This window comes from Rutilus rutilus, assembly GCF_951802725.1.
Source record: "Rutilus rutilus genome assembly, chromosome: 8".
NCBI lineage: Eukaryota > Metazoa > Chordata > Actinopteri > Cypriniformes > Leuciscidae > Rutilus > Rutilus rutilus.
In genome coordinates, this window is record NC_140222.1 from 14,170,134 (window position 1) to 14,242,222 (window position 72,089).

Sequence of the window (72,089 nt, forward strand, 5' to 3'; positions counted from 1 at the left end):
GAGGTGTGTTGTACAACAGTTATTTGGACAACACTATTAGTTGTCTTTAACTACATCTAAATAAATAGTTTGGTACAATGTATTGTGTTAAACACTTTTGCTGCTATTGAGTTGGGATATGGGTAAGGTTAGGGAAAGGTTTGACGGTATGGTTAGGTTTAAGGTTGGGGTAACACTGGGTCAACAAAGTAAACCAAGATCTAATTACTGCTGTATTAATTGCTTGGATTTAAAAAAATAAATAATTGAAAGTACAATGTAAGCGTACTGAATCAAATGATTAATTTAATGTTAGTAAAGAATAAATACTCTTAATATAAGTGGGAATGTTTCTTTGTTTGCAAATGACTAAAATGTTTATAGTCATTTCTACTTCCTACTAAAGATTTTGTAATGACAAATCTGTCTCTTCAGAAAAACTGTCAATCTTTTGATGCGAATCTCGCATCTGTGCATGATCAACCAGAGAATGATTTCCTGCTGAGTCTGTTGCCGCCTTCCACAAGATCTTGGGTTGGTGCTCATGATGGTGAACAAGTAAGTTAAATTGTGTGCCCTAAAGAAACCTATTTGTCTAAACTCAAATTTCTGCTTTAATCAAAGGCAATGTTTCTAATGAAGATGGTTTGACTTCAAAGCTGAATTTAATTGGCTTGTGTCTGTAGTGCCTTTTGTATTCATGCTCTTCACTTATTAGGATGGAGAGTGGTTGTGGAGTGATGGAACCGTGTATGACTATACCAACTGGTGCTCTGGAGAACCTAACAATGCTGGTGGTCCTGAGAACTGTTTGGAGATCAACTGGACCTGTGAGTGCACTTATACCTATAATATCTTGTTTGGTTTCACCATGCTTTAAGTTAAACACCACTGATTCTAACACCACTGTAATCAGAGTAACTGATTTCATTATTCAACTCTACAGATAACCGTTGCTGGAACGATGCATCCTGTTCAACCTCAATGAACTATATTTGTGAGCTCACACTCCCCGAGCCTGGTCCACATCCCGAGCCTGGTCCACATCCCGAGCCTGGTCCACATCCCGAGCCTGGTCCACATCCGAAACCTGGTCCACATCCCGAGCCTCGTTCATATCCTGGTCGACGATTCTGAAAAATTAATAAAAGCATTAAATCAAAGCATGTGATTTGTGGACAATCAATGTGTATTGCATTGCAAGGTTTGAGGAAATGGTTAGTAGACTGACACTTAATAATTTCAGGGAAGGGGTTAAGCGCGCACAGCGGCGTCATTGACAAACACTAGAAGACATTTGTTTCCTACATTGGTTTGTAAGCAACTTTTTGTTTTTGGTCTTATTAAAATATGCATCATGATCCTGGAATTCACCATGATCTTTAGATGGTATTCTGGCTCCAAGTCCAAAACCCCATGGTAATACCATGTTACACACTGGTATTTGTTTTCTCATGTGTATAATGTAGGCATATGTGAGCATTTTTGGAAGGAAATGTTGGTTGCAATCTACAGGGTTTCTACTAAGTTTAGAAAAGTATGGGATTTGAGTTTTCTATAATAAAAAAATAAGAATTTAATTAACACTCATCATTGTGTTTTCATGGCAGCTGTTTAGTGATTGTCAAACGTCTGAATTCAAGGTGCACTTTTTCATTGTGCAACAATGAAATGCATGGGTTTCTTATGATATTGTTAGCACCATACAGTATTACAGAGCCACTAAAAGGATATTTGCAAAAATAAAAAAATATGCAGACTTTTGTGTGTGCACATGAGAAAACAAACTTGGCATAGACCATGCACATTGAGCCACCTACTGCACCATCAGCCCATTTCATAAAGTGGTTTCTTGGCCCCATAGTGTGTTAAAACAGTCTTTTGCTAGACTCTTGAACTTGGTAAATAGGAAAATGCCATATTTTATCCTCCACAGAGGATACATTAAATTGGACATTAGGTACTACCCTAAGAAAAGCCACATTTTTGAGCGAATGGGCCTAGATTTCTATTAATTCATGTGCATATTTGCTCTCTTTTTCTAACACAAAGGACAAAGATTATAGTATATAAAACTAGAAATTGTAAATTGTAAGCATGCAAAAAATTCATGTGCGCATCTGAATAGTTTCTGGAGGGCAGGGAAAAGTTTATTGTGTGCATGCAAAAGTCTGTATACATACACTACTGTGCAAAAGTCTAAGGCACTTTAGTATTTTCACCCCCCCAAAAAATAGTTTTAAGCCAGTTATTTATATATTTTGCTGTAGTGTTTCAGCTTACATTTCCAAACATTCATTTTGCCATTTAATTGTAATAATCCAGCAAGATTTTTGTATGCACAAGGAGTGACCAGAGCCGTTATGATCTGATCTCACCATCACTGACATGAAGAAACAGAAAAAAAAAAAAAAAAAACTGAGACAGACTAAATCCAGAAGAATTACAGCAATGCCTCCAAGATGCTTGAAGAAACCTTTCTGCAAAGCTACAGCACTGAGATGTTTTAGGCACTTGTGTAAAAATGCTGTAAAGTGAGGATGCTTTCCAAAATAAAGTCATAGATTGTATTTATCAATTAGCTTCTATTACCTGAATCAAATCAATATTTGGTGTGACCACCCTTTGCTTTTAAAACAGCTGTTGTCCAGGTACACTTGCACATAGCTTTTCATGTAGCTTTGTAGGAGAGTTTCATCAAGTGTCTTGGAGATGTTACCACAGTTCTTTTGCATTTAGCAGTTTTTTCTATTTCTTCATGTAATCCCAGATGGACTCAATGAAGTTGAGATCAGATCTTCGTATGGAGCACTGGCTGTTGTCAGACTCCTTATGCATATAAAAATCGCACTGGATTATTATTACAATGGCAAAATAAATGTTTGGAAATGTAAACTGATATTTCCTACTGACACCTTCCTTCCTTATACACAGCAAAGGATATAAAAACTGTCGTAAAAACAGTTTTTGGGGGTGAAAATACTAATTTTGCTTTGGAGGTCCCCTACAACAAACTCTTTCATTTTCTCATAATATACATTGTACATCACCACATTCAATGATTCTCAAACTAATCGTTCGATGATTCAGTCTCTTTAAATACCTCCTTTCCGCTGCCTGCTCTGCACTGATTGGCCTGACAGCCCAGTCTGTTGTGATTGGTCGACCGCTTACAGCGCCTGTCGGAAGCTAAACACTCATTACCATAACTGAACTTCAGCTCCGGAGGCTTCCTCAGTCCTCAGCAATTACACACTTTAGAAAAGTGTAAACCTCATTTAGACCTCATGGAGATTTTAGAAGCAATCGTCAAAAGGTTATACTGCTGTTGTATCGCTGTGGTAATTTTAACCAGACTTTTCACATCCTCATCCTTTGAAAGGGTTTACAAAGAGACTTTGCTTTTGCAGAGCAGAAAACAGCGTCTTTTTGACATATACACAACACGAACCAGCTACAGCTTTTGAGGCAGGTCAAGTTGTTTGCGGGCAGACAACATAAAACGTAGGTGGGCATTAGGCAAATGTGTTACCCAGTGACGTGTAGCCGTCATGGAAGTAAGATTTGAATTCCTGCTGACTCGTCTAGGTGGTTCAGAGTCAATTCTCTCTTTTGAGAAAAAACAATTCACCTTAATGCTAAACGCCCCAGTTCTAAACTATAAGGTTGGTCGCCCTAAAATCAAACCAGGTAAAACATGACCAGCGAATATGAAGAGGTTAAGAGGACCTAAAATATAATAAGATGGCATTTAATTTACAATCAACTTACTGTAACAGTATAACCAGGGCTTAGACAAAAAAACAAAAAAACAAAAAAAACATATCTGCACAGGCTCAAAAAAATAACCTTCTAAACAGCAAATCAGCAAGGGATACAAGGGTATGGGGAAAATATTATTTAAATTGTATTTATCAACTAAGTCCAGCAAAATCCCATCTTTTTTTTTTTTTTACTTGTTGACAGGGCTTTTAGATGTTGAATCAGTTATTTCCCTAATGAAGAGATGAAGCTCAATCTCTGTGATTGACGTTTTAAATCTTAAGCTGCAGTCACGGTTTCAATTTCAAATGTCATAATTTGCAGCTAAAACGTCCATAACTATAGGCCATTTTTTATTTATGATGTTCCATTCTAACCTTTACAACTTTGCACTTGTATGAACTGTTGTTTAAACTAATGTTCAATGTTTTTAGAAGTGAAACTACAACCACACTTTTTAATAAATAGCCTATATCATCAGCTCAAAATGGTACATTTGTATTTTAGTCCAGGTGATATGTGAAAATGATGTTCACTTTTTCATAAAAGCATGAAACTTGGTACACTTGTACAGTTTGCGGCCCTGGACATTTTCACAAATGGAGCCATCACAAAAACGCGTTGTGGCGGCAATTTTACTTTCCGCCATAACCAAATTTTGTATTTTATATCATATCTCCCGAACCAAACATGATAACGTAAAATGTGATGTCTACCCCTATATTTGGATGGTGAAGGATTACAATAATACCATATACAGAAACAATAAACCGTTCAGGTGAATAGTTAATGGTTAATTCAGTGACATTGTGAGAAGGATTACAATGAAATCACAGTATCTGAGAAGATGCAGAATGAAATTATCATATTTCATGTACTCACAACAATCACAAGCGCATGAGCAAATCAGTGCTACAGTGAAGGGAGATTGAGGAGTAGTTGATTCCCTCTGTTGCTGGACTGTGCTGGACCAGAAGGGTCTCGTCTAATTGATGAGTTTGAAAATGCCATGGAGTTCAGCAATAAGGGTGTCTCTGAAAACAGACATGAAGAATAAGGCCAAAAATTGGTTGACGTGATCGAGGAAATGGGAATCCTTTCGCAGAGTACAGCAACAACCTTCTGAAGCTGGACTATTGTGGATGCTGTTCGGGTTGCAGAGAGGATGGGCCAAGAGCAGTACAAACTCTTTGTTACAGAGAAGCAGGGCACAAAACCCATCACCACCCCTTTGAAGAGGAACAAGCTCTCTCTTATTTAAACAACTCCAATAAGAGGACAGTCCAAGACAAGACTCACTGAAAAATGACTGTTTTTCACACTCAACATCATCTGTCAGATCTGTGATGAGAACCTAGAAAACTTCTTCAAACTCAAAAATCAGGTCTACCTTCCATCACTCTCTCATGGTGGACTATGCTTTGGAAACAAGGCTGATCTGTTAAGTTGCCTATAAGCAGTGGGGCTCCAGACAAAAAAAAAAAAAAAAATTAAGGGGCCATTAAGGGAATTTTTTTAAAGTGTCCCTATTATGGTTTTTCAAATATTCCCCTTCATGCAGTGTGTAATACAGCTGTTTGTGAATGTAAACATTCTGCAAAGTTGTAAAGTCAAAAGTGCACGATAAATAAAGTTATTGTCTCCCAAAAGAAATCAACTCTGAACCGACTAAACAAGTTGTTTGTATTTTGAATCCTACTGTGTTTTAGTTTTGTGTTTTATACTGTGTAAGTTTCTGGCTAACCGGCTAATTCACGTTATTACTGAAATGCTTCAGCTAATCAGCCGTGATGGGCCAAAATTAGCTAAAACTGTGTCTAGTAATGCAGATTGTCTGTCGTTCTTACTACTTTGAGTAAAGACGGATCAAGATTCACATTAGTGCTAGGCACTGTTATTGATACAGTTCCCGCATATGCACTGCAATAAATTAGAATATACACATGGGTTTGTTGATGGACATACATTTTTTAATGCTGATGGGGAGGACTTACAGCTGCAACATCTCATAATGTCCCATAACTGAGCAGCGTATCACTGAGAAACGTCCTGCGTTCGGGTTGAATAACTTGTTCCTCCAATGTATCATCATCGGACTTGCTCTCGGACTGGCTTTGGACGCTCGGACTGTTGATTTGGCTTTGGCTTGCTTAGTTGGGGATTTTTACAATATTCAACGATATTATTGATCTGCCTAATTATGCAATTTTCTTCTAGAAACAAACTTTGTTGTATTATTTTCATTTTATCAATGTGAAGCTGCTTTGATACAATCTGTATTGTAAAAAGGGCTATATAAATAAAGGTGACTTGACTTGACTTGACTGATATATGGTAAAATTGACATCATCTCTATGGTTTTTACAGTGCAATCGCTGAGCAGGAAGCCTCTGGGCGGAGCTATAATTCAGCTATGGCAATGGGCATTTAGCTTCGGACACACGCTGTAAGCAGTAGACCAATCACCACAGACTGAGCCATCTGGCCAATCAGAGCAGAGTAAACTCATGGAAACGAGGGATTAAGAGAGACTGATTAATCTGATGAGTTGTTTGGAATCATTGAAAAATGTGGGGATGTGCAATGAATATTATGAGAAAATGAAAGTGTTTTTTTTATCTTTGATTCGTGTAAACCTGTTCTAAAACAAGAGAAGTAGTAATGTGAAGTTCAGGCAGTAACAGAAAACAGCAAAGATTAAAAGATTGAGAATAAGAATCCGTATCAGTATCACTAAAAAACGAGAATTGTTAACAATTATTTCACGTCCACACAGCTAACATATTTCCCTGTTGTAGTTTATCCATGTTGTGTACACGAAATAGACACTGCCTTCCTGCACTTTTACAGTACTTGCATGTTTATTCATTGACACGTCTCCGTTGTTTTCTCTCTTTCTCTTGCTGGCACAGCCGTCAGCGTTGTTGATAGAGATGAGGACTTTGAAAAAGCCTTTGACATGCGTTTCTGACGCGGAAAGCTGATCCTCGCTGTCCCTGTGCATATTTTGGCACTCGAACTGAGTGAGGTTATCTTCCACCTGTAATTTTTCTGCGTGTTGAACGCAGTTTTTTCTGCGTGTTGAAACACGTTTTCTGCGTGTTTCACATATATATATGTGACCCTGGATCACAAAACCAGTCTTATGTTGCACGTGTATATTTGTGGCAATAGCCAACAAAACATTGTATGGGTCAAAATGATAGATTTTTCTTTTATGTCAAAAATCATTAGGATATTAAGTAGGCCTAAAGATCATGTTCCATTAAGATATTTTGTAAATTTTCCACCTTAAATATATAAAACATTTATTTTTGTGAATGGATGCAGCACTATCGCCAATAGAAATGGACAACTTTGAAGGCGATTTTCTCAATATTTCGATTTTTTGCACCCGCAGATTCCAGATTTTCAAATAGGGTGAATAGTGGTAAAGTGGGACACTTTCTGATAATTTACCTTCTGCATAATGTTTTATTATGATCCAAATGTCTTAGCCCCTCATATGATACTATTCTAAATAGCTTAAGAGCTCTACTCTACTATACAGAATAAAAAAGAAAGAAACATTAAACACAGGATGGATGACTCTTCCTCAAACACACATGGACCCCAAACCACATTTTTCCAGGCGCTACTGGCAAACTGGGACACCTTTATTGGCAAACTGGGATACTTCAAACACATTAAATTGTTATTCAAATGTAGTCCCAATGAATTAAATACACAATAACAATATAAACAACAACAACAAAAATAATAAAAATCACTTTTTTTAAGGAGGGGTGCAGGTATAGCAGATTCTTTCCACCCCTCCCTCCCTCACCTGTCCACAATATTTTGTATTGGGTTTAGTTTATTTCATATAAATTAAAAAAATAGAAATCTTCATAAACATTTCTTCTTATAGGCTAATTTTGTTCCACACAGGCTAAGTTTCATTTCTTTTTGTTGAAAAGTTTTTTTGCAAATATTGCAAATGTCCCAGCCATACAAGCATGTATCCTCCATCTTTCTTGTTTTTTTTGTTTTGTTTTGTTTTTTTTGGAATTGGCATTGTTTTTTAAAATCAGTTTACAATCTTTGTTGAAATATGTAGCTAGCTAACTAAATGTATATGAGGGGCATACAAAAAGGGAACTCAATTCCCCCATTAGAATGACTTAAATGGCTGTCCCAGTTTGCCAGTAATACCCTGTCCCAGTTTAACAATACGCTATTGGCAAACTGGGACAGTGTCAAAATCACATAAAAAACAACAAAAAAAGATTCATATGAATGTGATTTTTACAAATTCTGATTCACCATTACATCCTATAACAAAATATATAACAATTACAAATTATCCATGAGTGTTTTAATTTTTATAAGCTTAACAATATTCACCTCAGAATGCTATGTCATTTTACTTTACCATCACGGTTCACTGTAAGGTTGTTGAATATGGTGTGCCACACCCCCGGAAGTGATGTCATAGCCACAGAATCTATATATTTTTTTCACATACTTGCTTATGATGAGCTCAGTGTTGATTTTTAGTAATGGAATCATTTACATGTAAAGATAGAAATTAAAAAGCTTAACTGTCCCACTTTACCCATTGTCCCACTTTACCACTATTCACCCTAGTTGTATCTCGGCCAAATATTGTCCTATCATAACAAACCATATATCAAAGGAAAGATTATGTATTCAGCTTTCATATGATTTATAAATCTCAATTTAAAAAAAATTACACATAAGACTGGTTTTATATAATATTTGTGTTTGACATTCTTTTTAAAGGACAAGTTCGGTATTTTACACTTAAAGCCCTGTTTACAGATCGTTTGTGATGTTTGTGACTGGTCAGTGGGTGTCAAATGTTTTTACAGGGGGAACGTCTGTATGGGGGAAACTGTTGCTGATTGTATTTTCCTTTAATTGTTGTCTCTCTTTTCTTCTCCTCCTCCAGTGTCAGTGTCTCTGATAGTGTTGATCTCTGCTGCTGCTGCTGGATCTCTGTTGATTGTAGCTGCAGTCATTGGGCTCTTCTATATCTGCAGGAAAAAATTAGGTAACGAGATCAAACAATTAATGCAATTAACAATTAATTTATGTTGAAATATGTATCTTTTATAATGCCAATTTCAATAGATTGAATGTTGTTTTTAACTTGTATGCATTATGTTATTGTTTATGCAGTTCAGACCCAGGAGAAAGACATGAATGATTCTGCATTGTATAAACCAAAAAGACGAAAAAAGGTAAGACCATTCATGACTTTGTTGCAAGAAGTTCCAAATTTTGTAATCAGTATGCATCAGACGGTCAGTAAACAGATGTATTGTATTTTTCCTCAATAACAATAAAATATGATTATATTCAATGATTAGTTCATCCAACAACAACAACAAAAAAAAAGTCTTAAATTTACTCACCGCACTCTTATTAGATTATTTTAGGCAGTATGTCAGCCTCAGTCACCATTCACTTTAATTGAATATTTTTAAAGTGAACTGCCTCTGCCGCGTTTCCATTACCCTTCAAATTGCGCAAATTGAAATTGCGAATTGAAAATACGCACAATGGAAACACGTCAATTTCGCAAAAACTCCCGTTTTTCGCAAAAAAGTTTTTACGCTCTCATGAGGTGGTTTTTCAGGCGATTCGAAAAAGGAATATTTCGCAAAACTGCAATGGAAACAGTTTTTGCGCATTTACAGTCACCTGACTTAGAATACGCGGTGTGTTTGAGGTCCATGTATAGCTACGCAAATAATAATCATTTAATATTATTTTATTAACATTTAATAGGCTATATTTAGAAGACGCTTTTTTGCAAAAAAGGAACAAAGCTGAATGTGGAGCGCGCACTGAATGGCACGGAGGCGCAGGCGCGAACACTTGCATTTTCCTATCAACAGTGGAAACAACTTAAAATACTCTATCATTTCTGGTCATACAGAAAATAATAATACATTATTCTCAACTACTTTTATTTGTGTAAACTCACAATAACAAAACGTTGTGCTTTTGTAAAATAAAATAAAACAATCAGAACTACGTAAACTGGAGCGCGAGAACTGAAACAAAATATAGCCTATGCACGCTAAAGCTTGAAATGTCCACTTTAAAACGAACAAATTCGAATCGAAAGCTAATACCTTCTGATTAATCCGTATGAAAGGTGCATTTCTCTCTAAAAGCGCATCTGCTTAACAGCGGAGATGGAGATGTGATTTTAGCCAAAACAATAGCCTGTTTATTAATAATATGGCTCTTCTCATTCAGCACTGCGGGAAAAACATAAATTCCAGGTTCTAATTTGGCCTTAGAAAACCAGTAAAATCGACATGTTTTCATATTAATTTGTGAATATTTTAAATGCTTAATAAAGGGGCAAAAAGTCAAAAACTGAAAATTCGTCGATATTTACTTTTTTGCGCAGCAGCTGGTGTAGATCAAATTTAAAATGTTGGTGTTCAACTTTGCGTTTTAAAAAAGACAACAACCGTTCATTTTTCGTTTTTCAATTACGGGTTAAAAAAGGAAAAATGAATGGACACAAAAGTAGCCTACATAGGCCTATATATAGCCTATATATAGCCTCTATATATATATATATTCTAAAACGAGCTCTTAAATTGAGTATTTGTTGGGAAGAAATTAGATAAGATTCTTAAAGGTGTATGCATTGTCATGTACTTTTTATGTATTGTTGTCTGAATGCTGCAACAAAATTGCCTTCAATTAGACACATGAAATCAAACAGCAGAATAACATAATTTATTTACACATGTATGCACTTATACATCACTCACAAACACCTCTTCATACACATCCCCTTCCCACACAGAGATCATTACTCGTTTTATCAACCCCTAGACCCCGGTGTAAATTAGTGTATTGCTATTTTCCACCATATTAAGTCATGTTTTTTATTAATTTATTTTTAATTGTACAGTATCAATGCCTTTTTATTTCAAATGCATTTATAGAATCCGATTCATCAGCAATTGAAAGTTTAAGACTGATTTAACAGAACAATTCAAATTATTTTGAATATTCCTCTTAAATATTAATAGTGCTTCAGAATAAATGACTAGGACTCAATTTTGCACGCAAATCTGTTACAGCAACCTCATAAAATAACAATTTCATCCTAAACCATAGATATTTAAAACATCAATAGCTAAAAATGATTACACCTGAATAAATTCATACAGCGTCATGTTCACACTCACTTTTTGTTTCATTATCTTCGAAAAGTACGTTGTAACAAATTAATTTTGCACCTATTTGCACTTACCACTCTCTACACACACACACTAAGAGCAAAATAAAGACCCTCATTTTACAGTAGTCACACAGCCCTGATTCTGTGGAAATAAAAGCTTTTGTCTGTGTAAATGCACAAGTAAAATTGTGTTCTTCTGTATAAATGCAAACTGAAAGTTGTTTATGACTAGTTGTGTCTGCGCTTGTTTTGCTGACATTCCCAGATAAAATGCCCAGACAGCAGGTTATGCAACATGGGTATTTTTACTATCAAACAGGAATTTTCTTTCTTTCTTTCCTGCTCCGCAGCAAGTTATGATAAAGGGATAGATAAATCAAAAATGAAACCGATATAATTTACTCAACCTCATGTTGTTCCAAAGCCACAACACATTTGTTCATCTTAAGAATGAAGATATTTTAAATGAAATCTGAGAGATTTCTGTCCCTCCATTGACTGCCCACAGAACTATCTATCTGTCGCTTCAAAAGTTAATAAAAACTACTTCAAAAGTTAATAAAAACTAATCTATATGAATCAGGCAGTTTAGTCCAAATTTTCTGAAGAGACTTGATCGCTTTATATGATGGAACAGATTGAATTTAGTCTTTTATTCCCATATATGATAAAATGTACAATGGGTGGAAAACACTCTTTCTATGTAGCAAAAAAATACTTTAATCAATTAATCATGGTTGAGGAGAGTAAAGCAAACACTTTTAAAGATATACTGTTCACCCATATACATATCACAGATGTTTGTTCACAGATGAGAATAGAACAAATCCATGAAGGCTGTATAAAAACACTATGAAAACAGTAAAAATTGGTCATTGTTTTATCAAGTCATCACACATTTGTGTGCTGTAACATTTCACCCGACAAACATCACAGTATTAACGCCAAAAAAACTTGACATCACAAGACATAACAACAACCATGATAAAGTTGCTAGTGAAAGTAGTGCATCAGTGATGAAATTCCTATAACTAGATGATTCAATATTAGCTTAGATATTTCTGATTACAAAATTATTTTAGAGACGCATAGATTCGAGATGTTATGAATGAATCATGTTTTTAATAATATTTATCACATAAACACACAAAGATGTGTCACGTTGATTTGCTTGTTTCAGAAAAGAAGACAGTGTTTTTGTGGTTTTACTTCAAGGCACTTTTCCCCTTGGCTGATGTACAAGATAAGGAGATATTCTGCCCAGAATGCAAGAAACACAATATTGGTCTCATTAAAACAGCTAATTAAAAAAAATACAAAATACAAAAAAAATTGGTCAATTATGTCCAGTTCTTATTGATTTATGATTAGATCTGGGATAAAAGCTTTTGAGAGAAGTTTAGCATATATTAGCTTTGGCACTTAAATGGCTTTTCTTCAAATATTTACTGACATATGAAAATCATGAAACACCTCTGTTGATTTATACATTTACAATGAGCACCAGACAAAAAGAAAAATCCAAAAATAGGAACAAGGGATCAAGATTGCCGCCAAAGAAGAAAGGGATACCACAAGTTTAAAGCTGAAGGATAGACTGGAAAAAACAGTATTAAAGTGAAGGCAATCGTCTCCATAAATCAGTCATAATATTCTAATAAACATATCAGCAAAATACAATAATTCCATGAGTTTAAAAAAACAAAAAAACAATATCACACTTGACAATCACAGCTCAATATTATTGAAAAAGACACGAGAAGGTCTTCATCGCCTCACATGCCAACAGATAAAATGAAAGAATGAATCAGCACCTCATAAAATGTCACAGATGTTTCCTCACAACTTCAGGTGAACTTCATTTTTTGCACATTTCAACCATGAAGATAAATTTCTATATACCTAATGTATGAAGATTTATAAGTGTAAGTTTATTGTTTTATCAAGTATAAACACATTTGTGTGTTATTATGCTGTAACACTTCTCAGGTTTAACGCAGCAATATTTAACACAGACTGTATGAGTCCAGTTAAAGGCACAGAATAAATACCTGAATGTTTCACCAACTTTAAAATAAATAAAAATATTTCAAGCGTCTTAAAGCTGGTTTTGGTTTCAGTCTAGCTGAGGGAAAGTGTTTTCTGATGAAGGTCGATAAGTAAGGGTTAATTTAACTGTTTAGACTATAAATATTACATAAGAATACCAGACATTTCCAGTAACGGCAACAATACCAGTAAAACACCTACAGTATCAGTAGTGCAGACTGTCTTTGTGTTGAGGAGGAAAATATTGGTCATAATGCCCGTCTTGTTGAGGTAATTGTAAAAAACAGTTCTATCAGTTATTAGAGGATGTAAACAGACGGGACAAAATAACTGAGATGTCAAACCAGATCAGCATTATAGTGCAAATGTTAAGAAACCGAGATAATCACTCACTGTTTCTGTCTGGATCACTATAACAACTTTAATAAACCTCTAAACCTCAAGCACTCGCTGATCTACTGCTGAAAACTGTTGCTCTGTTTCTTACTTTATCGCTCATATACGCTAAATTTGTTAATATATCATTTAACATTTATGACTTTTAATAAAGTTCGGGAGGAGCATGTTCAGATAATTAACACAAGTGGGGAGCATTCAGTTAATCAATGATAAGAGGTGTATATGTAAGGGATAATGTATAGCGAGGCGGTTGTTATTGCGAATACAACTCCGACAGGCTGTTTAGGAGCCCGACGCGAAGCGGAGGAAATAACAGACCGCATTCTACATTCGAATTCAACCAAGCCATGTAATAAATATATATATATATACAGCAGAATTACCTCTGTTCACTGACAGTTAATCAGCATCCCTCCACCACCCCGTCTCCACACTTCTAGATCTAACTATTCCTGCCAGCGGGGAATACTCTGGGCCAAATCCCGAGCTTGGAGCCTTTCCCCCGGACAGCACGCCACCAAATACACATAAACCTTTACTCTATCTAATTATATATAAGTGTGAACTCGTGAAATTGGTTAAATTGGTATGTAACAGGTGAAATGTTTACTGTTATTGGTGCCGACTGCTGAAATCTCGGAATCGTGACGCAATTACTCTGAGCGATGAGAGTTTCAGCTGATCCTCTTCTCTCAATCTTCCTAACTCTCTTCAGTGTCCATTGTTTTATTGGGAGCCTCGGCATGAGTCTGACGATGTTCCATGTCCTCCAAAGAAATGGCATCGGGATCAGGTGATGGGTTACTGTCAGCATCATCCTCCTGGACGACATCGGGATCAGGTGATGGGTTACTGTCAGCATCATCCTCCTGGACGACATCGGGATCAGGTGATGGGTTACTGTCAGCATCATCCTCCTGGACGACATCGGGATCAGGTGATGGGTTATTCCTCCTGTAAGAAAATACAGATTCACAGAAGGTTACTGTTACATTTGGTTGAAGCAGAGGAGGAAACAGGATCCAAGTGCAGCAGTCTTTTATTAAAAAAACCTCAAAACATCACAAATACAAACTCAGACTCAGACTCAGGAACAGGAACAAGACTCGGGAACAGAACAACCACCATTAGTGCAACGATAAGAACTGACCAAGACACATGACAAACAGGGAATCACATTAACAAGACACAGAAACATGACAATGACAAGAACAAGGAACACTGTAAAAAGTGAACAGTTGGATCAACTTAAAAAAATACTTCAATTGGTAACACCTAAAGAAATTAAGTTTTCTCAACTTAAATTATCACGTTTTATCGTGAAAAACATGATAATTTAAGTTGAGAACTTAATTTCTCAAAAAAAACTTAAGTTGATCCAACTGTTCACTTTTTACAGTGAACAAAACCTAAAATGTGACAGTAAAAGTGATGAGAAGGATTGATGTTTCAGTTACACAAACAAGAAATGAACAAAATGTTTATTTGGGAGTTATTGGTGTTTTTGATTGTTTTGACTGTTTAACCAGTGAATATCTGCTTCTGTACTGTTAAAAGTAAAGAGCAAAAAAGATAACATTTCACATTTACATTTGTTACATTTTATTTACATTTATATGAAATCCAGAATAAAAAACTTTGTTTTTGCACAGTAAATCTCATATATCTTGCTAAATCATCTGATATTAAATACTTACATTGGTACTGCTGCATGGTTAATTACATTCTGTGAGGCTAGAGTATATCTCCTTTGGCGACGATAGTTAATCACACCAGCAGTTACAGCAGCAGCAACAGCAACACATATTCCTGCTACAGCTCCTGAAGACAAACCTGAACCTGGTACATTTACAGAGACACAGTAATTATTGTGAATGATAATCCAACCAGTAATTTTTTTTTTTTTTTTACCCTTCTATATCGATCATCAGCTGTATCAACAGGAAACATTTTTCAAGTTATCAAGTTAATAACATTAGTCAAAGTGTTATTGGGCAAACCTCAAAAGTCAACTCAACATTTACTGAGTTGATTTAAAAAATATTGAACTGTTTTTAATTCCTCAAAGGAATGCATTGAATGATTAAATTATACACTCACCAATGACAGAAAGATTGAATCTCTTCACTCTGCTGATGCTGAAGCTGCTGTTGTTGATGATGATCTGTAGTTTATATTCTCCAGAGTCTGTGTTTCTGGTGTTTGTGATGGTCAGAGATCCAGTCTGATGATCCAGCTTCAGTCTGTCTCTGAATCTCTCAGTATCTTCTTTACACTGAACATCAGTACAGATATCACTGAGATCTCCAGTGATTTCAGCGATGAGAATCTCATTAAAATACCACCTCATCACATCATTTGGTTTTCTTGCTACAGGAGGATGAAAAGTGACGGATTCTCCCTTGTTTCTCTTCACTTCATCTATTTCAGCAGCAGAAACACCTGAAACACAAACCAACAGATGCTGGAGGATCTTTTGCTGAAAACAAACTAAAACTGTACAACATGAGAGAACTGTGAACATGACTTTGGATAAGCCCTTTCTTGACTCTCGATCTGAAAAGAAACATTTGGGTTTGTGCCTACAAACACACATTAACAATGTGCTTTAAAAATATATAAACTGCATTTAAATGTTATTAAATGAATCACCTTGGACAGTAACATTGAAGATCTTTACACTGTTCCTGCTGCTGCTGTTCCTGCTGTTGCTGATGATATTCAGTGTATATTCTCCAGCATCTGTGATTGTGATGTTCATGATGGTCAGAGATCCAGTCTGATGATCCAGCTTCAGTCTGTCTCTGAATCTCTCAGTGCCTTCATTACACTTAACATCTGTACAGGTCTTATTAATATCTCCATTGATCTGAGCGATGCGAATGCCATTATAATACCATCTAAAATCGTCTTGTCGAGTTGTAATAACACCAGTGTTTAGAGTGACTGAATCTCCCTCCATCACTGACACTTCATCTGAACCAACACCAGAGGCACCTGGAGAAGAAACAGTTAACATACAAAAACAAAACTTTGCAACTGTTATTATCTAACAGATCATACAGATTTGAGCAGAGAAATATGTCTGGATTCATAATGTAACATACAGCAGAAGAAGTTTTGATTTAAACTTTCACTCATCAGACAAACATATGAGTCTCATGGATGATCTACACACACCCAATACACATTTTCATAATCAAACATTTGCATAGACTCATATAATGTATTACATAGATGAATAGTACCCATAAAAAATATTTCAGAAAATTATGCTATTTTCCACAGCATCAAGACTCATAATCTAGACCCTTTCTTCAAAATCTGTTTAGTTCTCCCCGTAAATAACATTTTTAGGCTACATTACCTTTTATTCAATTGGCAGAAGCTCACTCACATTACATTCAAGCTACCTTTGATGCACTGATGTAAAATAATATTTACTAACAGTATCATAACAGTTTGTCAGGGTTCTGTCACTTCGGTCTAGTTTGTTGTTGGTTTTGTGACACTCCTGTATTTTCTTATCTTATGTCTGTGTGCTTGGTTTTTATACGAAGTCATTTACAAAGTTCTAATTTTAACGCCACTGAAACAGATAGGGCTGATTCTATGATTTGTTGTCACCCGATAACAATCCTCCCATCATCACTACGATACATATTTGTTCAAATAAATCGGTGCAACGCCGGAAAAGAGATTGTAACAAATATTGTCTTACCGTGGTCGATTGAAATCAAGATCACCGAGAGCAAAAATAGAAGCGACATTTTCCCCACAGAAAATGAATGGCTATTCTAATTCATAAGAGTGTGCCGCTGGGGCGTACTTGTAAAACTAGTACAGTAAGTGAAACTAACCTGTCAGCCTGAATGGAATGTAGAGCGATGATGACCGATGTCACATGACCGAAGACAAACGAGGAAGCTAGTCAGGAATGTAACAATACATACTGGCAATAACGACTCAATTCCACTCCCCAAAATAGTTTCCAAGGTGCAATTATCAGTTATCTCCGCGCTCATGCACATCACGCGTTCAGTCCATAGGTAGGCTATGCATGTTTGAATATATAGTATATGTGCAAAGACGTGTAGTCCTTCTTTATACATAAACCCTCAACAAACTACTTGTCTGGCCTTAAAGGGGTCATAGTTTTTTCTTTTCTTATGTTCCCTTAGTTGCAATTATAGTATTAGGCTACTATAGTTTTTTGGACAATTTGTTTTTAAAATTGAGTGATTTATTACCTTTTCCCACCCTGTTTCTCATCCTCTGATTCAAACAGTCTGTTTTAGGGGTGTTAGTTTTAAGTTTTAAATAGCCTACATTACTTACAGTTTGCGTCGTCGTTGTTGAGTCCAGAATAGTCAACACGGCCTTATCTTTAAGCAAACGTTTTCTGGCAAAGTGATTGTTCACACTGTGATTGTTTTAAACTGTCACTCATCCTTGAAATGTGGAGAACACACATATATGTATGTATATATATAATATATAATATATAATATATATATATATATATATATATATATTATTTTTTTATTTTATTTTTATTTCCAAAATTATACATGTAATAATACAATAGATACAAATGTTTCACAATCACATATAATACTCATTATGTAGGCTATTACTTAAAAGGAAGGAAAAAAGAAAACAAAATAGAAACAGAAAGAGGTATACTTGTATAATCAAAATACAGAGGAGGAGTTTAATTCTTTGTAGATGTCCATAGTTCTGGTTGCTTTTCGGTTGGAAAGTCCTTGCAATGTTTCAAAGTAAATCTTCATGTCAGCCTTAAAATGGTAGATGTTGGGTATCCTTTCAGACCATTTACACTTGTGTATATAAAACTTACCAAGTAATATAATAAGATTTAACATAAAAATGTAACTCTTGTCTATATCCTTTTTGTCATAATAAAAAATAACATCTCTTTTCTCTATGTGAATTTTAAATCCACTTAACCTGTGACACTCAGTGCCTAGAGTGCCCGTGTGAGCCACTGGAGGGCGCCCCTTCCTAGTTTATGGTTTCATTTTATATTTTTACCCTGGACTCATTATGCTTTATGTCTTGCACCTGTTTGATAATTATGCTTGTTAGTATCCTTATTTATACCTGTATGGTTCCTTTGTTCAGTGTTCAGGATTGTAAGTGTCACACTGCATTATCTAGCTTGGTTTCTAGTTTCAAAGTTCTCTAGTATTTTAGTCTCCGTGTCTCTGACCTCTTGCCTGCCTGTTTTTGATTACCCGACTGCCTGTTCCCTGATTGTACTGCTGCTGATTTGGATTGCTTACCTGGACTCTGATTATTGCCTGTTTCCCCGTTTGTGCTCTTTGGATTGTCCTTCAAATAAAAGCCTGCATTTGGATCACCTGGCTGTTTCCTGGGGCAGTTTGTGACATAACCTATTAAATAAAAATTCCACATCAATCCAAAAGAATTTAACATAGATACATTCAAAGAAAAAATGCAAAATAGTTTCAGCATCCTTTTTTGCAAAATGCACAAGATTCAGAAAGGTCATTTTTATATCTTTTTAGGAATGGGTTTGTTGGATATATTTTATGTACAATTTTAAAGTATATTTCATAAACTTTATTATTGATACAGTATTTGTTATTATAAGTCCAAATCAATCTCCAATTAATATTTTCAAAATGGTCATTCCAAAAGTATTTATTTCGAGGTGTTGCAGGGCAATGAATTAGGCATCTGAAAAATGTATTATTACATTTCCTATCTTTAATATCAACACCATTTAGCAAAACCTGTTTTTTAAACATTTATTGCCTATGAGGTTCACTACTACCTCGCAAAAGTCTTAAAAAACCTGCTGGTATTGCATCAAAAACAATGCTATATTCTCGTGGAGATATTGGAATCCCAAATGTCTTTAAAAATTCAGTATATGTAAATAAGTAGCCCTCTTTATTTATCAGTTGTGAGACCATTAGAATATCATTTTTAACCCAATTGTCATAGAAGATTGATTTATTCTTATATTTAACTGTTTTATTATTCCAAATTAACTGTTTGTGGGGGGAAAAGTTGTGTTTGTATATAAGAAGCCAACATAAAAGAGCCTGTCTATGAAAATTGGATAGCTGTATTGGGAGCTTGTTAACCTCAAAGTCACATTTTAAAAGGAACTCTATACCACCAACTCTTTCAAAAATAAGATTTGGAATTATATACCATAGTTTATCTGAATGCTTTATATAATGTTTTATCCAGTTCAACTTGAAAATTGTATTAGACGTACCAAAACCAAGCACATTCAAACCTCCTTGATTATAAGAATTACATAAAATATTTTTATTTAAATAGTGTGACTTGTTTTTCCATATGAAGTTAAATAAAGTGGAATCAATTTTTAAAAAAAAAGATTTTGGTACATCTAATACTTTTGCAGGATAGACTAAACGAGACAACCCTTCAGTTTTGGACAAAAGAACTCTACCTTGAGTGATAAATCCCTCATAAGCCACATATCAAATTTCTTTTTAATTTTCCCCATAAGGGATTGGAAATTAGATTGCACTCTGTCCGATTGATTTTTGGGTCATTCCTGGTATGCGGTGACTTTCCTGTCCCAATGATTTATTTACTCATATTTTCTCTAAAATGAGTCACATATTTATAATAAATGGCTTAAATTGTAGATTTAAATATTCCTTACCATTTAAACAGAGATAATAGACATTAAAAATATTATTTTGTATTTTACACAATTTTAATTGATGTATGCATTCAATTTTATCATGTCCTCAGTGCACAGTAATCAACTTCTGCAAGAAATGTAAACAATGAAATGACAAAAAACTCAAAATATTTTTAAATTATGATATTAACTAGGCTAAACTGCCTCTAATCATACATATAAATCATGTGAAAATATAGGTCTTTTTCTTAAAAAATTCTTCAATTACTGCGTCCCTGAAGTCATCTTCCACCCTGTTAGAATGCACTTTTCTGCCTTCCAAATCCGACTGCAATTTCATTAAAATCATTTTCAAGAAGTGACATCATTTCTTTTTCCCGCTTGAATTCAACTGTACAAACTGAGATAAGCTCCAACTCTCACTCCTAACTTTTTTTGTTGTTTTTGAAATGTTATCCTGCTTGTCTCAACCTTAAAGTTCCACCCTGTTAGGCTACGTTAGTGAGAATGTTTTTCCTATAAAAAAAATGTAAAAACAAATCTGACATAGTTATAAAATTTCTGTTCATCTGTAGAAGGTTAGCTAGCTAAATGTTGATCACTCAAAGAGCTATGACTAACTTAGCTCAGAATTTTCCACCCTGTTAGATTCCACCCTGTTAGATCTATTAACCTAACAGGGTGGAATGTGAAACTAACAGGGTGGAAATTCTAATGGAATTTTGTATATGTTTGTTAATCTGGTTATTTCAAATTAATTATAGTATCTTTATTTTTAATCAAATATAAATAAATAAAATTTTAATTTATTATGTCTGTCTTCTCTAATTTGTAAATATTTCTCTAGCCATCTGAAGAGAGAATTGTTTAGCCACCATAATTGATTGTGATTAGGAACCACATAGCTATTTTTTGTGTCCCTCCCCCAAAGGAAATTTGGATTTATTTTATTTTATTGTTTTGAAACAGTATTATATAGGTGCAATTACACACATTACTGATGGCAAACCATGCAGGACAATGACAAAAAGCTCATCCACTGAACCTTTTAACACTGGTGTTCCACCCTGTTATATTCTGTTCCACCCTGTTATGCTCCTTTCCACCCTGTTAGACCAGTCATTTTAAATAATAATTTGACAGCAACGTTAAATGTTTGGTATACTTTTTTGTCTTATTTTGTGAGGTGAGGAGCACGAACAGCATATATATGTTTTTGAGCCAATTTTTTTTATTATTATTTACCATATTATTTGCAAAAATGGGCACAAAAAGTACCTGTTTTTAATAATCAAGACATATACTATTCATCAAAAATTGTTTTGCTTGTTTCAAGAAGAAAAAAAAAATTCTAAGATGGCATAAGGGACATATACTACCCAAGAAAAGTTTATTATTGTTTAACATTTACATTATTAACATGTTGTGATAACTATGTATATGTCCCTAACAGGGTGGAATATTTTCATGGACAGTGTCTGAACAATCTACCCATAATTATTATTTTTTGAGTCCCTGAGCTTGACCAATATGTATTCCTTATAGGTAAACGGGTCACTATTTTGGTAGAATGCTAAAAACATGAAAATCATGTACTTTTTTTTCCAACACTTATGAAGCCAAAATGTCACCGCATACCAGGAATGACCCTTTTACATATTGATACCAAGATATGTAACTTTCTCCCTAATTGAAATACCTTCAAATTCGGTTAAATGAGTATCATTGTCTTCCCGGGGCGTAATTGACACGTCCGTCAGCGTATACTTTCAACGCACATGGCACCCATTAGCGTCAAAAGAGACGCACAGAGCTTTCCACTAACTCCAATGTTAACCCATCCGCGGTACTATTGAACGCCCAGGGCACGGCGAACTGAGTGTGGAAGTGTCCTCACTGTCAATTCAAATGTTTTTTTGTAATTTATTTTAATATATACATATTCATTGTTTTGACAATTTCACCATTAATAATCAATTAATCTCGATTAAATATTTGGCAGAGAGAACTACCAATAATCCATTGTCATGGAGATGTAAATGCTAGGGGGGTTCGGGGGAAATTCCCCGAATTTTTTATTTTTTTATATATAAAGTACTTAAATGCTCATTTCTAATGACTTTTGGGAAGAGACTGTACTACTTAGTTTGGTTGTAAGAGGGTATGCAGTGACGGACTGGGTATTATACAAACAGAGAGAAGCAATCTAATATAACTACAACCAGGTTCAATTGGGATTTATTATATGGGGGGGTTCTCCCTAGGGGGGTCGGGGGTATGCCCCCCCGTGAATTTTTTTTTTAAAAATAAACCATTAAATGGCATTTTCTGGAGAGTTTTGTGCAAAGAAATGGAGAAATTAAGTCTTCCAAGATATGTGAAAAACTGCAAGGTTAAGAGCATATACTTTGCATTGTTGTAGTATCAACAGGTAGGCTATAGGACATTTAGTATTTACATTACTGTTAATCAGCAGTGGTGGAATGTAACGAAGTACAAATAGCCTACTTCGTTACTTTACTGAAGTAGGCTACATTTTTCACGTAGTTGTATCTGTACCTATCTGTAGGTTACTTTACTTAAGTAGAATCAATAGTGCATAGGCCTACTTTTGACTTTTACTTTGTTACATTTTGCAGCAATTATTATACTTTCTACTCATTTCTACAACGTTTCGTTACATTTTCTGATCAGTTTTTCCCCTGCCAAAACAGGGATTGAAAAAAATCTCCTATGGGTGGCGCTGCCAATAAAGCACCTAAAATCTGTCACAAAGAACCGGCAAAAGTAATGATTATGAATATGTAAAATATAGCAAGGAGACATTTTAATTGTTTATTAATAAACAAGTGTTTTCTGTGTCAGTGCCCTGCATAGATGAAGTTGAAGATTGCTGACTCGCGATCTTCGCAGTAGTGCACGCGCCAGAGAGAAATGCACATTTCATACGGATTACACAAGCAGCGGCAGTGACGTGCGGTCTGGGTAGGCAAACTAGGCACTGCCTACCCTGCCAAAATTCAAAAATAAAATTGTTTATTAAATAATAAACTTGTATTTGTATTTTTACTGTTTATTCTTGTGATTTATATATGTAATATGGTGTTATTCCAATTATTTAGACGTTATGATAACAAATGTAGCAGTTACGCATAATCAAATAAAAAAACAAATCGTAGAATAAGCAGTGCTTTTACTGTCCATTCATTGCAGACGGCAAGCGAAAAACCCATGTTGCACATGCGCACTTCGATCCTGTATTCTTTAACATGTACGTCAAAAAGCACAACTCTGCTGTGCCTGTGGACGTAAATATGGTATGCCCGTAACATCTCCGTAACATATCAGACATGGACCAATTAAAATCGAGATATCACTGGACATTTGCGCAGCTAACGTCATTAACGTTACACCACAGCTAGCCTACATGCCTAATCCCCGCGCCAAATTCAAAGCCAAAATGACAGCACCGGAGTTAAAAGGCTGTCATCACAGAGTTAAATGTTTTAAATTGAGAGCCAGAGACTTTGCAAACTGAAGGCCCGTAAAGACGAGATTTACAAAGCTGTGATCGACTTCACGAGGAAAGGGCGGCGGATGAATTTTATGTAGGCTACACATAATCTACCGATTGGTGAGTCAAAAACTATTTTGGGCTTAATATTGAATTGATAAATATGGTTGAATTAATGCAAGCCATTTGCCTTCATATTCAATTGAGCAGTGTGTGATTTTACTTTTACTTTTGGCCGCTGTGCAACAATAAGGATTAATTATGGTTGCATTCTAATGCTGGAGTGGACATTACTGTTACCGGTGTGTGCCTGTGTGTGCGACGTGTGTGTATGTGTGTGTGTGTGTGTGTGTGTGTGTGAGTGTGTGTGTGTGTGTGTGTGTGTGAGAGAGATAGAGAGAGAGAGTGAGAGAGAGAGAGAGAGAGAGAGACAGAGAGAGAGAGAGAGAGAGAGAATACACTCGATATACATCATGATTTGTACATTTCTTGATATGCCGCGCTTGTGCGTAACCTTTACTGTTATTATGTATTATTAGCGAAACAATAAATCAGGTAATCTGGCTTTCATAACTCAGTGCCTAGCCTCTTTAAGACATCACCGCACGTCACTGAGCAGCGGTCTGTTTTCTCTCGTTTTGAATTGTATTGTTTAAAATAAGACATTTCAAGCTTTCTATAGATATTTCTCAGTTCTGTCAGGCAAGTAGGCTACCTTATACGCTGAGTTTCTGTTTATTTGTAAGACGAGCTCCAGTTCACGCGCCGGCGCCTATTGTCTGGTATATTTACTTCTTAATTATTAAATTATTAAATCCTAGCAATTGGTTGATGAAACATTGATGAAACATTGATTAAAATTAAGATATCATTAATACAAAACAAAATTCATTTTTGTTTGAGGTCTCTGTGAACCTGTTTGAGGTCTCTGTGAAACAGTCTTTTAGTGCCGCTTTCAGAGCGCTCAGTTCGCAACATTGTTTTTTCCTCATAAATGCGAACGTGAAAAATAAAATAAAATGAATATGTTCTGTTCTGTGGAGAGCTGACCCTTCTTCATCTGGTGGGTAGTACTTTGGTTTGCAGTTTAATTCACAGAATTACAAAAAATATATTTTGCCACCTAAAAGTTAAAGATTTTTTTGTGTCATGCCCATGGCATGTGTAGCCTATTTCCCTCATATTAAATATAAAACGCATGTGTAGACTTATATTTCTTTATTAAGGGAGTATGGATATATAAATAGTTTCAATATATTGGTAGGCCTATTAAATGCATTTTCTGAGAATTTATATTTCAAGTTTTTTACTGCAAATGTCACGTCCATAACGCTGGAATTGACATCACTTGATTACACATTGTATTACCTTGTTATGATATAGTGACCCATACAATGTGCCAATTGTCAATTGTCATTCAAGGCCAGGACACTTTTTGTACAACCAACGTTGTGCTGAACTTGACAAAATTGATCATGCAGCGGCGGCCAGCAGCTCGTGAGTTTTTTTTTTTTTTTTCTTCAAGGCAGTAGAAGGTTATGGAACTTTTTGCGCGCTTCCACATCCCGCGCAACTACGGATCTCCCAGGAACATTCATTATATATAATATTGCTGCGTACATTTATCCGTGTCGGAGTTCTGTAGCCTACCTAGATGCGCATGGCATGCGCGATCGGTGCGCGATCATGGTCGACTGGACAACGAGATTAAGCAGCTGAACAAGAATAAGGCGGCCTCCTGTATTTTTGCTAGTCGATTTTATTTCATCTAGTGACATGATGGGTTTTTTCTTCGTTCAGGAGATTTTGGGTAACTGACAGATGACTTTGAGCGCTCCGCCAACGGTGTGTGTGTGTGTGTATGTGTGTAGTGTAACCATAGCGACAAAACGACCAACTTTCGGACCCTGCACTTAAGCCTAATTTCGTTTTAAAAAATTTAATTATGTATTTAAAAGTTGCAGAATGGATTCATTTGGAGACTTCGAAATCGGCAGAGATAGGCAGGCAATGCAAAACAAAATCTTACATTGGGAAATAGTGGGGGGGACAAAACTTAGATTTTGAAATGTGGGGGGGACATGTATAATGGCTCCTACGCCCCTGGGCTTATATACACATATCATTTTATTTTGATATATTTAAACACAAAAATGTGATTGATAATTCTACAATATGAAAATGTTTTGGTCATTATTATTATTTTACTTTACAACAGCCCCAGATAGCACACGCACGTCGCGCAGACATCTGTGTGACGTCGTCGTTTTCATCTGGAAGACGTTTATATTAGGGCGTGTGCTCATATGCTTTACGTCGCCGAGACGTCAATGTCAGCTGTTAGAACGACGTCTAGGCTATGTAAATAAGACGTAAATAATTAGAACGTCGGCAATCCGCTCTTTTAAAGATGTTCATCAGATGTCCATACATCTCCAAGACATCTGATTTATGTAGCCTAGACATCGTTTAAAGATATAATTCCTTCCATTAACAAAATTAATTCCCATAAAACACACCCACTACAAATTTTCACGCTGTACGAGAACAAACGCAACTTCAGAAGGCGTTTACCACGTTAAACGCTGCAAACAAAACAATCTAGCAAAGGACAGCGCTAAAATCTAAAGAGAAAACAAAACACTTACAATCTGCTGTCCTCTTCAGTTGCTCGACTGCTTCTTCTAAAAAATACTTGCAAACACGGTAAATATAGCCTACTTTTGCCTGTCTTTGGACATACTCTTCCTGCGTGAGTCTACAGTAAACCACGTGCTGCTGATGCTGCATGGAGAAGACGTGTTGACGAGTTGTGAGGAAACATGTGTTTGAGGTATGTATAAAACAAATATATTTTTAATACTAATTGTGTGACGTTTGTGATCGGTTATATCTTTAAAATTACGTTATGTTGATTGGGTTAGATATGATAATCACCTGTTAGTTAGAAGTTGTTTTGTGCACGTGAAGTAACCACGCTTTCCTGAACCTATAGAATAAAACACGCATTTGCTGTCGTTTTTAGAAATACATTTATTATAGGCAATATATTTATAATTAATCATTTATATTCATTTTTAATTAATTATAAAAGGCCACATTAACAGAACGCAATATTAACATAGGCTATTCAAATAACACACTCTATTACTGGGTGGTTCTTCAACTACGGGCACTTTTGGCCTTGTGAACTTGATGTAAAAAAAAAAAGTGTTCAAATCAAAATTGTCACAGTCTAACAGTTAAATATAACTAGTCTAGTTTAATGATCCATAAGAGAACGCACTTACATTATAAGACAAATTGGTGTTTTTTGACATATTTTCCGATCCGCACTGAACAAATGTCATTTCCATCACATGCAAATATTTGATTATTATTTAAAATTCTTATGATATACATAATTTCTTAACAGTGTAAAACCACTTCCACACATAGTTTTACCAATTTATACCTATATTGCATTTACCATAGATTTGTGGATTAAGTAAATTAATTGTCATGAGGCCCAAACACAAAGCTTACATCCACCACAACCTGAAATATAATATTGCATTGGTTAGATACATTTCAGAAAAATAACTACTTGTGTTATTACATTAAGTGGAACATTATCCCATAAAATATGCAGAATTTTTTAATGAGTGATTCGAATTTTGTACATATTTTTAAAAAAGTTATGAGGTGGTGGAAATGACTGGGTGTTGTGGAAATGGCAATGAATGGACGTCCATGTAGAAAAACAGAAAACATTTAGTTGAAACCCATTTAACAAATCATTAGTTATTAGTTATTAGTCTGTTTGGTTCCATAACCAGATGAACAGTTACAGTCTTACTGTAAACAACTTTAACCACAAATAGTGAGACCTTTATCCAGTTGACCTCTGCAGCATCTTAAAAATAGATGAAAAGGCATTTAAAAATATATATATTTGAATAAATGCATTAGTGTTGTACATTTCAATAAATAAAATATTCATATAGCCACTCAATCTAAGAATTCCACCTTGTAAGCATAAATGTCATTTCCACCACACCTTTGTCATTTCCACCCAAGAAGGTAATGTGGTGGAAATGTGGTGGAAATGACGGTGGTGGAAATGATAGTCCTACAGTATTTTGTAAAAAAATCCAAGCTAGTATTACATATTAGCTATGAATTGGTAGTTAGCATTGCATGCATGCAAAATACATCTATTTGTGTTAAAAAATCAATTTATTTACAAACTCATTTATTGTTACGCCATGTTTGGAAATGACATACAATAAAAATATTTTCATTTTAAGCAACATTTACCTTGAGTTTTCTTCTCCAAGTTTCTGAAGAAATTTTAAATCTCCTCCATGTCAGACATGTGCTGTCATGTCATTGTTCATCTCCATAGAAACCCAAACAATCTTTCAAAAAAACTTTTTAAAGGGACATTACAGCGTTGTGGTGGAAATGACGGCAATACTGTGGTGGGACAACTACATTTTGTATATAAAATCACATTAATAGTTGTCTGGCCTTAAATACGTCAATTATGTTTTGATTCTTTTACTGAAACTTTATTCAGTCATAATAAAAAAAAAAAGATAAATAATTTTTTTACACTTCTTTTTCATTATTGAAGATCAAAAGTCTGGGTGTGGGACAAGCACAAAACAGCAATATTTGCATGTATAATGATGTTTAAAAAGGTGAAAAAATCATCGTAGACTACCGGTAAAAAGTTCCTAAAGTACTTTCATTGTAAATTTAACTAAGTGTTAATTTTTCAAAATTAAATGTTTTTTATAAAATATGATCAAAGGACATGAAAGTGCCCGTAGTCTAAGAATTGCCCTACTACAATACACAAATATTAATAACATAAATTACACCCTCCCTGGGGCCAAGCATAGGAAATCTTTGATGTATTTCTCTGCCTCTGCTTCCGTTGGCGACAGCAGGACGGGATTCCTCATGGCTGAAGGGAACATAAGAAAAGAAAATACTATGACCCCTTTAAGGCCGGACAAGTAGTTTGTTGAGGGTTTATGTATAAAGAAGGACTACACGTCTTTGCACATATATTCAAACATGCATATGTAGCGGGTGATATCAAGGCAGTAAAGTATGAATCAAGGGGGTGTGGTTAGCCAAGTATAAATATCAGGGGTAGGAACGAAAAAGAGTAGGTGCGTTTGTTTCTGGCCGGCGGAAATAAATCAACACTCGTGGTGTTCGTATGCGAGAGGTTCACATGTGAATTTGTTTGGATCTTGGAGACAGGTATGAGTTGATTTAAAGTATTAATTTGTCTTAATATGGGGTGATTGTTTTAATACGAATAATAAAGGTATTTTAATGTTTGTATTTTCAGCTCTACGGAGCCCATTTGTTGCTCTTGTTGTATTTGATTTTTTTTGGTTTCGTTTGTTTGTTTGTTTTGGGTATATTGTCTAGTCCGCCCAGGCGCTTGAGCTGGTAATCGGGCCCAAAAGAAATGGGAAAGGCCCTTGGGGCGGACTAGTTTTCTTTTCCTTTTTTTTGTTGTTTGTATATTGTTTGTTCCCCCACTATTTATTATTGCAGCATGAGGATGCTACTGGTCTAGTGTTTGAACAGAGGAGCTATTTTTGCATGTATTTTACTTTGAGTTAACTGAGTGATTCACAAGTTTTTGTTTAATGAATTTAACTTATGGGTTTGTTTTGATTCTTTGATTTCCTTTTGCTTTGTGATGTAAAGGCTCCTTCTGTTCAGGTAGTTTGTGATGAAAGCATCCTCGTGTGTGAGATATATCTTTGTGTAAGCCAAAAATAAATCTTGGGTATTTTTCTATATAATGAACCTGAGTCGTGCTTTGTTTACTTTAGGGTGGGTCCTGTAACACATAGCCTACCTATGGACTGAACGCGTGATGTGCATGAGCGCAGAGATAACTGATAATTGCACCTTGGAAACTATTTTGGGGAGTGGAATTGAGTCGTTATTGCCAGTATGTATTGTTACATTCCTGACTAGCTTCCTCGTTTGTCTTCGGTCATGTGACATCGGTCATCATCGCTCTACATTCCATTCAGGCTGTCAGGTTAGTTTCACTTACTGTACTAGTTTTACAAGTACGCCCTTAAAGCGGCACACTCTTATGAATTAGAATAGCCATTCATTTTCTGTGGGGAAAATGTCGCTTCTATTTTTGCTCTCGGTGATCTTGATTTCAATCGACCACGGTAAGACAATAATTGTTACAATCTCTTTTCCGGCGTTGCACCGATTTATTTGAACTGGACTCATGTATCGTAGTGATGATGGGAGGATTATTATCGGGTGACAACAAATCATAGAATCAGCCCTATCTGTTTCAGTGGCGTTAAAATTAGAACTTTGTAAATGACTTCGTATAAAAACCAAGCACACAGACATAAGATAAGAAAATACAGGAGTGTCACAAAACCAACAACAAACTAGACCGAAGTGACAGAACCCTGACAAACTGTTATGATACTGTTAGTAAATATTATTTTACATCAGCAGTGTTTCCCCTACCATTATATAAGGGGGGCGCCCCGCCCTCCTAACGGCTCCCCCCGCCCCCCTTGGAGGTCAAGTAAATTTGATTTGATTTTCTTTATAGCGACAGATTACAATTTGTAAACCTAAAAAAAACCTAAATGGCCCTTAAGTAATATGTTATTTATCTTATTTCCACGATGGCATGTCTTTTCTGTCTGTGTTTACAATTATCCCAATGAGTGCGCACACTCACACACAAACAAACACTTGCGTCACATACAGTTGAGCACTAGCGGACAGAGAGCACGCGGCTGGAAATGTGTCGCTGAACTGAAGATGGCAATACTCGCTCTACTGCGAGTAGCAGCCGGAGTAGCTCTCCTGCTCCAAGTCTAACGCCCGTTTCACATATATTTCGTTTGCGGTGAGTATTTTTTTTTTCCGTACCCATGTTAACAGAGCTTTCACACTGCACGAGGATGCAGTCCGTCGATGATCGATCTGTTCCAGTTGCGGTGCGTATACAGCAGTGCAGAGATCGTTTCTGCACCGAGTCTATTTCTGCTGTGCTGCAAGTGCAAACGCTGAATTAAAGTGACAGCGCATGTTTCGTGGTCAAAATGAACACCGATTGACCTGAAAATGTAGTAATCTCACCATAAGTGCGATTAATTAAATAAAATGTAGTAATCTCACCATAAATGTATTTAATTAATTACTACTTTTTTCACTTTAAGACTGAGTTAAAGCAAGGAAAACTACAATTTACCTCAACAAGGCGACATAATGAACAACACTCGTCTTATTCGTGGAGGTGGAAAAACAAGTTCTTTGTGACATGCAAGATTTATTGTATTAAAATTTAAATACAAAAGATTTTAATATAAGTACATGGTTAAATATTTTACCACTTGCTTGAGCAACTTAATATATAATTATATAGAAGTAATGTATTGAATAATACATTGTTTAAATTGTGTTTACGTGAACGCGCGTTCACAGCAGTGGTGCGTCTGACAGGATTATTCTCTCCAATAAATGCATCATAGAAATAAAAACTTCTCATAAAAAAAGCCCATTTAAAATTTATATATATATTGGTTAGTATTTATAAATCTTTTTTTAGTTGTTAGTTGTTAGTTAAAAAATAAAACTATTTAAGCTCTGGTCCATTAATATTAACAAATACTTCTATAAATTTAACAAAGGTTATTTGAAAAAGTCAATTTTTGACTTTTTGACCCCCCCCCCCAACCTGTAAACCTAGGGGAAACACTGCATCAGTGCATCAAAGGTAGCTTGAATGTAATGTGAGTGAGCTTCTTCCAATTGAATAAAAGGTAATGTAGCCTAAAAATGTTATTTACGGGGAGAACTAAACAGATTTTGAAGAAAGGGTCTAGATTATGAGTCTTGATGCTGTGGAAAATAGCATAATTTTCTGAAATATTTTTTATGGGTACTATTCATCTATGTAATACATTATGAGTCTATGCAAATGTTTGATTATGAAAATGTGTATTGGGTGTGTGTAGATCATCCATGAGACTCATATGTTTGTCTGATGAGTGAAAGTTTAAATCAAAACTTCTTCTGCTGTATGTTACATTATGAATCCAGACATGTTTCTCTGCTCAAATCTGTATGATCTGTTAGATAATAACAGTTGCAAAGTTTTGTTTTTGTATGTTAACTGTTTCTTCTCCAGGTGCCTCTGGTGTTGGTTCAGATGAAGTGTCAGTGATGGAGGGAGATTCAGTCACTCTAAACACTGGTGTTATTACAACTCGACAAGACGATTTTAGATGGTATTATAATGGCATTCGCATCGCTCAGATCAATGGAGATATTAATAAGACCTGTACAGATGTTAAGTGTAATGAAGGCACTGAGAGATTCAGAGACAGACTGAAGCTGGATCATCAGACTGGATCTCTGACCATCATGAACATCACAAACACTGACTCTGGAGTTTATGAACTGAAGATCATCAGCAGCAGCAGGAACAGTGACAAGATCTTCAGTGTTACTGTCCAAGGTGAGTCATTTAAAAACGTTTAAATGCAGTTTATATATTTTTAAAGCACATTGTTAATGTGTGTTCATATGCACAAACCAAAATGTTTCTTTTCAGATCTAAAGTCAAGAAAGGGCTTATCCAAAGTCATGTTCACAGTTCTCTCATGTTGTACAGTTTTAGTTTGTTTTCAGCAAAAGATCCTCCAGCATCTGTTGGTTTGTGTTTCAGGTGTTTCTGCTGCTGAAATAGATGAAGTGAAGAGAAAAAAGGGAGAATCCGTCACTTTTCATCCTCCTGTAGCAAGAAAACCAAATGATGTGATGAGGTGGTATTTTAATGAGATTCTCATCGCTGAAATCACTGGAGATCTCATCGATATCTGCACAGATGTTCAGTGTAAAGAGAGATTCAGAGACAGACTGAAGCTGGATCATCAGACTGGATCTCTGATCATCAGGAACACCAGAAACACAGACTCTGGAGAATATAAACTACAGATCAACATCTTCAACAGCAGCTTCAGCATCAGCAGAGTGAAGAGATTCAATCTTTCTGTCATTGGTGAGTGTATAATTCAGTCTTTCAATGCATTTCTTTGAGGAATTAAAAACAGTTCAATATTTTTGAAATGTTGAGTTGACTTTTGAGGTTTGCCCAATAACACTTTGACTAATGTTATTAACTTGATAACTTGAAAAAAATGTTTCCTGTTGATACAGCTGATGATCAATATAGAAGGGTCAAAAAAAAAAAAGTACTGGTTGGATTATCATTCACAATAATTACTGTCTCTGTATCTGTTCCAGGTTCAGGTTTGTCTTCAGGAGCTGTTGCAGGAATAATTGTTGCTGTTCTGCTGGTTTCTGCTGTTGCTGCTGGTGTGATTAACTATCGTCGCCCCAGGAGATATACTCTAGCCTCACGGAAACCATGCAGCAGTACCAATGTAAGTATTTAATATCAGATGATTTAGCAAGATATATGAGATTTACTGTGCAAAAACAAAGTTTTTTATTCTGGATTTCATATAAATGTAAATAAAATGTAACAAATGTGAATGTGAAATGTTATCTTTTTTGCTCGTCTAACAGTACAGAAGCAGATATTCACTGGTTAAACAGTCAAAACAATCAAAAACACCAATAACTCCCAAATAAACATTTTGTTCATTTCTTGTTTGTGTAACTGAAACATCAATCCTTCTCATCACTTTTACTGTCACGTTTTAGGTTTTGTTCACTGTAAAAAGTGAACAGTTGGATCAACTTAAGTTTTTTTTTTGAAATTAAGTTTTCTCAACTTAAATTATCATGTTTTTCACGATAAACGTGATAATTTAAGTTGAGAACTTAATTTCTTTAGGTGTTACCAATTAAAGTAATTTTTTAAAGTTGATCCAACTGTTCACTTTTTACAGTGGTTCTTGTTCTTGTCATTGTCATGTTTCTGTGTCTTGTTAATGTGATTCCCTGTTTGTCATGTGATTTTGTCATGTGTCTTGGTCAGTTCTTATTGTTGCACTATGGTGGTTGTTCTGTTCCCGAGTCTTGTTCCTGTTCCTGAGTCTGAGTTTGTATTTGTGATGTTTTGAGGTTTTTTTATAAAAGACTGCTGCACTTGGATCCTGTTTCCTCCTCTGCTTCAACCAAACGTAACAGTAACCTTCTGTGAATCTGTATTTTCTTACAGGAGTAATAGCCCATCACCTGATCCTGATGTCATCCAGGAGGATGATGCTGACAGTAACCCATCACCTGATCCCGATGTCGTCCAGGAGGATGATGCTGACAGTAACCCATCACCTGATCCCGATGTCATCCAGGAGGATGATGCTGACAGTAACCCATCACCTGATCCCGATGTCGTCCAGGAGGATGATGCTGACAGTAACCCATCACCTGATCCCGATGTCATCCAGGAGGATGATGCTGACAGTAACCCATCACCTGATCCCGATGTCGTCCAGGAGGATGATGCTGACAGTAACCCATCACCTGATCCCGATGACGTCCAGGACGATGATGCTGATAACCCATCACATGATCCCAATGCCAATCCTTTGGATGACATGGAACATCGTCAGACTCATGCCGAGGCTCCCAATAAAACAATGGACACTGAAGAGAGTTAGGAAGATTGAGAGAAGAGGATCAGCTTAAACTCTCATCGCTCAGAGTAATTGCGTCACGATTCCAAGATTTCAGCAGTCGGCACCAATAACAGTAAACATTTCACCTGTTACATACCAATTTAACCAATTTCACGAGTTCACACTTATATATAATTAGATAGAGTAAAGGTTTATGTGTGTTTGGTGGCGTGCTGTCCGGGGGAGAGGCTCCAAGCTCGAGATTTGGCCCAGAGTATTCCCCGCTGGCAGGAATAGTTAGATCTAGAAGTGTGGAGACGGGGTGGTGGAGGGATGCTGATAAACTGTCAGTGAACAGAGGTAATTCTGCTGTATATATATATATATATATATATATATATATTACATGGCTTGGTTGAATTAGAATGTAGAATGCGTTCTGTTATTTTCTCCGCTTCGCGTCGGGCTCCTAAACAGCCTGTCGGGGTTGTATTCGCTATTACAACCGCCTCGCTATACATTATCCCTTACATATACACCTCTTATCATTGATTAACTGAATGCTCCCCACTTGTGTTAATTATCTGAACACGCTCCTCCCGAACTTTATTAAAAGTCATAAATGTTAAATGATATATTAACAAATTTAGCGTATATGAGCGATAAAGTAAGAAACAGAGCAACAGTTTTCAGCAGTAGATCAGCGAGTGCTTGAGGTTTAGAGGTTTATTAAAGCTGTTACAGTGATCCAGACACAAACAGTGAGTGATTATCTCGGTTTCTTAACATTTGCACTATAATGCTGATCTGGTTTGACATCTCAGTTATTTTGTCCCGTCTGTTTACTTCCTCTTATAACTGATAGAACTGTTTTTTATAATTACCTCAACAAGACAAGCATTATGACCAATATTTTCCTCCTCAACACAAAGACAGTCTGCACTACTGATACTGTAGGTATTTTACTGGTATTGTTGCTGTTACTGGAAATGTCTGGTATTTTTATGTTGCCAATATTTATGGTTTAAACAATTACATTAACCCTTACTTATCTACCTTCATCAGAAAACACACTCCAGCACCTAGACTGAAACCAAAACCAGCTTTAAGACGCTTGAAATATATTTATTTATTTTAAAGTTGGTGAAACACTCAGGTATTTATTCTGTGCCTTTAACTGGACTCATGTATGATACAGTCTGTGTTAAATGTTGCTGCGTTAAACCTGAGAAATACTTATGGAAGAGTGTTACAGCCATAATAACACACAAATGTGTTTATACTTGAAATCTTCATACATTAGGTATATAGATATTTATCTTCATGGTTGAAATGTGCAAAAATGAAGTTCACCTGAAGTTGTGAGGAAACATCTGTGACATTTTATGAGGTGCTGATTCATTCTTTCATTTTATCTGTTGGCATGTGAGGCGATGAAGACCTTCTCGTGTCTTTTTCAGTAATATTGAACTGTGATTGTCGAGTGTGATTTTGTTTTGTTTTTGTTTTAAACTCATGGAATTATTGTATTTTACTGATATGTTTATTAGAATATTATGACTGATTTATGGAGACGATTGCCTTCACTTTAATACTGTTTTTCCAGTCTATCCTTCAGCTTTAAACTTGTGGTATTCCTTTCTTCTTTGGCAGCAATCTTGATCCCTTGTTCCTGTTTTTGGATTTTTCTTTTTGTCTGGTGCTCATTGTAAATGTATAAATCAACAGAGGTGTTTCATGATTTTCATATGTCAGTAAATATTTTGAGAAAAGCCATTTAAGTGCCAAAGCTAATATATGCTAAACTCCTCTCAAAAGCTTTTATCACAGATCTAATCATAAATCAATAAGAACTGGACATAATTGACAAAATTGTTTTTTTGTTTTTTTAATTAGCTGTTTTAATGAGACCAATATTGTGTTTATTGCATTCTGGGCAGAATATCTCCTTATCTTGTACATCAGCCAAGGGGAAAAGTGCCTAGAAGTAAACCCACAAAAACACTTGTCTTCTTTTCTGAAACTAGCAAATCAACGTGACACATCTTTGTGTGTTTTTGTGATAAATATTATTAAAAATATGATTCATTCATAACATCTGGAATCTATGCGTCTCTAAAATATTTTTGTAATCAGAAATATCTAAGCAAATATTGAATCATAGTTATAGGAATTTCATCATTGATGCACTACTTTCATTAGCAGCTTTATAATGGTTGTTGTTATGTCTTGTGATGTCATGTTTTTTTGGCGTGAACAGTATATCTTTAAAAGTGTTTGCTTTACTCTCCTCAACCATGATTAATTGATGCATTTAAATGCCGTGAAGTATTTTTATAATAAAAGACAAAATTTAATCTGTTCCATCATATAAAGCGATCAAGTCTCTTCAGAAAATTTGGACTAAACTGCCTGGTTCATATAGATTAGTTTTTATTAACTTTTGAAGCGACAGATAAATAGTTCTGTGGGCAGTCAATGGAGGGACAGAAATCTCTCAGATTTCATTTAAAATATCTTCATTCTTAAGATGAACAAATGTGTTGTGGCTTTGGAACAACATGAGGTTGAGTAAATTATATCGGTTTCATTTTTGATTTATCTATCCCTTTATCATAACTTGCTGCGGAGCAGGAAAGAAAGAAAGAAAATTCCTGTTTGATAGTAAACCCATGTTGCATAACCTGCTGTCTGGGCATTTTATCTGGGAATGTCAGCAAAACAAGCGCAGACACAACTAGTCATAAACAACTTTCAGTTTGCATTTATACAGAAGAACACATATTTACTTGTGCATTTACACAGACAAAAGCTTTTATTTCCACAGAATCAGGGCTGTGTGACTACTGTAAAATGAGGGTCTTTATTTTGCTCTTAGTGTGTGTGTGTAGAGAGTGGTACGTGCAAATAGGTGCAAAATTAATTTGTTACAACGTCCTTTTCGAAGATAATGAAACAAAAAGTGAGTGTGAACATGACGCTGTCAGGTGTAATCATTTTTAGCTATTGCTGTTTTAAATCTCTATGGTTTAGGATGAAATTGTTATTTTATGAGGTTGCTGTTACAGATTTGCGTGCAAAATTGTGTCCTGGTCATTTATTCTGAATCACTATTAATATTTAAGAGGAATATTCAAAATAATCTGAATTGTTCTGTTAAATCAGTCTAACACTTTCAATTGCTGATAAATCGGATTCTATAATTGCATTTGAAATAAAAAGGCATTGATACTGTACAATTAAAAAGAAATGAATAAAAAACATGAGGTAATATGGTGGAAAATAGCCATAAACTAATTTACACCGGGGTCTGGGGTTGATAAACGAGTAATGGTCTCTGTGTGGGAAGGCGATGTGTATGAAGAGGTGTTTGTGAGTGATAAGAGCATAAATGTGTAAATGATGTTCTTCTGCTGTTTGATTTCATGTGTCGAATTGAAGGCAATTTTGTTGCAGCATTCAGACAACAATACATAAAAAGTACATGACAATGCATACACCTTTAAGAATCTTATCTACTTTCTTCCCAACAAATACTCAATTTAAGAGCTCTACAGATGAATAACACTGTCCAGACTGATTTGTTCTAATGCTCGATAATCTAAAACGAATGCAAGAATAGCAAAAAAGCACAGCACTTTCCTGTTATATAATTGTGTTCAGCTTATATTTAACTTTCTGTCTTCTTCAGGTGTTCATGGTGTTAGTGAACATGAAGTGAATGTGGCAAAGGGAGTTTCAGTCTCTCTAAACACGGATGTTACAACAGACCAACAAGAAGAGATTAGATGGTAAATGACATTCCAAACATGGATATTTTTCTAACAAAAACCCATTGCTTTCACTTCAGAAGGCCTTTATTAACCCATTGAGTCATGTGGTTTGACCTTCAATGCAAATTAACAAATAAATGAAGTATAACAATATAAGCAAAGCAATATTACAGTCAATATATGTTGCAATGTTGTATTTTTCTTCTTTCTGTTTTTGGATAATGTTGCACTTACATTTTTGAAGATTTAAAAATATATATATTGTTCTGTATACGTTTTGTATATGCAATTGTATTTTTGTATGTAGTCTGGTATACTTATGTATGTAAATGTTAATGTAGGCTATGGGTTTTTAAACTATTGAAGTATATGCATTTTCAAATGATTTAAAACTGAAGACTGGAGTAATGATGCTGAAAATCCAGCTTTGATCCTAGGGTTAAATTACATTTTACAATATATTCACAAGAAAACAGCAATTAACTCCTATACCTTATTCTGTCATGATCCTGAGTAGTTGCTATAAGGCACATAGTGTCAAAATGATTTACGACTTTGACCTTTGACCTTTTTGACAGGTTGAACTTCCGGTGACCCTATGATTGATGGGTTGAACTTCCGGAATGCGGTCATGGGATTAACCTATTGACCCCTCCCAGGCATCGATCATGTTTTTTGACAGTTAGTTTTGAACTATGACCTATCTAGTCCTAAATCATAGTTTTGAAGGAAAGTTTTAGACGTGTAGTTTGACAGATGTTTTTTGAAGGTTTGTTTGAACTTTGTCCAAGTTATATGTGTGTGTGCGTGTGTAGTTATAAGGCTTGTGCCTGCGCTCCCTCCCACCCTTGCATTCCTCAGCAATGCGGTCAGTTATTTCACATTTATATATAAAAGGTTTGGTTTCAACCAAGGTTGAAAAAACATTAAGTTATTTCACATTCATATGTAAAACATTCTTTATATAATTTATATAATATAAATTATATAATAATTCTCATGCTAAAGTTCTTTTTAAAAGTAATATAAATATCTTATTGATCCAATTATTTTAGATGAATAAAAGTAAAAATGAAATGCTTACTAAAACCAATGATTAAAGTTTTAGACGAATAAAAGAATATAAAATGACAGACTTAAAATTAACACATCAATGTCCATACCATTGATGTCCACAAAAATAAAAAATGACTGAGTTAAAATTAACACATCAATGTCCATACCACTGATGCCCACAAAAATAATTAAAGTTGAAAAAAACATACCTTTAAAAGTGTATAATATAAAATAAAATAATTTAACTATGGTTGAAAAACATACCTTTAAAATAAAAAGCTTACTGAAACCAATCGTTTTAGATGAATGAATTCATCTTACCTTTATTTTAGAGAGAACCTACAGCTTGTGAAACGGGCTCGCAGCTCCATCTGTTGGACTCTCTCTGAATCGACGATCAGAATGAGACATGGTCAATGTTATGTTAGGGTTAAAATGATTTTCAAATTATAATCCAAAAACTTTAAAAGTTGCAATAGAGTTGTTAAATTATTAAAAGTGCTGAAAATACTGTTTTTCCCGAATGAGCTTACCCCGTCTCAAAACATAAGGCAGCCGCGCGCGCGTGCCTGTAGGCGCGCGCTCTCTCCGTCTCAGCTCTGACCCCCCTCCTTTTCCTCAGTGGAACTGTGAAGTCTATCTCGCCCTCACTAAAGTTGAAAAACATTCTATTCTTTTAACGGGTTATAAAAAAATATATACTGCAAGCAATTGTTTCAGATAAACAAAATCCATTCTACATGTTTAGAAACTTACAACTCTTGAACATGTAAGAAGCTCTTAAGAGAGAGAGCTGAAGGCGGTGTTTTCACATCACCTTTGTGACCTGCCGCGCTCCAAAAATCCCCCCACCTGTCTGTGTATGCATGCCACCGTTCACTTTTGTCTGAATTTACTTCAAAATCATAAATAATATCTTTAAAGATGTTGTTAATTAAAACCATCCTATATCATGCAGGAGTACCGTGTTTTTGACAGTTTTCTGACGGTTCTATCTATGAATTACGGTTGGTCCGTGTCTAGCATCTCTTGTGCCCCCGAATTTATGGTGACACCTGTGACCCTGGTCCATTTCCACGAATTTCAACGATTAATTCATAGAACAAGGATGACACCTAGTGGTCACTCAACACCGATTTCTTTCATATACTCGCCTTTATAAATGCATTTTGATAAGTTCAAAGCATCACTTGCACTAAAAAACTTTGGAGAGTCTCCAAGACAATCACTTGCCCCAAAAACTTTCCGGATGGAGAAGACAATGGATAAACGTGAGTTTTTTTTTCTCTTTCTCATTTCATGCTATGCTGATTTATTTTACCAGCTGTTAGTGATTTTTAAATACTTACTTTAATTGATCAAAGTATGTTATGCTTTTTTTACAGTCTATGATGTTATGGCGTCTTTAAACCATATTTCATTTCAATACTGTTTTAAACATCGATTACTGTTGATTCATATAAATTATGCTATGTTGTTTTAACAGATTGGTTAAAAGTATGCTATATGCTGTTTTTTACCATAATTCATTACTGTAATATGTTGTTTCAAACAATATTATAATTTATTACTGTAATAAAACATGCATTGGTATTTTATCTGCTATTAGTGAATATTCATAAACTATGATATGTTGTTTTATTTTATCCGCTGATAGAGATATTTTAACTACTATATGCATAAACTATACCATGCTGTTTTATTTTATCTGCTGACACAGATGTTTTAACTACTCTATTAATTTATCACAAAGTATGATTATGCATCGATGTTTTATTTGTCTTAATATCACTGCTAGAGTGTTTTGTATGAAAAACACTTTTATTTTAATGATATGACACTGAAATGGCTCCCTCTGCTGAGTCTAGGTTGAAATGACACCCTGTTATAGTGAAAATACTGTTGGCCTGTATGTATTATGATGCATGTTTCAATGTAGAAATAGCATTTCAAATGTGATGTATATGTGTAATTTTTAAATTATTTGATTTAGGAATGTTATTAATTATTTTCTATTTGTTATAAAACACTGATTTTTTTTATTATCACAGGTTCAAATACCGAACAGCAAGCCTTTGATGCTATCAATATGTGTAAGTACGTATTAACTATTCTTTTTATAAATTAAAATGAACGTATTTTTTAATTAGTCTTTTTAAAAATTGAAAGCATTTTAATTTTGTATTTTTTAATTCACAGTAGCTGCTCAGGCTATTGATCCGGACAGCTCAGCCAATGGTAAAGCAAGATCCATCTCCCACGTTTTTTTTTTTTTTTTATGCTTATCAGAAATCAATTTTTAAATTTCTTTTATGTTTATGATAAATCAAATATTTTAAAAGATTGATTAAATTAAATCTTTAAAGTTTCAATTCATCTTCTATTTATCTGTACTTATGTATGATATAAATTATTTTTTGCTTAACGGTGACCTAAAGTATAATTGTTATTAAACAATGTCTGTTCAAAAACTGTACTTGGTCGTCTTAAATCTCATTTAGCCTATATGAAAAAGATTCAATCAGCATTTTTTTTGTCCATCTGGGGGTTTCAATTTTTATGGTGGGAGGCTTTCCATAGCTATCCCGTACACCTAAACACGACCATCACAGAAAACTACATTTTCAAAATGAAATAAATAAATAATTTTATAAAATGTAAACAAAGTTTTAGCTCAATAAAAACACCCTACATTTCCAGAGAGGCAAAGTAGTTCTTTACGCAATGATAAAAAACGATCCAAAAAGCAAATAGTTTAAGTTGTCATAAACATAACAGCCCCAGGCCCTTCAGTGATAAACTACAGTGTGAACTGAAGCTTCAGGATATAGGGCGACAGAACAGAGTACACAGACCAGAGTACATCTAGAGTTTTATACTAAATTCATTTAAAGTTTTATTAAAATAATATCTTCTTAGAAGATTTATTGTTACTAAGCAGCGTCTGTCCAAAAACTTTAGATTGTTACATACAACAACATACAACATGTTGTCAAAGTTTGTCACAATGTTTTTTAAGAAATCCTAGGACTTTACATTGCTCTTATTTAGACAAAGTTGTATAATTTGGAAAATCAAAGTAAAAATCACACATCGTCTTAATTCAAAGTATAAGATCGTATAAGATCATTTTTACTTGTATCTCCCAAACTAGGGTGAAACCCTTTACTGAGAATATACTATCGGTCATCTACTCAAAATACATGTAGAAGTTTCAAATGTTAGCATTTTTTTTTTTGGATGGTGGCCGCATGAACAGACTTTGGCGAGAGCTATAGCAGGAAGCATGCCCTTTGACCTCCTCGATTTTGCAGGCCTTTTTGTTAAAGATTTAAAAAGATTCCCATCTAGCGGTGAAATTCTATTTTGCATTTAAACGAATAGTGCTTTCTAGCGGTTCTCCCATCTACTCGCTTTTTTAACTTTGGTAAATGTGCCAAGAATCTATGACAACCTGTCTTCCGATAGCGCTTCATCGAGTTTAATTGTACATGTTCTACCGTTCTATATAATGATTAGCCAAGCTTGTCATTTAGACCATACCTTTGACTTACCCGTCGAGAAGAAAGCAGGCAACTTCCCTTTCAAAGTCTTTCTCCTTCATTAGCTCTTTCCACCTGGGAAAAGCTATCCCGATATTTATTTACATACCGATCAATTAAATTTGAATTTAATTAAAACTTTTCCTGTGGCTCGGCATAACTATGATCCAGCATTATATTGTACCGTGCAGTGCAGCCTTTCAAATGTCAACGTCTCCCATATGGTCTAGCGGTTAGGATTCCTGGTTTTCATCCAGGCTGCCCGGGTTCGACTCCCGGTATGGGAAGACAATTTTTTACATTGCCAACAAAATTCAAGTTATTCAAGTTCATCAATAAACATTTTTAGTAATTCATAGTCTTAGAGGCCTACACGAACTGCAGAAACATGCAGTTTCTTGAAGATTCAGTACTGAATCATTTTCACAAATACAATTATATTCAATTCAGAAAATTTCACTATGGAACATTTACTTTACCTATCATAATTTCAATTTAGTACGTCATCATTTCAACTTTTCACCTCATAATTATGACGCATAGTCATAATTTCAACTTTTCATAATTATTACTTAATCCAGAATTAAAATTTTTGTCATTGACGCCTTTTTAATATAATACTTAAAACGTTTTTAAGTCATAATTTGGTTGTTGACTATAGTAGTGTTGCACCTGCATGCCCACTGACTCGCTTGTGAGAGTCAGAGTGTGTAGAGTAAACTCTCATTAGTGTTAGTAGAGTATTAGTGGACTGGTAGGGTTAGAATCAGTAATATTAGAATAAAATATCTGTTGGGGAGCATCACAATAAAGAGTTAATGAGTTAAATGACAACATACCATTTTTCTACCGAGCGAATCTGCGCATGAGAGGCCTCCAGAAGTTTCAGAAGGCCTTCAACGGCTTCAGCCCGTTGGCGAAAACACTGCGTGTGTAAAAATCAAATACTGTATGACACTTTTCAAAGTCTGACACAAGGCCATTCACTTGTTCTTTTTGTTTTATAAATGGTTTTTGCTTATTTCTACAAACATCAAACTGATCAATATGAATACGATTAAACAAGATAATTTTAAGAAAAATACAACAAAACCATGATAATGTTTAGTTTAGATGTGGATGGCTAAGTTTCAGGCGTAGTGCAACCACATTTCTCTAACATCTCACTCACGACGCACAACGTTGCAAATGAACATTTTCAAACCATATTTTATTATGTTGATTTAAAGTTTTTGTTATTAACTAACACTTCAACACACAAAATATGAAAGAGATCTCAGATCACAATCTACAGTTAGATATTCTCCTATCTTTGGATGTATCTTTGGGTGTATTTTGTCACACTCTTGTAAAGACTATGGACCAACTTTAAAAAAACAAAACAAAATTTGTGAAAAAACACATACACAAATCATTTCTTAACTAAGCAACTGTTTCTTAAATGATCAGACACTCACCACACTGATGTTAACCTCACCATATATTGTGTTTTCTACCATGATTGGAGCAACTATTGCCCCACCATTCTCCTGATCAATTGTGAAGTTAAGCTGATTAGGGATCTGAATTAATAGACGTCCGAATGATGTAAAATTATTATGCTGCCGTTGTGGAAGGTTGTTAGTATGTTGGTTTGTCATGTTTCCAGAATGTGTTTGAATGCTCACCGTCTGAACGTCACCACCTGTTAAAAAATTTACATTTTTTTAAGAAGATTGAAGATTGAGAACCATATGGACTACTAACAAAGTAAGTTATAAATCTTTTCCTACGTTTTATATTCTTTTTTCAGATTTTTTTCACTATGGACTTGATCCTTTTTAATGCTGTTTTCTCTCCATATTTATTCTGTAGTTCCTCTACTGTGTCTTCCAACCTCCCTGTTGTTCTTCTCCAGCTGTGTTAACCAAAGACAAGCAGTTAGAAGAATAAAATGTATGTACAGCAAAAATAAAGTTAACATAAAATAAACACATTCATACAGCAGTTCAAAGTCAATGAACCGGCTGATGCTGCAGTGTTAGAGCACATGATGGACGCTGAACAGACGCACAGCAGGTTAAACCAGTAACTAGTAACTAATAGTATCTGATAATAGCTGATAACGGTCATAAAGTGCGAGATAAGGTGCAAGTAGCCAAACTAAACATTTCATATTTGACAGAATACAACAACTTTTTCTAATTTCTTTTTTTTTTTAAATTGTGATTTAATGTGAGAGAAGAAGAAACACATAACAGCCATTTTCATCATATTAATAATGTGTACAATTTAATAAAAATATTTACCTAATATCCATAGCCTTCAGTAAATTAAGGCTAAGTTCCTTTTTAACTCAGCCCCTGGTCTAGTTAGAACTTAAAAGTGTGGGGCTCAAAAATAAGTGTCAACTAATGTTACTGTGGTAAAAGCATGGTAAGTGTTGTTTTTACTGTGCTTCTACTACAAATACAACTTTGGAACTAATTGTACTTTTTTAATCTGATATGAATATCTAAGCCTATAGCACGTCACGTGACAGGCGGTGTTTAATCATATATTTTGAATTAGAAAGCAATGAAACAACAAGATATAATGGCAGATTAATATCGACAAACAGAAAAGACATTATATCACACATTATTAGGACAGCGTATTTAGGTATTTATTTACTAGGCTACTTACCAACAGCTGACACACGTGAACTGATGCCAAATATCGCGATGTGTTCGGAACGCGACTTCTTCAGCGCGATTTCCTACTAATAAAATATCATTTAAAAAATATCAATAAACAGCAAAGCAATCCAGCTTCCCTGGCAATAAGACCGAAATAATAACATTAAAAAAATACATAAACCATGATAAGATCTCGTGAATAAATGTTGATTAAACAGCTTCTCTGCTGCAGCCGACAGGCAGAAATAATCGAGCTGTGATCACGAAAGACGAAAAATTACGAAATAAACGTGTCCGTGGCACGAATCAATAGATTAAATTACGTGACCATATCACGAACGTTGGAGTTATCCGTGGTCTCACCACAGACTCAATCCGTGCTCCTATCACAGATTTTAGATCTGACTATAGCCAAGCGAGCAATAGGTGTAAAACGCCATCAAACTGGATTTTATGATGACAGGACAAGACAAAATTGCAACACAGTCGACATAAAGCTTTCAAGTGTCTAAACAAGTGAGCAACATCACACCATCCAGTGAGTGAGGTCAGGTTGTTGAGGTCCGTGATGCCAGGTTGTTGAGGTCCGTGATGCCATCACGGGACTTCAGTTAGGTAACGTAGACTGAATTTTTATGATGGCTGGACAATGCAATAGCTACAATAACAGAGAGGTTAAAGTCTTTATGGTATTTGGTGTTGGAAAATAAATAAATACTTAAAATGTTGTGTTTCCAAATGAGAAAGCACGTCCATTGAGTGAGATCTGTTCTCTGTCATTGAAACGGATATCCGTGTGTGGACCACGGAAGATGAGTGTCATTGACTTGCGTTGGAGTTATCCGTGGTCTCAACACAGACTCACTCCGTGCTCCTATCACAGATTTTAGATCTGACTATAGCCAAGCGAGCAATAGGTGTAAAACGCCATCAAACTGGATTTTATGATGACAGGACGAGACAAAATGTCAAGTTAATTACATGCCATTGCAACACAGTCGACCTAAAGCTTATAAGTTCCTAAACAAGCCAGCAACATTACAACGTCCATGAGTGAGGTCAGGTTGTTGAGGTCCGTGGTGCCATCACGGGACTTTGGTTAGGCTAACTGAAACAAACCGAAATTTTATGATGACAGGACAATGCAATAGCTTCAATAACAGTCAGGTTAACATCATTATGGCATTTGATGTTGGAAAAGGTCACAAATACTTCAAATGTTGCATTTCCAAATGAGAAAGCACGTCGATTGAGTGAGATCTGTACTCCGTCATTGAAACGGGTAACGTTATCCGTGTGTGGACCACGGAAGGTCAGTGTCATTGACTTGCGTTGGAGTAATATCCGTGGCCGCATCACGGAATTTGGGGCGATTCCGTGATGGCTGCACGGATTTTGAGCTAAGGGCCCGTGGACATTTCACGGAATCCTGTGAGACCAGGTTGGTACATATGTTCAAACGCACATAACTATAGAACCAATTCTTAATGCGCATGTGAACGCCATCAGCGTTTCTCACAGGTTCGCGTTTAAAGTCTGTGTAGAGAGAATGGTGTCGTCTTAGCGGCCCCTAATTTAATAACAAATGATTGTTGCGACGGAAGCGAATCAATCATAACTAACCTTAGCTGTAAAATAACTTTACTAAAGAACCGCTATAAAGCTAAAACAATCTTTGTTACCTTAAATTATGTTTATCTCTGTAAATCTGTTTTGAAACAATCTACATTGTTAAAAGCACTATATAAATGAGGATGACTCGACATGTTGAAGTAAAAAGAAACGGAAACTATGTCTCAGCATTGAACTGGCAGAATTATAGAAATGCAGTTAGGGAGGTTGTTTACAATACAGAAGCATTAGATAGGAACACATATAGGTTTGATGAAGGATATTATTTACGATTTACTTAAAATTATTTATTTTTTGATTAAAAATTAATGTTCTTGTATATCTCCCTGGATGAAAACATCAGAAAATCTGCAAGTAAACAGTTTCAGTCCTGTGCTCCGTTCAAGAATGATTCCTAAAATAATGTGTGTTGTTGAGGAGACGTGCTGTAATTTTAAGTGAGCAGATTTTCACCTGAATGAAGATGATGATGAATCAGGTGAAAAGTCTCTCAGACACACATTGAAGGAGGAAACCGAGACATCAAACCAGAAGAGACTGAGAAAAGCACAGAGATGTGGCACTTTGACTAGTAAACAACCCTAGGTAGCCTAAACAGGTAACATCCACCAGAACACATATGTACTAACACATATTTGCTAATAAGGGATATTAATTAATCAATTTTTTTTATTATTATTATTTGTAGGATCAACACTTCTTCACCCACACCTGTGTTTTGTTCCCTGACTCGTCATCATCCTACAGAACTGGAGCAGGAGTGGATATCTTAGCTGTCCTCATCAATGCATCTGGACTTTACCACTATCAAGGAAACTTAAGGTGAGACTTTCTGATTATGATCTTGATCTCGTTCTATAAATTTCTACCTTAATGTTTTATGGACAGGACCACTGTTATGCTACTGAAAAAAATTAATAATTCATGACTGTTTGTAGCGTTTAGTTAGTTTCTCGTCCATACTGATGAAAACAAAATAAATGAACAACCATCAAACATAAATCATAAATTGTAAGTCATACATTGCATTTATTCTTAAAATTATCTAGACACTGGCAGAAAAATGATATGAGTTTTGTAAAGATATGACCCTGAGAGTGTCGCACTGCTTAACTGCAGGATCACTGCATGAGTATTGATCATCACGCATGCAAAGTATATTATATTTTTGTTAAACACCAGTGCTGAGTTCAGTATGTTGTAGTAAAGCAGGTTTTCTGTAGAGCAGAAGTCGATGCTTTCATGTGAGCAGGAATGGAAAAAGCCCTTCAACCACAGGCTATTCACAGACTATTCACACCTCAGACAGAGACGATCACAAACTGACATCAAACACACAAATTCATCAGCAGAAACATTCTCACGCACAAGCTGTCCATCCACCCAGCAGATCAAACCACATTTCTGTTCAGATGTGAATACATGAGACCACAGTGTTCGTGAGTGTTTTGCATCTGTGTTTTTCATGAGATTACACGCATGTTCCCTTTAAGACTTAAAAAGTCAAACATGAAAAGCTCCAGTGAATCATATGATTTAATTGGTTAAAAAGGCCAGTTTGTTTTAAGTTTTTTAGGAGACCACTTCATTTAATACTTTTTTTAATTTTGATCCTGCTCAACGTCTGCTCGGATGTCCTGATACAATATGGTGATTCTCACCAAAATTCAACCATAGACTTGTTGTCACAGTTCGGTCTTGAACTAAGAAAAATAGTTTGTTCATCTTCTCATTGTGATTGGTGCATAATCCACATGATCCTCCTCTTTTACTTTCTGTAAAAACACAACACAAGATATATTACTATATATAGTTTTTTTCTAATAAAAAATTTCAGCACTTATCAGTATAAAGCATCTTGAGGAAATGACATCAAAATTATCGCATGACAACAATTTAAAATGATTGTTTAACAAAACTGCATTTGTTTAAAATAGCTCTTTCTAGCCTCGTCGTACAAACCATTAATTGTTTTCTTCAATGTAATTACATTCATTGAACATATTAGATATTCTTTGTAGATGAAGTTTAGAGGTCCTGCAGTCTTTCAGCGTTTCCCAGTTTCTTTAAAAATGTATTTCATTTCAAATGACTAATTGCTTGCTAAAAATTTAATCTGTGATGTGATCCAAACAACTCAATAGGAAAATCATAGTATTTATTGCATTGATTATATTAGGGCTTTTATTAAACATCTGGTTTGGTGCTGTTGTGTGTGTGATATATCATTATACAGTAAAAAACACAATTTGTACACACTGATAAATAATACAGAGAAACACAACATAACTTAATAATAAATTGTCTTACCATTTTATGTTTCTTTTGTAGAACACAGGATCAGCGTAAGTGATCTCTTCTGCACAATTCTCGACTGTTTCTACAATAAAATGCATTAAAACAACAAAACTTAATTTAATTTGACTAAATTTAAAGTGAACTATAACTTCAAATTTGGATACATTTTTTTTTATACACATAATTTATAAATCAAACCCAGGCAGTACGCTAAGTCAAAAGCTAAGTGAAATACATTCTTTGTTTGGTGAAATTGATGCTCAACAAGTTCCACAAAAGTAATCAAAAACATATTTTAACTTGAGCACCAGCTGCATCTTTACACATGTACAATTATGTTCATAAAGTGGAGAAAGCTTTTGTATTTTTAATGTTTTGGCGCCATTTGAGAAATTAAGAATCTGTTGTTGTTGTTTTTAAACAATAACTACACTTTTTTTCCATATAAATCATCTAAAGGGTGTTAACTACAAAATATTGACAATAATTATTTTTAATTTCTATTTAGAAAAGTATTTATAAAGTTTTAGTAGGTTTTATAAAGTTTTGTTTATTATAATGTTTAAAAGCATTAAACACTTGCCTTCTCTGGCTATTTTTCTACATTTCTTGCAGATCCAGAAGATCCCGAGTCCTGCAACAATCATCAGAGATCCAGCAGAGATCAACACTATATAAAACAAAGGTAGGCCTTGATCTGTAATGGACAAAATAAGCCGTTAGTGTGAGTGAATCTGTCCATCTGACCTACAGCTAACACTTTCAAACATCAGCACTGTATAGCATGAAAGATCAGGTCAGTAAACACACACATCTATCATCAGAGCTGTGGTACCTGCACATGTGTGACAGAGTGTGTTGATGTCCAGATGTGTGGTCTGGTTGCTGATGGGATTGTTCAGCACACAGCTGTAGGTGTTTTTATCCTGATATTCCACCTCCAGAGGTAGAGAGAGACTGATGCTGAGATCACACACACTGATGCTGGACAATACACTGATTCCTTTGTACCAGGAGAGAGTCGCATCACACACATTCAACACTGATGAACACACCAATGAACAATTTGATGATGATAAAGATGAAGAACATTGTGAAGAGTTACTGCTGATGACAGGAACAGGCAGACGAGCTGGAAAACATGAGAGAATAGAGATAAATAAATCTAAACATCAATCTTATGTTGAGAGTAGTGTGTTCACTGTCAGTATGTGTATCTCAAACTATACATGATTAAATATTTCAGTGTATAAATATTTAAAAGAATATTCTGGGTTTATTTTAAGTTAAGATCAATCTAATGCAATTTTGACAATGTTGATTGCCACAAAATTATTTTCCATTTGCCCACCAGAAAAGCAATTAATTAATTATTAAAATAATAGCAAATTATTATGTATTATTATTTCTGCTACAGAATTAAAAAAAAACTGTAAAATATCAATTTTCTCTCGCAACTCTGACTTTTTTGGGAGTTTATATCTCGCAATTCTGAGAAAAAAAAATTGAATTGTGCAATTAAACGGGGCAATTACCTTTTAAATTTGCATTATGTGCCAGAAACAAGTTTTCATAGAATGGGGGAACAGCCACAGGATGTGAACAATATGTGTGTTAACATGGTTTTAGTGTGAAAAATCACTTGCAAATCTTTTGCTATATGACAATACGCCATAAACCTTAAAAATACTGTAAAAATGCTGAAGTGTTTCTGAAGTTTCCTTTAAATCCTTCAGATTTTGGCCTCGTTCACATTTCTTTATAAGTGCCTCGCCGTAACCTCCAAATGAGGGATGAGTCTGAATTAATTTTTGTGGTAATCAACACAAATTATGTGGATTGAGCTTAACTTGTAAATATGTAAAATACGAGACAAATGATCTATACTCACCATAGACAGAAACACTAAAAGTTTTTTTTGTCAGTTTTACTCCAATTATCTCTAGTTGATAAACTCCAGCATGTTCAGTTCTGGTGTTTGTGATGGTCAGAGATCCAGTTTGATCGTCCAGCTTCAGTCTGTCTCTGAATCTCCCATCAGGAACATCATCATATGTGGAGAAGTTTTGCTTTCTTATTTTAGCTAATAGAGATTTTTCAGCTCCAAATGTCCACAGTATGTCTTCGTCTTCATGTATTTCAGTAACAGTGTTTAGCGTGACAGAATCTCCCTCCATCACTGACACTGACTGTATTTCATTTGTTTCGGCAGCAAACACTCCTGATGAACATGAACAGGTTTTCAGATTAATGCTCATGTTGGTTTAGAAAGCCTGAGATCAGTTTGCAACTTTTAACAGCAGCAGAGACTACAAACTAAATGAAAAGTCACAGAAATGAACATGCAGGCAGACGTGAGAAAATCAACAATTTGATCTTTAATTTAAAAATATTTGCTGTAGAGCAAAATAAAAATTAAATGATGAATTCATCACAGCTCAAAAGTTTAATTACAATACATTCAACATTAAATATATTATTGAATTCCCATTATGTTTGTATTTGTTTATGATTACTGCAGAAGAATTAAAATAATTTAGATAATTTTTTTTTAGAAATTGCTGGGGACGATTTGTAATCATTGAAATCAGGATTTCTAAACCATCAAGAGAGATTTGATCACAGTGGATGAAAATAATCTAATTTGAACCGTCGCAGGAGTTTATTACTCTGAGATGTGAATAAACAACACAAATATGTTTATAACTTACCGATCAGACGGCAGAAGCACAAACAGAACAAAACAAACATGTGAAACATTTGCAGCTGTTCAGTGAAACGCCTGATCTAATAAGACTATCAATGAACACACAACAGATCTTAACAAACACAAGCTTGTGAATCCTCCCCGACAGAGTCTGACCCTCCTAATGCACACACACACACACACACACACACACACACACACACACACACACACACGTATACACATGGTACATACACATTATATAAACACTACATTTTATGTTAAAATAGAGAGTAACTCGTGATTTAAAATTTGTTGTATATATTTATTCAGTTCTCAGTTATAGTGTATGGGGAAAAGCAACTTTAAAACCGTGTATGATCTCATTGCTTCTGAGTCAAACTGAAACCTGCTGCAGGTTCTTTCTTTCTTTCTTTCTTTCTTTCTTTCTTCTTTTTGTGTGGTTTGATCAGTTGGGTGGACGGACATCTTATATGTGAGACTGGGCATTCAGTGCGTGTGTGGAGTTTATTTCTGTCCTGTCAGGAACAGCTTTGAACTTTAATCTACAGAAACATGATGAGAAACTGTTTCACACAGAGACAGAAAACATAATAAACTATGATCATATTTAACACTGCCATTCACAAGTTTAGTCTGTAAAAGGTAAAATATATTGGTATTTTGATATTTGATATACACCGATCAGGCATAACATTATGACCAACATTATTTAAATAACAGTTTAAATAAATAAAATAATGATTTAAACTATGTTTTACTTCTGATATAAACATTTAGATTAAATATGCCATTAAAATGAACGGAGTTAAACACTTAAACATGAAATCATTACTGAGAAGTTACAACATTTTTTTATATTCAATCAGTAGAAATATTTTATGTGGATGCAATGCTTCTGAACACTTTTCTCCTGTGGCGTGCAGTGTTTTAATGTTTTAACCACAGAGATAATTGCTTATCATGATAGCCTACCAGATTGTCTGAGAAAATAGTTTAGTGCAAAAAATGCCCAAGGCCTATCTGTTTCCATTAAAAATATAAATCAATTAAAAATACAATTCGGCCAGAGGAAAAGACTGAGAAAAACTTTCTCTGAAATGCATTTTACACTATTTGATTTAAGTATTCAAAAACAAGGCAAGGATACCTACATGATTTTTATTAATGTAATGTGTCTTGTACTGTTAAACGTTATCACGTGGATGAATAATCACATGCAAATGATATGCAGATGAGGATCTGCATAGTAAAACTAGACATTGTAAGCTCCATATATGGTTGTTTCGGGGTGGAGACGCATGTGCGCACAATCTTCCGCTGACTGGGATTTATAAAGTGAATTTTGTGCAGGTTCTGGCGTAAGGTTCCTACGCACAGTTTTATAAATGAGACCCCAGATTCTTAAATAACGGACTTTGGTTACTATCGTAACCTCAGTTCCCTGAGAGTAAGGGAACGAGTATTGCGTAGCTATAACCAGTGGGGGAAACTCCTTTTCCTTGATAATACTGAAGCCTAAAATGTAAAACGCATTTGCAGCTGCACAGCTAACATACTGAGCGTCCAACAACTCTTGTAGGAAGGAGAGTACCACTGATACCTCGCAAGACCTGGGTTCAAAGAGTTAATCCGAGCACCAGCTGGAGAACATTGACCACTTCAGAGCATAGAGGCGCATGGTAGACGGGGCCCTAGCCTCAGTGATTGTGTCTAGGACCTTCTCAGGGAGGTCTTTGGGTACCCGTTGAGGGCCCACACATGGAGGGCCCATAAGCCTGGTTGCGGATGCCATATCGTTCTGTTCGCCTGCGTGAGGAGATCTTTCTTCAGCGGGACAAGCCAGGGGACTTTGTCTGTCATCTGAACCAGCTCTGGAAACCACGGCCTGGATTTCCTGGAGGGGGGCCACTAGGAGGACTGGGCATCTGCTCTCCCTGATCTGTTTGATGACCTGGGGAATTATTGAAATGGGGGGAAACGCATAAAGGGGCGGCTGGGCCAGAGATGGGCCAATGCGTCCCTGTTATTCGAGAAGAACACTGCGCAGTGAGTGTTGGTTTTTGAGGCGAAAAGGTCGATTTCGGCCCTGCCGAACACTCTCCATATCAGACTGAATGTCTGAGGGTTCGGGGACCACTCGCCTAGGGGAGGGTTGCCCCGTGAAAGCATATCCGCACCCATATTCTGAATGCCAGGGATATGTGCTGCCCTCAGAGAGCTCAGATTGGCTTGCGCCCAGAAAAGGAGGTCTCTCTCCATGACGTACAGGTTGCCCGACCTGACACTGGTGATTTATGTATGACACCACTGATGTGTTGTCCATGCTGACAAAGACATGGTGTCCTGTGAGGTTTGACAGAAATGCTTTCAGGGCCAAACCAACTGCTTTCATTTCCAGACAGTTGATATGTAAGCTCTGCTCCGTGCTCGACCAGAACGATTTTTTTACTTTAGATGTTTAGGATCACTACATAAGTATTTAAAAAAAATAATAATTTAGAGACATTTACATTTGCTGTAGAAATGTCCATTATTATTATGACCTTTCCAGACCTGGAAATTTCAATTTAAAATTCTGAACAGACACCTGAATTCAAACTCAGTAGATTTCACAATATTCAATATTCATCTCACACATAACGGCATATGAAAATAATCTCATTTGAACAGTTACTGTCAGAAAAAAAGGTACAAAAGCTGCGCTAATCACTTCGCCCAAGTAGCTGTGCTCCTACGCCTATTGAGAATATAGTTCCCAGTATTTATACGATTAAAAATGGTCTCTGTCTCATATAGCCTTGTTATTTGTACACGCTGTGACTATACAGATCACAACATGTAAATAGGAAAATGTTTGCATTATTTTGTCACTTATTGGTATTAGTATGCTACCTTATCCATTTACATCCAGTCTTTGTGCTAAGCTAGGCTAGCGGTGGGATGCGTTAAATAACACTTACAGAACGCACAGAAATGAAAAAGGTATGTATGGACTTCTCTAACTCTGGGGGATACTGTAGATAAGCTAAAGTCCCAAAAAGTCGTAGTGTTCCTTTAAAGGCACAATATGTACCTTTTTTGCTTTAAAAATAGCAAAAATCACTATATCTATGTTATATATATTTTTTTTAGTTGTGTACTTACATTATCCCAACTGTTTCCAACAACTTTCAAACCAGGAGAAATTTGTAATTTAATTCCTGAAACGTGCCGTTTCTTTATTTCCGTTTTGTCGCAGTCAATGGCGTCATATCCGCGTTGTCCCTGGTTTCCGCTCGTGCTGCCATGGCAACCAGAGTTATGAACCAGAGCCGTTTGATAGTAACCAAAGCGACTGACGCGGACAACTGTGTAGTTCCCAATGTCTATCTGCATGCTGTTGTTGTTTCGTTCAAACATTATGGACCATGGCAAGCAGACTTTGGATAAAAAAAGGAGAACTGAAACGAGGATCAATATCAGCGCAGTGTTTTCGAGATGCCTAGAGCTCCCATAGACCGTATATAAACGAGAGCTCCACGTCCGAGACTTCGACCGCTCCTACATGTACTTTATTAAACAGGTGAGCACATTTACATAAAACTAATCAATATTTTATAGTTCAACAATGATAAAATGTTAGAATATGATCTGTATGTTATGCTAATGTTGATCTAGCTTAATGCTAGTCTCATACAGACAGACTAACACATACATCTCAACACATTCAAATGCAGTTTAGTGTGCTAGTGTAATGTTAGACCAAGTGAAACAGCGCTGCGTTACCTTACAAGTTTAATTTGTGTAATAAACTGTGTAGTTCGGTAGAATGAAATGTTCATTCCTTTTATATCCGCGGGACTCGCGTCGCGTGTGGAGCTGATAGCTGTCTCTTAGCAATCCCGAACTGCTTCATATCACAGTCATGATAAAAACATCGATGTATTCAGTCGTCTATATAATTCCATAATTCTTAGCAGATGTTGCGTCATCAAACCACGTCTTTGTTATTGTAAATAGGTTAGCGACCCCTAGTGGTGAAAAATCCTTTACTGTACGTTTAAACTTACATCATGATGACAGAAAATATATTTGGAAAAAATTTATTTGAAGTGTAATTTGATTTAGTTTCCATCGCGTCCATTAGACTTCATGGGGAGGGCGGGGTTTATGATCTATACTGGGATCATAACAACAGCCACCTGGGGGCGATCGAGACACTTTGGCTTCACTTTTTAGGACTTGTGCGGCATGCTTGTTGGCTTCACTGGAAGTTGTCCAGCTCTTATGAAGGCAGTGGATTTTGAGAATCCATGCTTTGGAGGAGGAAGGGCATTGGTGGTGGTTCTCTGTCCTTCCAGGATAATCGCCTGTTGTCCCAGGACCTGATTGTGCCTCCAGGTGTAACGGCCTTGGGAAAGACTTTAAGGGTTTAACAGAGTGGACATAATGGATCTTTTCTAGTCCACTGGTTTATGTTCTTGGGTGTGGGAAGAACATCATAGGTTGCTCTGATGATGAAGCTCAGTCTGTTCCCTTCCATCTCCCAAAGATCCTTCCAGGTGAGCTTATGTTTCTCCAGGTTTTCCAAGTTATTCCACTGTCCCTGTTTGGGCTGTGAGACTGCCTTTGCATCTCTTCCTCCTCTTGCTGCCGGACCTCGGCTACTACCAGCTTTCTTCTCTGGGCTGATGTTACCTTTTACCATATGGGTCGGCTTGTCCCGAGTCCAAAAACCCCTCTTCCCTGCTGCACCTGTCCTACAAAATACCCCCAACAGATTTTGCTTGCTGTATGGCCTCAGTCGATGTCCACTTTCCCCCAGTTGCCAGTCTGAGAGCAGCAGCTTGTATTATAACTGTCACTTTAAAAGCTTTTTAACATACTTATATTAGATGGTGGAGCTGATTCCTGGTTATGATACTGGATCATGCTGTATGCATATGGCTTGTAGTATGCATACTATAAATTATTTATCATCCATTGTGTGTACTCTCACCATTTTCACTTACTGGATGATAAACAGGATGGTGGGGAAACAAATCCCCCAGACTTGCAGGAGGGAGGGACCTTAGCTATATAGAGACAGAAGATCACAGAGACTTGAGTTAGGCTCGTTTGACCTCTTTGAACCTTAGTATTATTGTTCCAGATGTGAAGTTTGAACGAAACAAAGGTATCAAGAATAGTTCTTCTTAGAAGGAAGTGTTACAGCTGGAAAAAACTACTGAAACTGGCACTGCTGAACTGCACGATCACTGCATGAGTATATAAGATCATGATGCATATGCACACAAGGTATATATTTTCATATTTCAATATCTGTTATTTGAGACCTTTTTGTCAAACATCAGCATTGATGGGTTCAGTATCACCGGTGTGTTGTAAAGCGGTTTCTCTGTTGAGCAGAAGTCAAATGGTTTTATGTAAACAGGAATGGAAAAAACACCTTCAACCGCACGCTATTCACAGACACACTTTTCACACCTCAGAGAGAGACGATAACAAACTGACACTGAAATTTTGTTGCAAGCAGAGATTCAGAACCTACGGAAGCCCTGAACCGCGACGTAAAAAAAAAAAAAAAAATACAATTATGTATATGTAAAATAAAATGCTATCATTTCGAGATTAAAGTCGAAATGTTTCGAGATTAAAGTCGAAATGTTTCGAGATTAAGTCGAAATGTTTCGAGATTAAAGTTGAAATGTTTCGAGATTAAAGTCGAAATGTTTCGAGAATAAAGTCGAAATGTTTCGAGAATAAAGTCTTCAGTAGAAGTTGTGTGTGTGTGTGCTTGCTGTTATTTCACATTGCCGCACAGGTGCGTGCGTGCGTGCGTGTGTGTGTGTGTGTAAAGACATGCGCTTGTGAAGTCGAAAACACTTTTCAGACTGGATGGAGGTAGCCAGCTTTATATCTGAGGAAATAACGGGATCCGGCCAAATGATTCTGTAGAATGATGCACTTAAAATTTATCCAGAACGGTGAAGAGGGAATCAGCGCTGATACTGTTAAGTGTTCTCGACCCAGATAGTGTTGCCTATTATAGACGAGCACGAAAACACGTCAAAAACACTGCCACATAAAGTTGCGATCAGATTGTGAATCTACTCCGGCGGAGTCTGTGCTCGTCTACAACGCCATGGTAATGCATGTTGGTGGATTGGCACCTCGAATTTTCTTTTTGTTGAAAGCCCAGATAAAAGTAAAAAGCTACTATTTTGTGTAGATCCATGTCTGAGGCAGTTCGACATCACAAGTGCATTTCTTTACACAGACACACATATACACACACAAAATTCAGGATTGGAAACGAGCCCTATGCACCAGTGGACGCGCGCCGTTATGAATGCACACGCAAATTCTACAGAAAACTGTATTCTCTAAACGTTTCGACTTTAATCTCGAAATACTAGAATTTTTTTTTACAGTTTTTTTTATACTAGAATTATTTTATTTTTATTAATTTTTTTTTGACGGATTTTTTTTTTTTTCAGGGCTTCCGTATTTTAAAGCTCAAATATGTGGCTTATTTATAAAGATAGCGCATATTTAAACAGGGCTCCAGACTAACTTTTTTCACCTCCGTCCTGGAACCGTCCTGAAAAACTATTTGAACCGTCCTAAAGTGAATGTCAACCGTCGCAAAATAAACATGTTGTTTCTTTACTTTGTTTTTATCATCTATAGTTGTTAGCTGTTAGTCACATAATAAAAACACCATTAAAATGTTTGATATATATTATTATATTTATTTAGCTCCATTCAAAGTAGTTATCTGTAAACAGGTAAAAAACAGATTTAATAAAAAAAAAATATCAGGAGTTAAATGCTTTTTTGTATTCATGCAGAACGAATCTTTTTTTCCCCCTTTTTCTTTTTTTACATATACGAAAATTAAGATAAAAATACATTCAGCTCAAAACGTTTTTGAGTTGGTTGGATTAAAAAATAACAAATAAATACTGGTGACTACATATCTCAAAAATATCATCATTCTTTATTCTTTCAAGCAGCAGACATATTTATTTGTATGAATTAAATATAATGAATCCTTATTAAAGCTATTAACGAGCAGTGAATGCTTTTCTTTTTTTCTTTTGTTGCTTGATCAATATTAAGGACACAGACCGCATTAGGTTTATTACCACTGTCACTTTAAGACATCGGATCATGTCCAATGACATGCGGATCCAATTGCACTGATGCGCACATCCGATACACTCAAAACTGTTTAAGACATAACCAACATAGTTTACGTGAATACTCTCCAAAACGGACATTTTGACATAATGTTGTGTGTATTTGTCCATTCAGACACGAGAGAGAGCTCAATTCAGTACTCGCGCGCTGTATAGGTGTCTATGTGCGTGGCTGCACGCTTCGGGTCGGGTGTGTGCGCACAGAAAACCGTACCGAATAGAGCTCTCTTTTTTTGCGTCGTCACTCTTATTCAGATCTATATGTCTGCTCTACTCATTCTCCCAGACGTTTACATGTTTTAACGTTTTATGAGCCATGCAGCGCATGTCAACTCGTGTGCCGCTGGGTAGATCAGCACGTTACAGCACAAATGTGCGCATCTACCACAGACGTAGGACATCAGTTCTGACTGGATCGCTTCCCTAATCGTCACTATCTAACATTTTTGTCTAGTTTTTATTCGTTGACGAAAATGTCAATAGATTTTCATCATAGTTTTTGTCATTCAAAACTAGTTTTTATTTAGTTATCATCTCGTTTTCGTCTGTGAAATTAAGCCATGTGATAGATGTACCGCGAAAGTCTCCGGGTGAGTAACGTACTCGGTTACTAACGTAACCTCGGTTCTCTCTAGAGAGGGAACGAGTACTTGCGTAATATCTTACGCTAGGGGAAAACCTCTTTTCCTCGAGATATTGAAGCCAAAAATTATCCTTAATTTTGCAATAATGTAAAACGCATTGCAGCAGCATGCAGACATGGGCGAGACAGCTCGCGCGCCCATTGGCTGCTCTGCGGCAACTGCACCAGCCTATCGAGAGAGGCCCCTCATGACATTAGTAACCAATGAGGGCGCTTCGCGCCCAATACGTCATGTCCCGCCAAAAGAGGGTGGGGCTCGGCTATAAATATAGCCTCGAGAGGCTGGTTTGACCAGTTTTTTATCGCCGAAGCAAACCGGAGCGTGATGCATGCACGGCAAGATACGCAAGTACTCATTCCCTCTCTAGAGAGAACCGAGGTTACGTTAGTAACCGAGTACGTTCTCTTACGAGAGTACTCTCGTACTTGCGTAATATCTTACGCTAGGGGAACACAGTGTAAAACGCCGTGCATGCTTGAGATACAACACTAAAGTCCCAAGGGCAGGTGCCCTGGGCTCATACAGTGCATAATCACACTGGACTCACAGAGAATCCGGGAAGAGGGGCTAGAGTAGCATCATCCCTGTAATATAGAGCTCTAATAAGAGCAGATTATATCAAGTGTTCCACACAGCCAGGGCGAACTCGGCCTGGACTGATAAATATGGGGGACTTACGTACTGCCCACACAAGTATACAGACGATCAGTGATCGGCGCTTTAGCAGTCTCAGCATCCTGAGCCGATAGCATCGGGCAGGCAATACTGAAAATTTTAGACCGAGAGCAGCCTAGCTTGTAAAGCGGGGACCTCGAGGTTATAAAACCTTATAAATGTAGACGGGGAGGCCCAGCCTGCCGCCATACAGATGTCTTGCAAGGCAATCCCACTAGACCAAGCCCACGACGAGGCCATGCCTCTCGTGGAGTGCGCTTTGACACCTAACGGGCATTGCAGGCCCTTAGACGTATAAGCTAGCGCTATAGCATCAACTATCCATCTGGATAAACTCTGTTTTGACGCGGCTAGTCCCTTAGAACGTCCGCTGAATAAAACAAAGAGCTGCTCCGTCTGTCTGAAAACGGATGAGCGAGACACATAGGCTCTTAATGCCCTGACCGGGCAAAGGCAGTTTGCATCCCGTTCCTCTTCAGACACCGGCAGGACCGACAGGGAGATCACCTGCGCCCTAAACGGTGTATTGAGGGATTTAGGAACGTATCCGTGCTTTGGTTTGAGTATGACTCTCGAGTCATTAGGTCCAAACTCCATACACGTCGCGCTCACAGAGAGCGCTTGCAAGTCCCCTATGCGCTTCACTAAAGCGAGAGCCAGAAGAAACACTGTCTTGAAAGACAAGTGCTTTAGGTCTATTGATTGTATTGGCTCGAATGGGGCACCTTTCATGGCTTCCAGAACCGTGGAAAGGTCCCAAGCGGGAACCGAGGGAGATCTGGGAGGATTCAGCCTCTTAGCTCCTCTAAGGAAGCGAATGACCAGATCGTTCCTTCCTAATGACTGGCCAAGCGTTGGTTCAGCGAACGCTGCTATGGCCGCCACATATACTTTGAGCGTGGATGGGGCTCTGCCCTTATCGAAAAGCTCTTGTAAAAAGGAAAGAACCTCCGACACCCCACAGTGTGAGGGTGAAGTGCCACGTGCTGTACACCAGCTAGTGAACACAGACCATTTTGAGGAATAGAGCCGTCTCGTAGACGGAGCTCTAGCCTGCGTGATCGTGTTTAACACTCCCGCCGGGAGGTTAACGGGTACCCGTTGATGGCCCACACATGTAGGGACCAAAGCTCCGGGCGAGGATGCCAGATCGAGCCGTTCGCCTGCGAGAGGAGATCCCTCCTCACTGGTATCGGCCACGGGGCGGTACTCGTCAACTGCATCAGGACTGGAAACCAGGCTTGGTTCGTCCATAATGGGGAGACGAGTAGCACCGAGCATCCGCTTTCCCTGATTCGCTCTAACACCTGAGGTAGAAGCGTGACAGGGGGAAATGCGTAGAGCGGGCAGCGGGGCCAGACGCGGGCCAGCGCATCCCTGCTCTTGGAGAAAAATTCCTGACAGTGAGCGTTCTCTTGAGACGCAAATAGGTCTATTTTCGCTCTGCCAAATGTCCTCCACAGCAGTTCGACTGTCTGTGGGTGTAAAGACCATTCTCCTGTCCTATTCCTGGACAGTCTGTCTGGTCCCATATTCAGGCGGCCGGGCACATGCGCTGCTCTGAGCGAACGCAGATTGTGCTGAGCCCAGACCAGGAGGCGTTCCGTCAGCCTGTGAAGGGTTCTGGATCTGATACCTCCTTGGTGATTTATATAAGCCACCACTGACATGTTGTCCGAACGGACCAGGACGTGGTGCCCTTTTATATGGGGACAAAAACGCCTCAGCGCGTTGTCGACTGCCATCATTTCCAGGCAGTTTATGTGTAGAAGCTTCTCCCGTTCTGACCACAGGCCGAAGAACGGTCTGCCCTGTAGCAGTTCTCCCCATCCCGAGGTTGAGGCGTCCGTAGACACCACCTTCACACTTGAGGAAGTCCCCAGGCTTACACCTGACCGGTACCAATCGGTCACCGTCCAAGGTTTCAGAGCTGCGACGCATTTCTGATCGACCTTGAGGCGCAAGAGACCGGAGGTCCACGCTTTGTGCGGAACGCGCGGTTTTAACCAGTACTGCAGCGGGCGCATGCGAAGCAGACCCAGCTGAAGCACTGACGATGCTGACGCCATGAGACCCAGCATTTTCTGAAACTTTTTGAGCGGGACTAAAGTGCCGCGGCGAAAGGTTTCTGTCATGCGCTGAATACTCAGCCTGCGCTGCGGTGACAGTTGCGCTGTCATAGACAGCGAGTCCAGTTCTGTACCCAGAAAGGATATTTTCTGACTGGGAGACAGCGAACTCTTCGCCCAATTGACTTTGAGACCTAAATTCTCGAGATGGTCAAGTAATATGGTCCTGTGTTCTATGAGCTCTGACTGTGATCGAGCTAGAACTAGCCAATCGTCCAAATAATTCAGCACTCGTATGCCTCGGAGTTTGAGGGGTGCGAGCGCTGCATCCATGCACGTCGTGAACGCGCGAGGTGCCAGGGATAGGCCAAACGGCAGGACTGTGTACTAGGGCTGCACGATTATGACAAAAATCATAATTGTCGATTATTCCCTTGAAATTGTAATTGCGATTATTAATTACGATTATCACAATTTACATTGAATATATATATAGGCATATTATTATACATGTTTGCTTAAAAATTGTGAACACACACACTGTCCCCCTTTACTTAACATATACATAAATTGTAAGAATATGACTAATAGTAAAGACTACTAAGAAATAAACATTAGGCCTATGCTAAAGCTATTAAATATCAGTCCCAAACTAGCTTTTGTTAATACAATGTTGGTATGAGCCACCACAGTCATTTAAAATATAAAAAATAACACAAAGTGAAAATAAAGTGCCATTTTGGGGTTAATACACTGATCTATATAGAATGTCATTATATAGATCAGTGGGTTAATATTAAAACGACAGTTACCTTGGTGATACACAATACTAACAAGAACTGTAAATGAAACATGGAAACTGCTCCTGGTGAATAGAATGAAAATCATCCCTGCATGCAAATCCTTCTCAGCTAACACACGACGTACCAGTAACGTGATTTATTGGTATTTTACTTTTGTGACTTACCAATTTACAACGCAACAACGTTGCATGCTCGTAGTTTCCTTTGCACTTTATACACAGCGCGCGCCGCCGCATTTGCGCGTGCAATTGAAGAGTGTGCGCTACGAACACAGTAGCCTATAACGGCTGACATGACAGGAACGTCCGTTTTTCTGAGGTGAAAGACTTTTTATTTCAGCGTACACATACGTCGCTACCTGGTAGTTCCTTCCTATTGTGCTGGGTTTTCTGAAGTAGTTGTGATTCACCTCTCACAACATGCTCTAAATGCACGGAGTGGATTTTTTTTTTTTTTTTTTTTTTTTTTTTTTTTGTAATCGCGGCTTTGAACGATTACGTAATCGTGGCATCCATAATCGCAATCGCGATTAGAAATTCGATTAATTGTGCAGCCCTACTGTGTACTGATATGCCTGGCCCTCGAAGGCGAATCTCAAAAATCGCCTGTGACGTGGCGCTATTTGTATTTGAAAATAAGCGTCTTTCAGATCTATCGACATGAACCAGTCCCCCTAGCAAATTTGCGAGAGGATTTTCCTGGTCGTGAGCATTCTGAACCGTCGTTTCAGAAGTGCTTTGTTTAGCTGTCTTAGATCTAAAATGGGTCTGAGACCCCCGTCTTTTTTGGGTACCAGAAAATATCTGCTGTACATGCCCCCTTCGCTCTGAGTCTGTGATAAGGGTTCTATAGCCCCTTTGCTCAGTAACTTCGCTATTTCGGCTCGAAGTAGGTGTGCTACTTCGTTTTTCACCGTAGTTTCGATTCGCGCCGCTTGGCGTTGCGGGCGTCGACCGAACTGTAGCGAATAGCCTCTTTCTATAATGTTCAGCACCCACTCTGATACCCCGGGAAGCTCTGCCCACGCTTTCGCGCGAGTGGCTAGGGGTAGAATGATAACCGGGCTCCGGTCGCGGCCTAGTGGCGAGCGGAGAGCACCGGTGTGCCGTAATATGAGCGCCGCGTTTGCAGCATGAGAGACTGGGGGCGCGCTGATCACAGCGGGTAACCTGCCCGCGCTCAGTTCTCCTACAGCGGTGTGCTGAGAGAGAGCGAGCGGGGGGAACCCCGTGGGGTTTATTATGTCTGTGAGCGAATGAGGGCGCGAGACATCGGGCCCATGCAAAACGCTGAGAACATCGTATGTTTGTGCAGACTGAATGTGCGCTGGTTTCGTTTTTACAGAAACCGTGAGACATGCAGTGTGTAGTGTTTGCGGGCACTGGGACGTGGGCACAATCACTACATTTGTTGCACAATCGACGTGAGTCGATTTTATTTGTGCGGGCCGTGTGTGGCGGGCCGTGTTTGTGTGTAGGAATGGGCGCTGGGCAGGCATTTTTACTACACTCATAACACCATCGGCCTTGGCCGGAATACCAGAAAATACACTCTTTATAGGATTTATCTGGGCCGCCGTAAAAACGGCGTTTGTGTGCAGGCAAGCGGGCTGTGTTACCGACTTGTTTGCTGCAAAATACACTGGAACAGTCGCAATTACTGGAACTGAACGAGCGAAAATTTTCGGTGGAAGTTGTTGCACAATCGACGTGAGTCGATTTTATTTGTGCGGGCCGTGTGTGGCGGGCCGTGTTTGTGTGTAGGAATGGGCGCTGGGCAGGCATTTTTACTACACTCATAACACCATCGGCCTTGGCCGGAATACCAGAAAATACACTCTTTATAGGATTTATCTGGGCCGCCGTAAAAACGGCGTTTGTGTGCAGGCAAGCGGGCTGTGTTACCGACTTGTTTGCTGCAAAATACACTGGAACAGTCGCAATTACTGGAACTGAACGAGCGAAAATTTTCGGTGGAAGTTGTTGCACAATCGACGTGAGTCGATTTTATTTGTGCGGGCCGTGTGTGGCGGGCCGTGTTTGTGTGTAGGAATGGGCGCTGGGCAGGCATTTTTACTACACTCATAACACCATCGGCCTTGGCCGGAATACCAGAAAATACACTCTTTATAGGATTTATCTGGGCCGCCGTAAAAACGGCGTTTGTGTGCAGGCAAGCGGGCTGTGTTACCGACTTGTTTGCTGCAAAATACACTGGAACAGTCGCAATTACTGGAACTGAACGAGCGAAAATTTTCGGTGGAAGTCCGGCCGCAGCGGGGCTTGAACACCGTCTCTTCCTTAAGCTGGCTAGGAAGACTTAGAGGCCTCGGGCTTTACCTCAATCTTCGGCCGGGGCCCACGCGGCGGGGGGCGGCGGCCGGCAGAGCGAGAGCGCGGTCTCTGGTCCCGGGCCTGGCGGCGCTGTGGAGCGGCGGTAGCTGAGGGTTGCGGCTGAGAGCTGCGAGCAGACGGCTGTTTAGAGCGGCTTGCTGCGGAGCTTGAACGCTTGGGCAGGAAATGTTTCATGGCCTGCGATGTCTTCTGAACCTCCGCGAATCTGTCTGCGAAATCCTTGACAGACGATCCGAAGAGGCCAGCGGAGGAAACGGGGGCGTCGAGGAACGCAGAGCGCTCCGCGTCCGACATTTCGGAGAGCGTGAGCCACAGGTGCCTTTCAGCCACGGTAATAGAGGCCATGTTCCGCCCTATGGCCTGTGCAGCGGATTTAGTGGCGCGAAGGGCGAGATCCGTCGCGCTCCTCAAATCCGGTAGACACACAGCCTCCGGTCCTTCCTCGTCCATTTTGCGGAGAAGGTTGGCCTGGAAGATCTGCAAAATGGCCTTAGAATGAAGCGCCGAGACAGCCTGCCCGGCGGCGGTGTAAGCGCGACCGTGCAAAGCTGACGTAGTGCGGCAGGCTTTAGATGGTAGCGCCGTCTTAGCGCGCCGTCCAGCGGAGGGCGGGCAAAGATGGGCGGCTACCGCTTCCTCGACGGGAGGGAGAGACTGGTACCCCTTGTCCTTAGCACCGTCGACTACGGAGAATGCTGCAGACACGGGGGCACGCACTCTGGCTGAAAAGGGAGTGCTCCAAGATTTAGCAACCTCTTCGTGAAGCTCAGGAAGAAAGGGGGCTGATCTTGAAGGCTGTGAAGTACGGTCCCTTTGCAGAAAACAGCCGTCCAGGCGGTTGTGTGCAGGCTGCTGAGGCGCCGACCATTCAAGGCCGAGGCTCTCGACGGCCTGCTCGAGCAGACGCATGAGCTCCGCTTCAATGCTGGCTCTTTGCCCAGGGGGCCGGTGAGAAGACGGTGCGAGGTCCGCAGAGCTCGACCAGTCCTCACTGCCCGACGCTAGGAGAGAGCAACTGTCGTCCTCCACACATATAGCTTCCTCGTGGTCTCCTATGGCGGAAGCGGCGGCAGACCGCGGCCGCTGGCCGGCAGTGAGAGACCCGGGTGAAGCAGGCGGCGAAGCTGGCGGGCGCACCGGCGAGCTTTCGCGGGATGGAGGAGGTTCAGGGACCCGCTGAGCGCGACGCTTTTTACGGCGCGGCAACGCAGCAGGCGAAGATGCAGTCTCGGAGAAAAATGCCCGGCGAGTCCGCAGAGTCACGATGGGCATTATCTCGCAGTGAGGGCAGCCGCCCTCAGCGAGCGCGAGAGCTGCGTGATGCTCACCCAGGCAGGAAACACAGATGACATGGTGGTCCCCGTCGCTGAGTGGGGCTCGGCATGAGCCACAGGATGAACGAGGCATCTTGAAAAAGACGCTCGTGCTCTTTTAGAGAAGTGCGTGTCGCGGTGGCGAACACACACAGCAGAAAAGGATATGTACGCCGGAAAGCGTTAGCAGGAACGGCGACTGAAGGCGGCGAGTTGTCGTCCAGCAGCTCCAGATGTGGCGCTAATCCCGCTGAGTGCTTCTATCAGACGGCGCGGCTTCCTCTCAGGATCCAGCGATGCGTGCGCTTCGCTGAAGAGATAAAAAACTGGTCAAACCAGCCTCTCGAGGCTATATTTATAGCCGAGCCCCACCCTCTTTTGGCGGGACATGACGTATTGGGCGCGAAGCGCCCTCATTGGTTACTAACGTCATGAGGGGCCTCTCTCGATAGGCTGGTGCAGTTGCAGCAGAGCAGCCAATGGGCGCGCGAGCTGTCTCGCCCATGTCTGCATGCTGCTGCAATGCGTTTTACATTATTGCAAAATTAAGGATAATTTTTGGCTTCAATATCTCGAGGAAAAGAGGTTTTCCCCTAGCATAAGATATTACGCAAGTACGAGAGTACTCTCGTAAGAGAACGTTAGTCGGTCAGTGAAGATGCGCTCTGTTGTAGTCAGCGCTTGGTCGGTTAATTTGGGCATTTTCTAAGCAAGTTACCCTAATAGGCTAGTAATAAATGAACACACATACAAAAATCTTGGTCTTTCGTCCTGGAGAATATTTCTGTTCGTCCTAAACACATTTTCTATCGTCCCCAGGACGATAGGACGCCGTTAGTCTCGAGCCACCCGGCGCTCAGCGCTCATGTAGGCCTACCCTGCCGAGAACAGCCTTATCTTGGCTAGTGCTTCATAATGTTGCTGAAGTTCGCCGCTGGATCTGATGTCTTTAGTGGTTAAACATGAGAATAATTCGTCTTGTGTATATCTAACGGGCGGTCTTTGGTCTCATTAATCGATAATTTGTTCCTTGGCAAATCGTTTTGGCTGAGGGCAAAGTGAAGTTTCATAACTTTATATATTTAGGCTATTTAACTTTCACGTTGTAGCCTGCTGTATGTTTGACTGAATCGTTTACTTTATTTCTTGACTTGTATAGCTTCTTATACCTTCTAAAAACTGAAATTTAACAAAAAGAGACAGGGTTGTGTCATTTTATTTGATATAGCCTATGTAAGAATATTTTAAAATATACAAATTTACATTATTTATTATTGTTATTATAATAAAATACCACTTGCGATGATCAATCTATTATAGTTATTGTTAAATTATTGTACTATTCATAGTAACTATTTAACTTATTTTTTTATTGCCTATATTCTGTAATTGATATTTCATATTCTTTTGCTATTATTATAGTATTATACATAAACTATATGCTATTATCAATATATTATTATATTATACTTATGATATTATATTATATAATTATACTTTTCATTACTATTTTATTTGCTGTATACTGTTTATTTTATTGACTAAACTATTTACTATTTGCCTACTTCTCACTTTATTTTATATTTACTATTTGCATTGCACTGTAGTTGTACCATATCATATGTATTAGCCTACCATAAAGGATCCATCAGTTATCTTTGTTATTGCTAAAAACTACGGAAGAGGATTAGGGCCAGGCAATAATAAAAAAATAAAACCATCTCGAGATTAAAGTCATTATAATGCGAGATTAAACTCGTTAAATTTCGAGAAAAAAAGTCGAAATACAATCTTGAGATTAAACTCATTAAATTTCGAGAAAAAAAGTCGAAATACAATCTTGAGAATAAACTCATTAAATTTCGAGAATAAAGTCGTTGTGTTTCGAGAAAAAACTCGTTCAATTTCGAGAAAAAAAGTCGAAATACAATCTCGAGAATAAACTCATTAAATTTCGAGAACAAAGTCGTTGTGTTTCGAGAAAAAACTCGTTAAATTTCGAGAAAAAAGTCGAAGTAATTGTGAGAATAAACTTGTTAAAGGAGCTGTATGTAAGATTGTGGCCAAAACTGGTACTGCAATCACTTTCAAATTACTATAGAGCGGTATCTGCCAGATAGGCTGCAGGATCCAGCAGGAACGTGGGCTGACACGTTTGTAGCTGCAGCTGTGGTAACTAGAGCAGAGCTGGCAACCCGGATGCTGAAACACAACTGACTTCGTGATTGGTAGATAGGTGGAGGGTGGCGCATCAGGCCAAAACACAAGATGACAACATCAACATCAGTTGAGGGCTGCAACTTCACTTTTTAAATGACAATATCCTGGCCGTACTACTTTTGTCAGTGATATAAGTATTTGAAATGAACATGATTTCTTAATGTCTAGTGACATATCAGGGCCATTTTATGATTAATTGAAATACATTTATTACATACAGCTCCTTTAAAATGTCGAGAATAAAGTCGTTGTGTTTCGAGAAAAAAAGTCGAAAAGAAATGTAAAGTTAGAGAATAACGCATATGACCAGTGTTCATTGCATAACCTGATAGAGGACATGGCAGAGTTATATCACTTAGACAATCTATATTTTTGACTTTCTTTCAGTAACAAAGAATAGAACATTAGGTCTAGGTCGGCTAGGTGTTTTTAGAAGAAAAAATCAGTCCAATTTGCGCGATGTACTCGCTTTTGTCCAACATAAAATTCATGGAGGTTTCGTGGTTTCCCAGGATACCATAAGACGCATTATTAAACTTGTTGATCCTCAAGGTGTGGAATTTCTACAAAGTAGACGCTTGAGAAGACGCCACTTGCGCTGGCCCAAATACACTCTGGCATATGCAGCTATGATAAACTAAAACCGTACAGCATTGCCATTAATGGCTGTATAGATGGTTACAGTCGTTACATTCTGTGGATGGAGGCGTACACAACCAACAACGATTAATAATGTGTCTTATGGTATCCTGGGAAACCACGAAACTTGATGAGGTTGATATCAGTAGGCTATGCAATGAACACTGATCGAATGCGTTATTCTCTACATTTCATTTTGACTTTTTTTCTCGCAACACAAGGACTTTATTCTCGAAATTTAATGAGTTTATTCTCAAGATTGTATTTCGAGTTTTTTTTTCTCGAAATTTAACGAGTTTTTTCTCGCAACACAACGACTTTATTCTCGATATTTAACGAGTTTATTCTCGAGATTGTATTTCGACTTTTTTTCTCGAAATTTAATGAGTTTAATCTCGCATTATAATGACTTTAATCTCGAGATGGTTTTTATTTTTTTTATTATTGCCTGGCCCTAATCCTCTTCCGTAAAAATCAGGTCAATGACAGAATATGCTTTTTAAAACTTTATTTAATTTAATGTGAAAATTAAATATATCTCAGTATGGGGGTGTTCATTATTCTTATCCAAGAATAAAAAGCCAAATACATGACAAGCTTTGGCCATTCCTTATTAAAAAAACTTTTTATAAGTCTAACTATCGAGATTTTAAATAACTAGAGATGGAACTTTTTTTTGTGCACCACATACAAACCACTGAAATCGGTTAATAAATGTAATTTTTATTTTAATTTTTTGGTTTTTATCCAGAAAAACCGCAGACGTGATGGCGGACGTGTTGACGTATATTTAGCTGTGTCCCAAAGTGAAGGCTGCATCCTTCGAAGGCCGTATTTGGAGGCCGGAAGGCCATATTTGAAGGCCGATTGCGTCACCGCGGCGCGACGAAGGACGTCCCAATTTAAAGCCTGCATCCTTGGAAGGTCGCATTTGAAGGCCGATTGCGTCACCGCGGCTCGATGAAGGCTGTCCCAATTCAATTCTCCATCCTTTTTTTTTTTTTTTTTTTTTTTTTTTTTTTGCACAAAACAATTTTTATACAATGAAAATACAGGCGTGGAAGGCTCAACACAATAAAAGAGAGAGAGAAAAAAAATAATAAAAAAAAAAAACAACAATAAAAAAAATAAATAATAATAATAATTTTTAAAACAGGTTATACAATACTAACAGATTGTGCATTTTTATTGAACTTCGATTTTTCATTTTAGAAAGGGCATTTTAATTTGTTTCTAAATATAATAAACAAAGGAGGGGATTTAAAAAAAACTACATTTATGTATAAAGAATTTGGCCAATAATATAATACTATTAATCAAATCAAATAGCCTGCAACAATCCTTGGTTATCCCATACATTATATTTTGTAAGGTAAAGATGAAACTATCAGCCACCACATTTTTTTCTTTCAACCAGTCCTGTAGTGTTCTCCAAAAAGATATAGAAAAGTTACATGAAAAAAATATATGTTCTGTGTCTTCAGAGAGACATTTACACAAATGACAAGGCACATTTTCAAAATAAAATTTTACATTTAAAAACTTGTTGGAAGGATATATGGCATTTAGAATCTTAAAGTGTGTCTCTTTTGCTTTGGGGGGAAGAGGAAATCTTAAATAAGCTGTTCTAAAATATTTTACAGTATCTTTATCAAATGTATGGTCTAATTTGTTTCTTAAAATTTTATATGGATAGCAAGATTTGATGATAACTTGTCTTATGTATTTATTTGTACAAACTTGTTTATTTTCGAATTCAATATCACCAACAAATAGCGACGGAAGTACTCCGTAACTTTAGAGTATGATAATTAACATTTTTATCCCAGAGGGTATTGCACTTATTACTGTAAAAAACTGTTTTGGATGACAGGCAAATCCGTGTTTTAAAGTGAAGGCATTGTAATCCAATATGTTACCACTCTCATCCATTACAGACCAGATATTCCTGCTAAACCAATCCTCGTAGAATAGAGACTTGCTTCTATGTAAAATATATCTGTTATTCCACAAAGGAGTATTGTGGGGTGTAAAATTATGCGTGTGTGCCAGTTTCCAAAATAATAAAACTTGTTGGTGGAATGCTGACAGTTTCACTGGGAGCTTGAGTAAATCAAAGTCGCATTTGAGTAGAAAGTGAATTCCACCCAGTTTACCAAACAAAGCTGAGGGCACGACATACCAAAAGCTATCCATGTTACCTAAAAACATTTGAAGCCACTTAAGCTTTAACAAAATATTCATACTCTCGAATTCAATTACATTCAGCCCACCCTTTTCATATGATTTGATAATGTCAGATTTTTTTATATAATGGGTTTTGTGCTTCC

General features: G+C 37.3%; 3 protein-coding genes across 6 annotated transcripts in view; 2 read left to right on the plus strand and 1 right to left on the minus strand.

Annotated features, from left to right (window-relative positions):
• Window positions 1–1,139, plus strand: part of LOC311295184 (ladderlectin-like) — a 1,726-nt gene extending 587 nt beyond the window's left edge. The window contains exons 3-6 of one of the 2 annotated variants that reach the window (XM_084416427.1): window positions 1–3; window positions 415–537; window positions 698–809; window positions 926–1,139. The exon at window positions 1–3 is cut by the window's left edge and continues 104 nt beyond it. In XM_084416427.1, the coding sequence (XP_084272553.1) occupies window positions 1–3; window positions 415–537; window positions 698–809; window positions 926–1,116 (429 nt within the window). In that variant the 3' untranslated portion in view covers window positions 1,117–1,139. The remainder of the gene's footprint in view (window positions 4–414; window positions 538–697; window positions 810–925) is intronic. The other variant, XM_084416428.1, reaches the window with a different exon arrangement.
• A 14,178-nt stretch (window positions 1,140–15,317) lies between these two features.
• On the minus strand, window positions 15,318–17,207 carry LOC311295181 (uncharacterized protein). The gene is made up of 2 exons (XM_084416422.1): window positions 16,061–17,207; window positions 15,318–15,850 (listed from the first exon to the last, which is right to left on the minus strand). The coding sequence occupies exons 1-2, from the start codon at window positions 16,425–16,427 to the stop codon at window positions 15,492–15,494; spliced, it is 726 nt and encodes a 241-aa protein (XP_084272548.1). The 5' UTR covers window positions 16,428–17,207; the 3' UTR covers window positions 15,318–15,491.
• An 11,488-nt stretch (window positions 17,208–28,695) lies between these two features.
• Window positions 28,696–33,917, plus strand: LOC311295176 (uncharacterized protein). 3 transcript variants are annotated; one of them, XM_084416417.1, is made up of 6 exons: window positions 28,696–28,854; window positions 29,442–29,656; window positions 31,790–32,119; window positions 32,330–32,662; window positions 32,908–33,047; window positions 33,791–33,917. In XM_084416417.1, exons 3-6 carry the CDS (start codon window positions 31,825–31,827, stop codon window positions 33,794–33,796), a joined length of 774 nt encoding a protein of 257 aa, XP_084272543.1. In that variant the 5' UTR covers window positions 28,696–28,854; window positions 29,442–29,656; window positions 31,790–31,824; the 3' UTR covers window positions 33,797–33,917. The 3 variants fall into 3 exon arrangements, with proteins under 3 accessions (XP_084272543.1, XP_084272542.1, XP_084272541.1); XM_084416416.1 differs by having other exon boundaries at window positions 28,696–30,505; XM_084416415.1 differs by lacking the exons at window positions 28,696–28,854; window positions 29,442–29,656 and having other exon boundaries at window positions 31,195–32,119.
• Window positions 33,918–72,089: the final 38,172 nt, after the last annotated feature.

Bases quoted from the DNA above. Each gene is read 5' to 3' on its own strand.
- LOC311295181 (XM_084416422.1), bottom strand. From the start codon at position 16,427: ATGTTAACTGTTTCTTCTCCAGGTGCCTCTGGTGTTGGTTCAGATGAA. The intron at 15,851-16,060 runs GTGATTCATTTA...TTTGTGTTTCAG, and splicing joins CTTCAATGTTACTGTCCAAG to GTGTTTCTGCTGCTGAAATA.
- LOC311295176 (XM_084416415.1), top strand. From the start codon at position 31,768: ATGTTAACTGTTTCTTCTCCAGGTGCCTCTGGTGTTGGTTCAGATGAA. The intron at 32,120-32,329 runs GTGAGTCATTTA...TTTGTGTTTCAG, and splicing joins CTTCAGTGTTACTGTCCAAG to GTGTTTCTGCTGCTGAAATA. The intron at 32,663-32,907 runs GTGAGTGTATAA...TATCTGTTCCAG, and splicing joins ATTCAATCTTTCTGTCATTG to GTTCAGGTTTGTCTTCAGGA.